A 72,089-nucleotide genomic window follows, 5' to 3' on the forward strand; every position below is an offset into this window, starting at 1 on the left:
AAGTCCCGCAAATGTCTCAGGTGTTCAGAGCTTTCTGTACTATTCTCATCCATGGATCAGCCCACGTAGGAGTTTACCGCTGAATGTGGTGCCAGGAGGTAGGGCCTACCGGAGAAGGCAGACTCGGGGAGCCAGCCTTCGGAGGGTCTATTTTTGCTCAGCTCTTTTCTCTCCCTGGTTTCTGGCTGACTTGGGCTAAACAGCTCTCCTCCACCTGGCCCCTCCTCCATGACATTTCTGCCTTAGTTCCAGCTGACATGGACTGAAATCTGTGAAACCATGAGCCAAATAAAGCTCTAGGATTCCATTCTCAGGTATTTTTTTGTGAACAATGGGAATGTGACTAATACGTCCAGTTCTAATTTTGGATTCTGAGATCCCATTTATTCATTACCCATACTCAACAATGAATGATGATTCACTTTTCATTTTCATCTCTCTTCTTCAAGTCATTTCACAGATGCCTTTAGCAACAAGAAGAGAGTCTTAATGCCCAGGGTTTAAAAAATATCTTAGTTCCTTGAAAAGAAAGATTTGTTTCTTTTTAGTAGGAGACTTTTTGGTTTATATCTTGTACTCTAATCAACTACTTTGAAGATAACAATATACAGCACAGTAACTATTGTTATTCTCTTATTTGCTTATGAATTTTGTTTTTTTTTTTTCATAAAATAAAAAATTACAAAAAAATATAGGGGTCACATGCCAGTCATGTGATTGCCTCTGAAAAGCTGCTCTATTAGAACACAAGATTAAAATATCAATTCACCTGATAGATATTTTGAAAAAGAAAGAATTATAATTTCAAAAAGACTTGTTTTCCACTGACATGTGTAAACCTAGAAAATTTAAAAGGAAGATTAAATGTACATGCCAGAACACATTAAAGATATTGCTTATTTTATATTATTGTCCCCAACACTTAAATATCTGTTAAAAATATAAAAAACTATTTTCTTTGTTTCTAGTCTTTGTATCTATGCGAATTAAGCATTTTGTACTTCACTGTAGATCCTCATTGTTCATTAAGAAGACGAATTAGTGAATTTGATGGGCAGTGGCAGAGAGGTAATTTCCAAAATCTAGACATTCAGTGAGTAAAACATATAAGAATAGGATGATCTGACCTATTATGACTCATACTATTCCAGGCTTCTCCACAATGCTGTCACCATGTAGCTCTGAAATGCTGTTATTTGGCACAGCCGCAAGACAGACAAATTTTGAGATTGTGCTAGATAACACAACAAGAGGAAGAAAAAGGATGAGAAGGTAGGTGGAGGAAATAATTTGGGGTGTATGTGTTTTACGGGATTCCCCAGGAGAGTCACAGTATAAAGTTGATCACTGATGATGTCCCTTAATCTTGATTCTTGTTGAAACGGTCATGTACTCACATACGGGATGAGTGTGGTGCCTAACAACAAATAGAAAAGGTACCAAACTCAGTTAGCCTACTCTAAACACTGAAATAGGAGCATTCTGATTTCATTTGGTTGATCTGGCATATTTATATCCCCAATTTAATGAAGCCTGAGGAGTCAAACTAGTAGTGTTATGATGAGTTAACACCACTGGTTTGATTGCTCACCATCCAGATAGCAAAATCTCCTAATATCATTTTATGGGACTTAAAAGACATTAAACTAAATATGATTGCTGCTCCATAAAATGGTAGAATAGTTTCCCACATACTGTATATATGCAAATACAACATCCCATCCCAACCTCCAGTGCTTATAGTAAGTTACCCTTATAGCTTAGACTGAATAACTATTATTGGTTTACATGCTTCTAAATCTTCCTTTTTGTGTAACTAAGACCAAATAAATAAATGAAAAGAACAGTGTACACTACACAAAACCATGTTGTTTAAAAAGCTTTGCTTCATTATTCAAGGTATCTTTTGCATTTGAAATAAATCCATAATATATACTGAAGACAGCACACATGACCTGAAAATTACAGGAGCTTCTTTTGAATGTCAAATGGTTCCTATACCTATCATTCCTTCAAAAAAAAAAATGTAGGGCTTGTTTTGGGGGATTTGAAGAGAAGGAAAGGAATTACAATCTAAAAAATGAAGATTTCACTGAGTTTATACTGTAGGGACATTCAATTTCTAGCTTTTTAAGAGCAGTATTAAATGCCTAAATGATTATTTTATCAGCCACTCAGAAATCCTAATATCAGAAATGTCTCTTATGAGTTATGACAGTCAGTATAGACATCCCAGAATAGTAAGGAGTTCTTGTGAGGATCATTTCATCCCCCCCCCAAAAAAAACTACATTCATAATTTCTTTTTTTATATTTTCCTTCAAATTAGTTGGTGTTAACAGAATTGTATAAGGCAAGTTCATGAAATGGTCACAAGATCAGATCTGAATATATCACTATAGAGAATGGTTTAAGTTGTAAGGAAAGTCTTCCCCCTCCCTTGTGACATGCACAGTAAACTTCTTTTTATGGCTGTCTTCACTTTTTTTCACTGGTATGATGACAACCATGACAATCATGCTTTATAGAGGTGTGCTGTTTAATGTACTGATGTGTAAAATAGGTTTACTGTACTTAAAGCTGGTCTTTGCTGGAGAGACTATGTCACAATTACTTGACTATAATGATCGACAAAACTCAAAATAGCCTCATTTTGGATAGGCATCACGAGTCCCGATACACATCTTGATTACCTACTTTGCCAAACTTGTTTTTCCTTTGTTTCTCAATTATAGATTCTCCAATAAAACTGCCATTATTTGTGGTGAAACCAGGATTTATATTTTTTCCTGACTTTCTTACTCTTCTTTGACTCTTAATTTTTAGAAAGAGAAATATATATTCAGGATGTAAGTGAAACTAAAAGCTATAATTCACTTTTCTGAACGTTAAGATGAACATTTAAATTTAATTACATTGGATTATAATTGCATGCTGTCAAAAGCTAAAAATACTGAATGATGTATCTTTAATATAGACAATGTTTAGAAATTTGAGTCAAAATTGAAATAATTATTCATCCAGTCATTAAAAATATAGAGAAAAGACCAATGAAAAGAGGCATCAGAACTGATAGATGCCAAGACATCTGAGATTTAAATTCCAAATTGAGTACAAAATAATTAGATATATATGACAATTTTCATAGGACATTTTACAACTCTTGAAAGCCCCAGCAGTATTAAGAAGTGTAGAGAAAAGAGAGTATTTTTTAAAGTAGAATACCTTTTTAAAAAGATGGTCTAAGAGAGACTCTCACCCAAGTGGATGAGATTAGGGGCTTCCGGGAAGTTCTTTCGAAATGTCCTACAAGTGTCAGACATGGGCTTGAGTCTGACTCTTGCTTAGGACATCATCAACAAATCCAATAACAAATATTGTGAGGCTTTGGGGAAAATGGAAAGCTTCTACATTGTTGGCAGAAAGGTAAGCTAGTACAACCACTATAGAAATCAGTATGGAGTATTCTTAAACTAAAACTAGCTTTAATCATTTTAATCAAAGCAATTGATAGTTTGAAATAGGAAGAAAAGGTCCAAAGGGGTAGGGGTGGTGGGAGGGGAAGGGGAAAGACAAGAAGGGAAAGGAAAAATTATGAGAAAAGAAAAAAATGGAAATGAAATCTATGTAAATAGGGAAGGGTGGAGGGGGTGAAGGGCAGACAGGTAATGGGGAAAAAAATAAGAACAGGTAAAAGCACCCAATGATAAATGTAAGTGGATTGTATACCTAAATATACCAATAAAAGAATTAAACAGAAAAGAACTAAAACTAGAAATTCCATTTGACCTAGCTCTTCCCCTTGTAGGTATCTTTCCAAAAGGGTTCATATTACACTGATACCTGCACACCCATGTTTATAGCAGCAAAATTTGTAATAGTTAAACCTTGGAAGTGCCCCCTAAGTCTATCAATTTATGTATGGATAAAGAAAGTGTGGTATTTACACACAATAGAGTACTACTCTGCCATAAAGAAAGAAGAACGTGAATCATTTTAGGAAAATGGATGCACCTTGAGAGCATAATATTAAGTGTAATAAATCAGACACCCTAACTTAACTATTACATAGTTCTCTTATATGCAAAACCCAAAGTATAAAGAGCAAAATAAGAGTTAGATATCAGGAAGTAGGGAGATAAATCTTTCTCAAAGTAGAAGAGAATCAAGAGATGAGGGAGGGGATAGAAAGGGGAGGGAAAAGGGATGAAAAAAGGAATGAAGATGTGTTATATACACATACCAACTCCACACAAGGAACGTGAAGAACATGTACTAAACACATGTCCCCCAAAAAACAAAAGGAAGAGGATCAAGACATGGATAGAGGGAGAAAGGAGGGAGGGGAAAAGGGATGAAAAAGGAGCTAAGGTATGTTATGTAAAGGTACCAACTGCACACAAGGAATGTAAATATTATGTTCTACTAACACGTGCTAAGAAAGAAAATGATCGAAAATAAAGAAATCTACAAATAAGAGAGTGGCTCTCTGAGGTAAGAATACTCTCACTACAGCAGTCTCACTGTGTCCCTAAATTAGTATGACAGAAGAGTGTGAGAGTTCCCACATACCTCCTGCAGTGCACATGACAGGAAGCACTGGCATGCAGGCTTTTGGGGCTCCTCCTGAAGGGGCCACCTGGAAGGTTGTAGATGGGGTCTTCAGGAGAGAGAATGCCCAAAAGAGCCCTTGGGACAGAACAGGACCACGGAACCTTGGCTAGTTCTAGAGGACACAGACACAGTTGACAAGGACACCCTCTGAGTAACATTTTTCCATTTATTTATTTATCTACCTACATAATTATTTATTGCAATACTTGTGAGTGACCTCAGGCGCTTCACACTGAGCTACATTCCCAGACATTTTTTTTCATTTCTTTTTTTAAATTTTGAGATAAATTCTCACTAAATTGCCTAGGCTGGGCTTGAACTTCTGCTCCTTCTGCTTTCCAGAATTCTTGGTTTATAAATGTGTGCAACAATGCCTGGCTGTTTCTCTTGGTTCAAGACAGCTAGGAAAGCCGCACATGGAGATGAACTAGGGATTGTAAAGAATGTAAAGCAAAAAGCTTACAGGAAAGAACAGGGGATGAAAAGAAAAAATGTCCTTCATTATCAGTCCTAATCCTATGACATCAGGATGTAGCTAGTTAGAGAAAGAAAATATTTCAGAAAAATATTTCATTTTGAATCAAACAAAGATTTACTGAAAGAAAAGTCAACCTCAGCATAAGCCCCTTAATACCTTTCTGTCATAATGGTGGGGGAATGTAATTTAGAGTGTTTGTCTTTTCCATTTTCCAATGAATTAGCACTTCTACATATATTGACCAGCACAAATATGTACCCTGGTTTTGTTCTGTAATTATTTACATCTATCAAATTTTAACCAGCCTAGGGAAAGAAGTCATCAACCAACATATTGTTTCTCTGGAAATACTTTCATTATTAAAACCATTTTTACTGATACAGAATTATACTTTGGTAATTTTCCAGCATTTTCATATAAAATTCCACCATTCTCTTGCTTTGTTTCTTTTAAGAGGTCAGCAATCATTACCTTTGCTAATGTGCTCTCTTTTTTCCAAGCTGATTTTAAAATAATCTCCATATTGTTGTTTTTGTGTTCTAACCACCTTACATATTTTTAGAAATTATTTTAATTAAAAAATAAAGTTGTATAAACTACTGGGGTACACCATGATATTTTAAAATATGAATACATTGGGGGTGGCTAAATCAAGATATTGAATATGTGTTTATCACTTGTGGTGAGAACTACTAAAACCTATCAGCAATTTTTAAGTGTGTAATGTATTATTTACAATAGAACATATAGGTAATAGATCTCTTAAATCTATTCTTCCCTTCTAGCTGAAGTTCTGTATTTTTTGACCAACATTACCCCAATCTCTCCTCCAAAGTCAGTTCCTGGCCCTTATGAATAATGCTGCAATGAATGAGAGCGTACAGGTGTGTCTGCAGTGTGCTCATTTCCTGCATTTACATGCGTATCCAATAGTGACATTCCTTGGTGGTTCTGTCTGTAACCTTTTGATAAAACTTGCATTGTTTTCAATAATGGCTGTACCAATTTTCACTCCCAGCAACAGTGTTCAACAAACCTCTTTTACAACACATCCTCCATAATATTTATCATTTTCCTCTTGGGTAAAAGCCACTCTAACAAGTGTGCAGTGATATTTTATTGTGGTTTTATTTGCATTTTATTGATGTTTAGCAATGCTCGGCATCTTTAGATATATCCAACTGTTAGGCATTTGCATGTGTTCTTTCAAAAAAAATTCCTATTCAGTGTCCATTTATCCATTTTTAAAATCAAGATTTTTTTCTATTCAGTTTGTATTCCTTTTTTATTTTATATATTAAGTACTATCAGATATACATGAATTAAGATATTAATAAGATATTAAGTATTACCAAGTATGTATGAATATATTCTTCCATTCCACAACTTTTCACTACTCTGCTTTTGTTTGCTGTGCAGAAACTTCCAATTTGATGGGATTCCATTTGCTTATGTTCCCTATGCTTTAGGGTTCATATTTAAAGAAATGGTTTCCCAGACTAATGTGTTTGTTTTTTTCCTTGCTGTATTCTTTGAGTCATGGGTTTTATATTTCAGCCTTTAACTATTCTGAGTTGATTTTATATATGACATGATAAGGGTAAAATTTCATTCTTCTATATAAGAATATCCAATTTTCCAACACAAACTACTGAAGAATTTTTTCTTTCCTTGTTGTTTGATCTTGACATCTTTATTGAAAATGAATTGAGAATGAATGCTTGAATTTATTTCTGACCTTGTAATTGTATTCCACTGGCATAAGAGAATATTTTTATGCCATTATTTACCATTCTTTCCTGGATATTATAGCTTTGTATCATATTTTCAAATAAGTAAGTATAATACCTCAATGTTATTTTTACAAGATAGTTTATTCTTTTCACAAGATAGTTTTTACTATTCAGGGTTTTATAGATCCTCATGAATTTTAGGATTATCTTTCCTTTTTCTTAAAAAATTTCACTAGAGTATTGACAGGGATTGCATTTAATCTGTATTTCACATGAGCTATTATATGCATTTCAACAATATTCTTTCCAAGTTGTAAGCATGGGATATATGGAAATTTCCATCAGTTTATATGTAATTTTTCATCAATGTTTCATAATTTTTTAAATTCATTGTTTATTGGTACATTTTAGGTATACAATATGATGACATTCATCATTGGGAATTTGTTGATGTATATGGTATATCTTGGTTCTTATTTTTTCCCCATTTCTCTGCCCTCCCTTGAACTCCTCTACTCCTCCCTATTTGCAAAGACTGTTTCCATTTTTCCCTTTTCTCATACTTTTTCCAGATCTTACACCTCCTTGGTTAAATTTATTTATTAATTTTATTCTGTTTTATCATTGCAATTAGGATTTTCTTTTCTTCAGATAATTCATTGTTCATGTATAAATGTGACTGATTTTTTCTTTAGGAAAATGCAAAAGATTTATACAAAAAGAAGAGAAACCAGGGAATTTTTATCTTGTTTTTGTATCTCACAAATTTGCTGCATCTGTTTATCATTTCTAGGAGTTTTTGGTGGTGTCTTAAGATTTTTATATATATACAATCATGCCATTTGCAAACACAGACAATTTACTTTCCTGTCTTTCCATTTGATGCCATTTTATTTCTCTCTCTTATTTAACTGATGTGACTAGGAACCCCAAAAGTATGCTGAATAACAGTGGCAAGAATGCTGTGTCACTTAATATTGATTGTGGAAATGATTGGCTCGAGGGCCACCTAAGTGACTAATAAAGCAGACTTCTGGGTATGTCTAGGTGGGCCACTGCGGTGCGGCCCAGGAGAGTGTATCTGGTTCCTGGCCCCTTCCTCTCTGGTGCGCTTCGCCTGGGCTCTGCTTCCCTGACCCCATAAGTTGGGCAACTTTTTGCCACCATGTCCTTCTGTCTTGAATTTTCTGCCATGGAACCTGCCAATTTTTGTCTGAATCTGCGAGTGAAGTCAACGCTCTCCTCCTTTAAATTATAGGTGTCAACTCCTTTGTCCCAGCAAGGAGGAAGCTACTCAATACAAACTATCATTGTTGTCCTATTCCTGATCTTTCAGGAAAAGCTTTCAACTTTTTACTAGTGTGTATGATGACAGCTGTGGACTTGCTATGTATGGCTTTTAGCGTGTTGAGATAAAATCCTTCTATACCTAGTTTTTGGGGAGTTTTTATCATAAAAGGATGTGGAAGTTTTGTTAAACACTTTTCCTGAATCTATTGAGATGATTATATAATTTTTGTCCTTCATATGTCAACGTGGAATATTACATTTATTAATCTGTGTAAGGTGAACCATCCTTGTAGTTTTTCTTGATGTGCCCTGGGATGGTTTCTTGAGCTTCTCAGAGTTTTTAAAATGTGTACTATATTTTGTATGCTGTGTTGGATTTGCAAAATTTTTTGTCATATGTTGGTTTCATTTTCTCTCTAGCTTTTTGGGGAGATATAAATTACCTGTAAATTTAGATCTCTTCAATATACACTATATCTCTTGAACTTCTGTTCACACTGCACATTTTCTTGTCCCTTTATACTTTGATCTAGACATTTTATTCCAATCACCAACTCTATTCATTTGTTTGTAATGGCTATTAAACCCATTCATTGTGTTCTCTATTTCAGTTATTTTAGTTTGTAAAGAATTTCTCTTTTTAACAAATTTCTCTGACAGATCTGCAGAAAAATTGCATTACTTAGAGCATAGTAATCATCTTTTACTTTAAATACGTGTTTAAATATGTGTTTAAATATGCATTTGAGCAACTGTTTTTTACAGTTACATAATCTCTAATTCAAGATTTTTATTATACATCGCTACCAAATTTTGATGAGGAAAATATCATCTTTCTGGTAATGACATTTCTGAAAAAAATATTGCAGACCATCATCTTGTTGATGTTACAGGACACTTCTGTGACTATCCTGTGTAACAACACATATGGTCACAGATTTCTCTGTATAATAGTTGCAGAAGTTATGAGGTTTTAAAATTGGTCAGTATGATGTTGTAGACACAAATCTGCATATTGTTTTGGTATATACAATTTTATAAATTTTATTTCCTGTTCAAAATTTGGGATAATATTCATGTCAGAGTATGTTCAGTTTACAAATAAAGGATAAAAAATTAATGAAAATTTAAAAACAATTACTCTGGAGGCTTGTTACTTTTAGTAGTTAAGTAGTCCCAGAAATCCTCATACATTGTATGCATATAAATGTAACAAGAATGCTCAAATGATTTTTTTTGTTTTCTCTGATAAGGCTGGGAACTTCAAATTAGTGACTAATCAAATTGTACAAAGCAATGTGATTAAGTACTCATAATTGAAAATATGTGGATAATTATATTTATCTGGGATATTTTGAAGTGTTTAGCTGGAATAGTAGTTTATAATTTAAAAATCATGGAACAAATTTTCTACATATGAGTTTAAACTAAAATTCCTGAAATGGTTAAAAGTTTGCAAAAAATAACACTTATGAGGGTTGTTTTTTTAAAATGTAAGGTGAAACTTAAACAGACTTTCATTGACCATGTTATCTCCTATTAAATAGTAAAAGAAGAAAAAATAATAAACATAGCATTTGCACATTTGCATTGACATGTACATATACTCTTCATGACTTTAAAAAATATTATATTAATTTGCTATATCCGTATATGTATTTGGCATTATCACAACTTTTTGCAGTTCTATAAAGAATAGTTTTACTTTCCCTATTTTCTAGAATGTAAAATAGCACACAGAGACATTAACTAGTTTCACCAGTTTAAACATTTGATAAGGGACAATCAATTCACAAGTTCAAATTGCTATAGGCTTGCAGCCTATGCTCTGGAGTCTGGATTCCAGGGCAGCAAACTTACTAAAAACAACAGAAGAATATATCTTAGTAATTGTGGTCATAATTTACTTTCATGAAACAGCAATGTTAATGTAATCTTAGTTTATAAGATTGCAAAAGGATTTCAGTGGTAAATTGTTAAATAAGGAGTACACATGGAACATGTGTAAATTTTTAAAAAGACTAATTATAAGGTTGTATTAAAGTTTATTGCCAATACTAGTTTCTATGTTATCATCTTAACTGTTTTAAAGCACAACTTTAAATTGTATGCACTAAATAGTTCCTCCTACAAGTAAATTTGCATATAGACACTGTAGTTTATATAAATTAATTGTCTTAAAAATGGTATAAGGGAATCAATACTCAAAAATATTTTCCACTTGAACCAGAAGCCTTTTAAGTTCAAGGAAATAAAATAAAATATTTGAATAGAAACTAAAATTTTATTCCAAAATTATACAAAGAAAGCACAAACATATATAGGACATATATGTATTCATTTTTACATGAATGAACATATAAGGATATATTTAAAACTACAAATGGCTTGACAAACTAATGAAGATATCATGCCATGAACTAAGATGTGTGATTATCTCAATTATCTGATCCTGAAGTTGACAGTGGGAGGAGACAGGGATTTTTATGTTCAGATATAGAAAAATACTAAAGTTATATTTTTAACTAAAGATCATTTGCATATGTGTGTTAGCTTTCATCTTTATAAAATGCACTTCAACCAACATTACTTTTATTTAAGACACAATTTTTTTATTTAGTATTTCTTTCAGTGTCAATTTATAGTACTCATTCTTTTTAAGACCAACATGAACTTTTATATTTTCTTGCCTTTGTACATTGCTTCCAAAATTAACTCACTTGACATATTATCTTCAAAATGTTTTCTATATCCATCACCACCTTAATTATGACTACATTTATTTTTTGTCCTTAATATATTCATATTTATGGCAAGAAATTCATGTAAAAGAAAAAACGTACATCATTATCATGTACAGAAATCCATTATTATTTGCCATAAAACTATGACCATATGAATAAATTCAATAAAAGTAGAAGAATACTGTTACTCTTCAAATTTATTAAACGTAAATTTAAAATTTAAAAAAATTACTTTGGTAGGTTGTTAGTTCCAATTGTTAAGTAGTCCCAGAAATCCTTGTACACTGTATGCATATAAATGTAAAAAGAATGCTCAAATAATTTTTTTGTTTTTTTCTGATGAGGCTAGGAACTTAAAAGGAGTGACTAATCAAATTATACAAACATGTGACTTTGATTTCAAGAAATTACCTACACTGTCAAGATTTATTTTCTCTTCTGAATATGCCTATAGTTTGAGACTTTCATGGTTGAAAAATACTGAGACAAAACAAGTGACCTTATGTGTCATCTATGTCACACATCTGTTTAGCTGCATTTAACACTAATACCAATACTCATTTCTGTCTAGGTCTACAGCTGGGAGTTGATTACTGGAATATTCAGTTTTAGTAATTGTTGAAATTAAAGCATTTTTCAGCTTTCCCCAGTTTCCCTAGAATAGTGAGTCACTGGCTGAAAAATTCTGGACCAGTAAAGATGAGGCAGCCTTTATAATGTATCCAGTGTAGGAAAATTTCTAATAGAAGTTCTGTGAACTTTCCACCTTGCCCTGGTAAACCCTTGCTTGCTTAGCCCTGCCCTAGAATTCCCAAAGTGTAGATATGTTGTCTACATGCTGGACTTAACCATGCAAGCACAATGCAAAGTGAATACATTGGCTCCCTCCACTCTGCCACAGCCTCTGTTACATTATACTTTTAGTCATTTTTGGAACCAGCACAGGATTCTCATGTAAAGTAATAAGTACTCTTGTTTATACTTTTACTCCTTTCTCATTTTGGTTATGCAGTAGTCTACTGTTAAAATTTTCAATATTTCAATCCAAACGTTTTAATACTTTCAGAAGTTTTACAATCTAATCTCCTTTAGTTTGTTGAATTTATACTTAGAGTGATATTTGTGCGTGTGCACAAGATTGTGTCTGCACAATATTTAGAAAGAAATTCCTAAGCAATCTTTTAAAGGGATTGAGTTTTATTTATTTCTTTTTCTACTTCTGATAAATTTGCATTTACTTTGGTTTTCTAATAATAAGCGGAATTATCTTCACATACACACCCACACACACACATATCCATGCACTCTCATACATTTATACCTATCAGATTGTCTGTTTTAATAAATTAAACTATTACTATCCCATAACTATTAAAAGATGATCCCTATTACTTTATAATGTTTGCTGTACAATTTGGGACTTTCCTACTCTATGAAACTATTATTTTAGACTATCACTAAATGGGCCTAAGTACATGTTCTGTTATCATGAGGGTTTTAAAAAAATTCTAATTATTAATTTGGATTTGTCATTTTCAAAGACATTTCATATCTTTTCAGATAATTTTTGAAGTTATCCATTATATCTGTCTTCTGTGCAGAAAAAATTCTACTTTCTTAATAACTTTTCTCTATTATGTTAGATGCAAACAGGCATTTGGCAAAATTCAACATGTATTCAGGGAAAAAAACTGTCACTAGAAGGGAACTTCTTCAACCTGATAAAGAAAGAAAATGGTGATCTTTCTGAGACCAGGAGTGAGGCAATACCCACAGTTCTTGGCACAGCTGTTTACCAAGGTACTGTAGGCTCTAGTCAGGGCAATCTGAAAAAATAAATAAATGAATAAAAGATGTCTAGATTGTACTGAAAGAATTAATTCAGCCTTTTAAAAAATATGATTCTGTATGTGGAAAACTAAAATTATAAATAACTAGTAGAACTAATACATTAATTTATCAATCTATGAGACACAAGATCAATACATAAAAATTAAAATCAATTTTACCTTTATTTAGAGCAATAAATGCTAAAACAGATCCAAAAAAGTTCATTCGGAGTAACACTGAAAAAATAAAATGCTTAGAAATAAATTTAGCATATTAAATTTAAGACTGATACACAGAAAGCTGCAGAATATCTGCAAAGTGATATTAAAGATGACATAAAAAAGAAGAGTTAATACATTTTCTGGATTAGGAGACTCAGTATTTATAAGATAACATTTCTCCCCAAATCAATCTACAGGTTCAACTCAATCCCTATCAAAATACCAGCAGATGGGGCTGGGGATTTAGCTCAGTGATTCTGTTGCTTGCCTCGCAGGTGCAAGGTCCCGAGTTCGAGCCCTGGTATCAAAAAAAAAAAAAAAAATACCAGCAGACGTTTGGGAGAAATTTACAAGCCATTCCTAAAATTGGTCTAGAACTGTGACCTACAGTACTGAAAATAATTTTGAATAAGGAAAAATATAGAAGACTACCCTTTATGATTTAAACGTTCTGTACTGACTAGAGATATACTAATCTAGACAATATTATAGTTAAACATCAATAAATATGCAGGCCAGTGGAATAGAATAGCGAGCCCCCAAACAAACCCATCCTTATTGTTGACAAAGGTGGCAAGAAGATTTCATGGGAAAAGACATTCTGTTATGGTTTGGGTCTAGATGTCCCCCAAAGCCTTATGTGGGCATAGGTGGCTTTTTCAGAGGTGGTTGAATCTAGAGTGTGTGATGCTGGGATTCAGGGGGTGTGATTACTAAACCAGTCCACTGATTGGTTGACACCGCCCTAATCTCCCATGTCCAGATAAAAGGGATAGAAAGACATTGTTAAGGTTCCTTTGTTGCGTTTGCTACCCTGTGATTGTCGTGAACTGTTTCTCCTCTGCGATGCCCCTCTGCGTGTGCCACTGCCTTGGAGCCAGCCAATTACGGACTGAAACCTCTACAAATTGAGCTAAATAAACCTTCCCCTTTTAGCTTTGGGTGTCAGGTATTTTGTCTCAGTGATGAGAGAAAACTAACTAAGACACATTCTATTTAACAAATAGTGTTGGTACAGGTTAAATGTTAGATGCAAAATGTTAGATTCTTAAGTGATAGTACTTAGAAAAAGTAGCTCATAATGGATCAAATTCTATAAGTAAGACCTAAGATTCTTCAACTTTTAGAACAAAATTTAGAACTGCATCTTCATTTTCTTGGGTCAGGCAAAGTTCTCAGATGCAACACTGAAACTGTAAGTGTGAGTGTAAAGAGGAAAAATAATAGCTTGTGCTTTGTCCAAACTAACAACCAGTATGGTTCAAAAGACAATCATTCTGCCTAGCTATAATCTTGGGGAATATATTTGCAAATCAGATGTGAAAATGGGAAAGGGTTCTGGGGATGGGTGGTGAAAGGCAGAAGGAGAGAGAGGGGAAGTAAAAAAGATCAAGTTGCAATACGTATTTGGGGCAATTCCCTGCAAGATGAATGTTGTTATTATGTAGCATTAAAAAAGATCTTCTCTCAAAAAAACATAAGGAACTCTTAAAATAAAAACAAAATAATTGATTTTTATAACTTGAAAATTATTGTTCACTGTATTCGTTTCATGACCATAAAGTGGAAACAACTTAAATGCCCATCAACAGATGAATGGGAAAAATATAATTGGAATGTCATACAGTTGTGGTATGTGTGTTATAGTATGCTAATGATAGATATACAGACTGACAGAGCAAACTAAAATCCAAAAATAAATAAACCTTACTTTTATCATCAATTGATATTGTGAAGATAGCAAAGTGATTCCCCATGGAAAACAAAAATAGTATTTTCAATAAATAGTGTTAGAATCACTATATTACATTATTTTTGTTCCTGTTTATTATATTTTCCCTGAAATGCATTTTTTCTGACATTAATATACCGTTTCTTCTTGCTTTTGATTATTTAAGCTATATAAATTTTGCTGCATTCTTACTTTCAAATAGCATTTATCATTATATCTTTAAATTTATTTATTTACTTATATACTTACTTGGGGTATGGAGGATTGAACCCAGAGCCTTTACATTGAGCTATATTAAATTCCCAGATGTTTGCTTTTATTTTTTATTTCAAGAAAGGATATCCCTAAGTCACTAAGTTGCCAAAGTTGGGCTCAAATCGTGATCTTCCTGCCATAGCCATCCAGAGTGCTAGAAGTACATTTGTGTAATACATGACATACTTTTAACTTTTATTTTTAATATACAAATAAAAATTATATACTTAAGAGTTACAATGTAATTCTGTGATATATATTTACATTGCTGAATGATCAAATTAGGCTAATTAACATACATCACCTCACCTGCTTCTGTTTCTGTGTGATGAAATCATTTAAAAGTATCCTTTCCACAATTTTTGGAATTGAGCTACTTTAGACAATGCATAGTTGAGCCATTCCACTTTTCCAATATCTGTCTATTAATTAGTATAAGTAGACTATTTCAACTTAATATAATTATTGACATATTGGAGCTCATGTTTTCTACTTGATTTTTATTGTGGTAAATATATATGACATAAGATCTGACATTTCAACCACTTAAAATTGTATAATTCAGTGTGATTTACAATGTTATACATCAGTCATGTCTATCCAGTTCAAAAATATTTTCACAACCGAAATGGAACTTCATAACCATTAAACAGTTCTTATTATTCTCTCCTCCAAACATCTAGTGCCAACCTCTAATATGGTCTCTGTTTCTTCAGATTTCCCTGTTCTGGATATTTAATAAATGGAATGAACCACTATGTTTCCAAGGCTGACCTACATTACTACAGGTTATCTTTACTTGATTTTTTTTGTGTTTTAGGAATGGAAACCATCCCAGACAAGTGGTGGCATTTCTTGTGTTGTAAGGACCTTAGCGAATCTCCTTTCTGCATTCAAATTTCAGAGTGCTCTCTTTTTATATTTTAGAATATCCAAGGATTTTAGTTATGCTTAGAAGTAGAAAATTTTACAAAGTGTCTACTCCATCTTCTTACAAGTAATGCTCCTTGGTTTCTTGCTGAGACCAATTTGTTGCTTGAAGGAAAGGCAATCCAATCAGGTCTCAGTGGTTGTCCTTCAACTTGCAAATATGGATCCATTCCAAATACAAGACAAAGTACTTATGTATTTGAAAGATCACATCTGAATGCACTGAAATGCAACAATACTCAACAAGTCAGGTAATAAATCAGTAACACAGGTTTATATCACTCAACCATCACACCAGCCTGTTTTCAAAATAGAAATTTAAGAATAAAACTATCCCAGTCCCGTAACTTCGTTTTCAATGTAAGTACCTGAACTCAGGGAGTGCTCATACAGCAGTATTGCAAATATAGGAAATGTAAATGGGGCCTGAGTCCACCCGATTTGACTTAGAACTTTTTGAATTTCTGATTCTAAAAACTGGATTTTCCCCAGGGTAAGGCTGAGCCTCCTGGTAGATTTCAAGTTGCTCGGCTATGGGGAGAATAAAAAGAGAGATCTTGTTTGAACTTTATAAATCTTTGCCAGTTTCTCACCTATAACCAGCATTACGGAAATGTGCTGAATAAGTCCACATCAACTTTTGATTTAGTCGTTGGGTGTCTTTCATTCTTCTGTAGTTGCTAAAAATAGAACTTTTAATGAGGCCGTTCTTTCTCATTGCCAAGAAAGTTCTAGTAATAAAAAGGGGAAAATCCTTCTGGATGAACTGATAAAGTTGGACAATGTTAATATGAAAACTTATTTCTTTTTCATTAATCAAAATTGTAACTGTGCCTGTCCTAGGATATGAAATAACTGAAAATAGATTGATATAAATTAAGCTGATATAAACTTGTAGTTATTTGCAATTCCCACATAAGCATCATCGTATGCTTGCACAATTAATAATTTTAGCAGATATTAAGTCTGTATTAAGTGCGATGTAAGTTAATATTAATTATATTCATCAATTAATTGTTACATTTGAATAATACATGAGCATGATTTTATGCTTTTTAATTTTGACTGATCTGATTCTTAAGTACCCATCAACCCTTGACATGACTTGAAAATTTTAAAACTTAATCACTCATGCATACAGTTTAAAAAAATTAAATATTTTTGTTCCTTAGTCTTATTTTTTAACCAAATAAAAGTTGCTGGATCAAATTTAGCATCACTTTAAAATACATCCTTGTAGAAGTTGCCATAAATGTTGACATTTTCAGCAGCATAAATTTATAGTGAAACTGAATTTTTATGGCATTATAAAAGTCCCTACTCATCATGATATCTATAGCTACATTTTCACAGAAATACAGACTTTGTGTCTTAGACATGTGGTTTATCTTGTCTTGTTTTTCAAAAAAATGAAAATGGGCTAACAGATATTTTTGATGTTCTCAATTTGTCAAATATATGCCATAAGAAATTAAAATTTTTACTTTATTCCTTTCATGTCTGTAGTCAAGAATCTGTACCTGTTACTTTTCAATCAACTACTTGGAGAAAAAAAATGAAAGAGATTTAGCTGAGAATTGGATGAGTTCAGCAATGGAAGCATGAACAGATTTTTACTGGAGAAATTGGTAACAGAAACAAAAATGTTACTATGGAAGTATCTGAATGAATTTCTAGAATATTGGTTGCCTTAATTTGTCTAATAGCACTGTAGAACTAAAAAATAATATTCTGTGTGAAACAAGGTTTTATAATATATTGCCAGTTGAAAATAAATCAATATTTATGTTAGGACAGATATAGTAAAAATGTTTAGAAATTTCTACTAAGAGAAAATTTATATTTAACCATTTTTAAATTTTTCTCACAATAAAATCTAATTGATAGCTGACTGATAATTCTTGAAGAAATGAGTGGAAATGTCTCAAATACAAATGTATAAAAGTTGTGTATTTTTATGACCCAATGATCACAGAGCTAAGCCCACTAGAGGAAGAAAGATTGATTTCAAAAGAGTATACACCTTTGAGGCTATTCATTTGAAAGGAAAAGTAACTTTATATATGAAATGTTAAGTGGTGATTCAAATTAGGTGAATGCAAATTATGAATTACAGTTTAATTTTATAAGAAGGTGTCTAAAATTATTAGAAAAGAGTGCAGGTTTACACAATAATTTCAATGAACATAGATTACATCATATTAACCTTTACAAAATATGCAACAATTTGAATTTAAGATTTTTGGATTATGGTGTTGTAATTTTTTTTAAGGATGACTTGTTCCATCTCACATTTTGACTATCAACTTTAACACAAGTATTTAACTGGCCATAAGTGAACATTTCATACTCATATTTTCTATCCCATATCTATTGATGTTTCCTTTGGCACTTGTTTGTTAACTTTTTATCTTTCATTTTATACAGTAGTTCAAAAGCTACATAAAGACAGGTAATTAATTTCTTTTTAACTTCTATACAGTATCCAAGATAGTACTTACTACATAATAAGAACACAGTGAGAATTACAGATGAGAAAAGAAATTAGTCTTACACTTATGTAATTGAATTTAGATATAAAACATTATTTCTTCATAAAAATTAATTATATGATTAATTTTATTTTAAAAAATTTATGTATGTAACTGAATTATAAACTATGAATTATTTTATAAATGACTAATATATACACATAAATGTATTATTAATGAGTTATATAAACAAAATTTATGTAATTATTACTAAAGTATATGCACAGTGCATATCATTGTTTTATTTAGTCCTCAAAGTAATATTTTGAATTTTTCACATTTTATATGAGACAGAATGATGTCCTCTTTGGCACAAATGAAAAGAATTGAGAGAATTAAACAGCATGAAAATAGTTATGGCATGGAGAATGTGAGAGGGAATAGGGCAAGGAGGGAGGGAGAAGCAGAAAAAGAAAGAAAGAAAAAAAGAAAGAAAGAAAGAAAGGAAAAGAGAGAGAAAGAAAGAAAGAAAGAAAGAGAGGGAAAGAGAGAGAAAGGAGAGAGGGAGACAGAGAGAGGAGAGAGAGAGAATATCAGACTTTGAGAAGTTATCCTAAAGTTTTAAGTGAGTAACACAATTTGAGCAAAGAATATTATTTGTTTGCTTTTTCCACTCTTATATGGGACTGCGTGCATAGGTTATGTATTGAGTTCTGTTTCTTTTGAACACCTTATAGTGCTGAGATGAAGGGCCATGCATGGGTTACACTGGGGAAGCAACTTACATAAATCATTGCCTGGTCGAAAATACAGGAGTAGTTAAGAACACAACTTAACCCTAAATAATTCTTGGAATTGAAGCTTTACAAAGTAGAAACTGTCAAAGCATAGGCTCCTACACTTTAAAAACTTTACTGTTTTGCTATAGAATGAATATGTTAGAGACTATTGGATGTAATAGGTATGAAGCATTTTAATGAACAAAACTGAGGAAGTATATTAAAATTCTTTATTAAACTGCAAGCCTTTCTTTACTAGCTTCTATTTCCTAATAATTTATGGTAGTCAGAGGAAACAGAAAAGAGTTTGTTGGAAGACAGGAGTGCACTTATTCAGGAACTTTGCCTTGTTTTCTAGGTAAGATCATCCTTGATAGGTACTGGAGCGACCCGATGAGATGATAAACAAGGCGCTTTGTAGCTGGTGGAAGCTACGTGCTCCATTAGAGGGTGCTGTAAGAGCAATGGATGAAACCCATTTAAGGTGCAGGTAAAACATTCTATTGAAATGCATGGGGTAATTTAGCAGGCATAAAAATGCTAAAGATTAGCAGTTTTTGAAGCATCACATATATACTGTTTTGCACACAATGATGCTAAATATCTGTGATCCATGAAAAAATGTCTGACAATGGATTGGAGATGCAATTTGATAGTTAGCTAGCTATTGGATTAAATCTATTTTGAGGGCTTTAACAGTATGTCATCAAGAAAATATTCCACTTGTGCTTAGGGGACTCCTGAAGGTGGGCATTTGCCAAGAAATGGTGGCAATTCACATAGAGATACAGATATTCCTGAATAAGGTCAACATGATAGCAATTGCAGGCAAAAGCTGAAGGAAAAAATGCAATGTCACCTCAAACTCAAACTCACTAAAATTTATGAATTTTAATACTATTAAGAAAAGCACACAATAATAAGACAGTGTTAAAAGAAACTAAGATCAAAAAAACATAGCTATAATATCATATGGATTTAAGGAGCAAGAGATAATACAAATTAAGTCTTTATCTCTTGAAATTAGATTTCTAACAAGCAGTGTCCTTGTGTAAGGGAGTAAGGAGATTTTTCACACCCAATAAGAGAGATCTCTAATTATGAGATTGCTAATTATGAGCTGATTGAAGACTGCCCCATTATTCAGCTGTCATTTGTGAGCATGTACTTCACTTTTCTATTTTATCATAGACTTCAGAACATAGAAGATGGATTTATAGACTGGATGTGTACCAGGATTTTGAAGTTTTGGACTGAGAACTGAAATGGAGTCACTATACACATACAGGAGTCAGGATTCTGAACTAAATCTGTTTACTTTAATTTGAATTAATTATTCGATAGTTTGCATTAGCACTTCACTATTTTACATACATTTTTTCCTATGGATGTTTTTCTGTATATCTGTCATAGCAAAATAAAATTTTGGCAGCTTACCGTGACACAGATTCATTTCACATTTCTGTTGGTCAAAGTCCGTGTATGCTGCATCTCATCTTGTTTCTCTGTTTAGTGTGTGACAGGGCTGGAATCAAATGTCCATACCTATGAAAAGGTGGAAAGGGGTGTGCTAGTGAAAACAAGGTCTATCCTACGATCTGGCATAGACCTGTAAAATCAAAATAGAAATATTAAATTAATGTAGGTCATATGAGCTATGTCAACTACTCAACTCTGCTGCTACAGCACAAAATAATCACAGAAAACACATAAATAATTAGGTGTAATAAAAATTTGGTGAAACTTATGAGAGCAGGTGGTAGTTCCAGTTTGATCCATAGATCAGTTTGTCACATTCTGGTCTAGAGTATTTTGAAAGAAAAACAAAGGAAATACAAGAACTGAAATTATGGTGGTTTGAGTAGCATCAATGATTCATTGAAGAGAGAAAATCATATATTCTGTTCTGCTGACAATTTAAATAAAAATGTCAGTGTCAAATGACTTCCATAGTATGTTTCAAAGAAATCCTAAGTTCTAGGATTGTAGCTCAGTGGTAGAAGGCCTGCCTAGCATGTGTGAAATCCTAGGTTTGACCGGCAACAATGCAAATATAAACAAACAAACAAATAGAGATTCTTCCTGTCCAGAGAAGAACAGACATGATTGGTGAGCATGATTTAATTCTAAGTATAGCAGATTTTTTGAACCTTAGATTTCCATCCTCACATGCCAGAGTCCTGATTGATAGGAAAGAAGTAGAACTCTGAGACTCAGGAAAGCATATTTGGATAGATGCATTTGAGAAGTCTGAATCTGAATATACTGATTCCACTGGAACTCTTTGGATGCTGAAGTATCTTAAAAATTTATGTTTAAGAGGAATGAGCCCAAGCCCTTGGGTAGGAGGTAATTTACAAATTTAAAATTAAATGGGTATCTTAGTGCTAAATATTCACTTTACTGGGGATATGGCACCATTTCTCTTTTTGGAAACTAGACTTTTTCTCTTTTCTTAATAACTAAACATTTATTGGTATATTTTAGACATACATAATGGTAACACTCATCATGGGGAATTTGCAGCTGCACACAATACCTCCCACCTTTTTTCCCATTCCCCCTTTTCCTATGTACAAAAGCTTTGATTCCATTTTTTCCTTCTATTTTCACTTTTCTTCTCGTCCTTTCCTTCCTTTCTCCTTCACTCATCCCTTGTTCCTCTTCATATTTGAACATTTTCTTCCCATTTCCCAATGTCTATTATACATTTTAGTCCTTATTTCCACTTTTGGTTTCTCACACCAGAGAAACAATGAGTATTTAAACATGTGTGTCTGATTTATTTCACTTAAGAGTATGGTCTCAAGGTGCATTTATTTAGCTATAAACGTCTCAAACTCATTCTTTTTATGGCAGAGTAGTACTCTGTTGTGTAAAAACACATTTTCTTTATCCAGTCATCAGTTGATGGGCATTTGGGTTATTTCCAAGATTTAGCTATCATAAACTGTGCCACTGTAAACATGGATGTGCATATATCTCCGTGGTATGATGCTTTTAATTTTGGGGGGAAGATACCAAGAAGAGGAATAATTGTGTCAAATGGAACCTCTACCTTTCTTTTTTTTTTTTTTTGAGGTATCTTCATACTGATTTCCACAGTGTTTACACCAGTCTACATTCCCACCAAAAGTGAAGTTCCTTTTTCTCCACACCCCTCCAGCATTTGTTATTGGTTGATTTCTTGATAACAGCCACTTTTCTGGAGTGAGATGGAATCTCAGAGGTTTTTTTTTCCTTAAATTCTTTTATTGGTACATTTTAGATAAACAATACATTTACATTTATCATTGGGTGATTGTTCCTGTACATGATGTATCTTGGTTCTTACTTTTTTCCCTATTACCTGTGTGCCCTTCACCCCCTCCACCCTTGCCTATTTACATAGACTTTGTTTCCATTTTTTTTTTTCTCATAATTTTTTTTTTCCCCTTCTTTCCTTTCCCCTATCCCTCCCACCACCCTTATGGCTTTGGACCTTTTCATCCTGTTTCACAATAGCTTTGTAGTATAGTTTCAAGTTGGGGATTGTAATGCCCCCAGCCATGTCTCTGTTGCCTAGAATTTCTTTTGCTATTCTAGGTCTCTTCTGGTTCCAAATGAATATTTGAATTGTTTTCTCTAGTTCTGTGAAATATATTGTTGGAACTTCAATTGGCATTGCATTAAATCTATACAGTGGTTTTGGAAGTATGGCCATTTTCACTATATTGGTTCTTCCTACCCAGGAGCAAGGGATGTCTTTCCATTTTCTTATATCCACCTCGATCTCCTTTCTTACAGAGTGCTGTAGTTTTCAATGTAGATGTCTTTTGCTTCTTTTGCTAGATTGATTCCTAGATATTTCATTTTTTTGGATGCTATTGTAAAAGGAATTGTTTCCTTAATTTCTCTCTCAGCAAGTCTGTTATTTATGTATAAGAAGGCTATTGTTTTCTGGATGTTGACCTTATATCCAGCTACTCTACTGAATCTGTCATTTAAGTCTAGAAGTCTTCTGGCAGAGTATTTTGGGTTTTTTATGTAAAGTATAATATCAGCAAATAATGACAGTTTAACATCTTCCTTTCCTATCTTTATTCCTTTTATTTCTTTCTCTTTTCTAATTGCTGTGGCTAATGTTTCCAGAACAATATTAAACAGGAGTAGTGACAGTGGGCATTCTTTTCTTGTTCCTGATTTTAGCATGAAAGTTTTCAGTTTCTGACCATTTAGTATGATGTTGGCTGTTGATTTTTCATAGATAGCCTTAATCAAGTTGAGATAAAGACCGCCTATTCCAATTTTCTGTAGGATTTTAAATCATGAATGGGTGTTGGATTTTGTCGAATGCCTTTTCTGCATCTATTGAGATGATCATATGGTTTTTGTCCTTGACTCTGTTAATATTGTGTATTACATTTATTGATTTATGAATGTTGAACCATCCTTGCATCCCTGGGATAAATCTGACTTAGTCAGGGTGTATGATCTTCTTGATGATCCTTTGTATTCTGTTTACCTACATCTTGTTGAGGATTTTTGCATCAATATTCATCAGGGAGATTGGCCTGTAGTTCTCTTTTCGGGTTGTGTCTTTCGCTGGTTTTGGAATCAAAGTAATACTTGCTTCCAGGAATGAATTTGGAAGCCTTACTTCCCTTTAAATTTCCTTAATGAGTTTAAAGAGTAATGGCAATAGTTCTTCTTTAAATGTCTTGTGAAATTCAGCAGTGAAGCCATCAGGACCTGCGCTTTTCTTTGTTGGTAAAGTTTTTGTTACATTTTCAATTTCACTCATTGTAATTGGAGTGTTTAGAGTTTCTATATCTTCTTCATATAACTTTAGCAATTCATATGTATCTAGGAATCTGTCCATTTTTTTCTGTGTTTTCCATTTTATTAGAGTACAGGTTCTCAAAGTAGCTACTGATGATCCTCTGGATTTCTGTTGGGTCTGTTGTGACTTCAACTCTTTCATTCTTAATTGCATGGATTTGAGCCTTTTCTTTCCTTTTTTGATAAGGTTGGCTAAGGGTTTATTGATTTTATTTATTCTTTAAAAAAACTACTCTTTGATTCATTAATTTTCTGTATCATTCTCTTTATCTCCATTGCATTGGTTTCTGCTCTGATCTTTTTCTCTCTTGTAGTGGCTTTGGGTTTGTTATGCTCTTCGTTTTCTAGGCACTTGAGGTTCTGCATTAGGTTATTTATTTGAATTCTCTCTGTTTTCCTAATATGGGCATTGACTGCTATGAATTTCCCATGTAGAACTGCTTTCATTGTGTCCCTGTATGTTGTACTGGAATTATCATTTACTTGTAGAAACTGTCTAATTTCTTCTTTAATTTCCACTGTAACCCATTGGTTGCTCAGGAGGGTATTATTTATTTTCCATGTGTTTGTGGGAGTTTTGCAGTTTCTTATGTTATTGATCTCCAAATTTATTGCACTATGGTCTGTTAATATATGGGGGATAACTTCAATTCTTCTGCATTTACTTAGACATGTCCTATGAGCTAGCATGTGGTCTATTTTGGAGAATGACCCATATGCAGCCAAAAATAATGTGTATTCTGATTTTTGTGGGGTTGAACACTCTGTAAACATCTATTAAGTCCATTTGTTCAATAGCTTGGTTCATTCTAGAATTTTGTAGCTAATTTTTTATCTAGATGATCTGTCTATTTGTGATAATGGGTTATTGAGATCTCCCACTATAATTGTATTAGTGCTTATTTGGCTTTTCATGTCCATTAATATTTGTTTTGTATAGTTGGGGGGATTCATATTTGGTGCATATATATTTAGAATCGTCATCTCTTCTTCTTGGACTGTTCCCTTCACAAGGATGTAGTGACCATCTTTGCCTCTCTTAGTTAGTTTTGGTTTGAAATCTACTTTGTCTGCAAATAAGATTGCTATGCCTGCTTTTTTCTGGGTTCCTGTCTCATGGAGAACAGTTTTCCATCCGTTTACTTTCAGTGTATAAGTTTCCTTTTGAGTTGGGTGTGTTTCTTGTATATAGCATATTGCTGGATTTTACTTCTTAATCCATTCTGTCAGTCTATTTTTTTTTGATTGGTGAATTGAGGTCATTAACATTGGTAGTTATAATTGATAGATATTGACTCACCCTTGTCATGCTTTACTGTTGTTGGCTCTTTTACTTTTTGTTTTCTCCCCCTTTCCCTTTAGTGTCTTACCTTGCCTGGTAGCTTCCTTCTGTTGGACCTTCATTGTCTTTTTCTGCGATATTGCTTAGTATTGTTTTGAGTGCTGGTTTGGTGTTCATGAAATTTCTCAGGTGTTCTTCAACGTGGAAGTATCTAATTTCCTCATCAATTTTGAAAGATAATTTTGCAGGGTACAACAGTCTAGGTTGGAAGTTATTTTCTTTTAGGGCTTGAAATACTTCACTCCAGGCTCTCATTGATTTGAGGGTTTGTGTTGAGAAGTCTGCTGTGATTCTGATGGGCTTTCCTTTGTAGGTGATTTGTTTCTTTTCTCTAACTGCCTGTAGGATTTTGTTCTTCTGTTAGGTTTCTGGGATGTTGACTATTATATGTCTAGGTGTAGATTTTTTTTGATCGTGGCTAGTTGGAGTTCTATATGCCTCACTTATCTGTATGTCCAATTCTCCACCTCTGTCTGGGAAGTTTTCTACTATTACTTCTGTGATCAGTTTTTTATGTCAATTGTACTTTCTCCTGCTTTTTTGTGGACTCCTATCAGTCTTATGTTATTCTTCTTTGCATTATCTAGCAGCTGCTTGATTGATTTCTCATGGTCTCTTACTATTTTTAAGAAATCTCTATTTTCATGGTTCTTCACCACAATCCTGTCTTCTATATCTGATATTCTATCTTCAGATTCCCTTAATGTGCTCTGTATGCTTTCAATGGAGTTTTTAATCTCCTGAATATCTCTTTGAATCTGTTTCATGGATTCCATTTCTTTCTTATGTTGGGCAGTCATGGTTTCCATTTCTTTCTTATTCTGATCATTCATGGCTTCCAGCATATTTCTGAGCTCATCCATTTTTTTAGCTCTTTCTGTTCTAGAGGTTCTAATCATGTCTTTCACTCTGCTTAACATCTCTGTAGTTATTTGGGAAATTATTTCTGCTTTGAATTTTTCTAGAGCCTCATTCATCTGTTTTGTTACTTCCTGTGCTATCAGTTCGGTTTGTCCAGATGGTTAATTATCAGAATTTTCCACCTCATTTTCCCCAGAATTTGCCTTTTATGGGGTGGCAGTCTGAGTTTGTGACTTGCTTAAATGTCTTCTCATTTTTTTTTTTTTTTGGTACTGTTCTTGGTTTAGTTCCTGGGTTGATACTTTGACGTTGCTTATTGTAAGTATCTTTGTTGATGTATTTAGAACCCTTATGGAATGATTGCTTCTCAGAGGTGTCTTCCAGTTATAGCTGGTCTTTAGGTTTTGAGTATCTAATGGCTCTGAGGCTATCTTATTTTCATTATATCAGGAAGGACAACTGATTAGATCAATCACAACACCTTAACCCAAGTGATACAATCAGCAACACAACAGCATCAAGTACCTTTTAGAAAATGATAATTTGTGGTGGTTATTAACCTATGGTCTTTAACTGTGTGAATTAAATCAAGATCAAGGATCAATCCAACATGTTTATAGTGAATAAACTCTTCAATATAGCAACTTTACCCTTTGGGATGGGGAGTTAGAAGGAATTGGTGAGGGAGGAATAGGTAGGTAGAGGGATAGGGGAAGGTTAGCAGTGAGTCCAGAGGGCACAGGGAAGAGAAGGAGAGAGAAGAAAAGAAAAATAAAGAAGAAATACGAATTAGGGCCAGAACAGGAACACAAAGGGAAATGAAGAACAATGTGGGACTGCAAGGGAATGAGGGAGAGAGAAAGAAAAGAGAAAAAGAAAAAAAGAGTAAAAGAAAAATTTTTAAAGAGTAGAAAAAGAAGAAAAAACAAAATAAAAAATAAAAGCAAAAAAAAATAGTGGTAATTTTGAAAATAACAAATAAAAATGAAGGGCCTCCAGAGTATGTCTCTGCTGTCACAACAAACAACCTGGGCAGCAGTGTGCAGTTAGAAGTCAATGAGTCTCAATAAGCCAGTTACAGACCTGTGAGATTCACGAGATTTATGGCTACAAGTCCCAAGTTGAGCTCCCTGTCCTCCTGCATGGTTGAACTCTGCAAGGTTCTATTGCAGGTTCCAGGTGCCTTTCCCCTGAAGATAGTCCAGGTTCAAATGGAAGGAGATGATCCCTCCAACTTACCAAGTACAATGGTCTGGTGTGCCTTTATTGCAGAGATTCTCTTCATTTTTCCAGTGGGCTTCAGTTTTCTTCAGGGAGCCTGAGAGAGGCCTCTCTCTGTTGTTCACTTCTGCAACTCAGGACAATGGCCTTTATGTCCCCTTGTGCCTCTGAAGTGTGGAACCAGATAGCTGCACAGCCAAGAGGCCAGAGGAGTCTAGGGGGGCAGCTGTTGTTGCAGGCGGCACCTGGTGGCTGGTGGGTGTGCGGGGCGGGGAGGGGAGGTCCTCACAGTCTCCTGGATGCAAGTGGGCGGGACAAGGCTCAGCCACCCGTGTCTGACCCTGAGGCCAAGGTGGCAGCTGGTCTCAATAGATATTTTATAAAGCATCTTTTTTTCATCCCGAATTATTTTGAGGTACTCTAGATGTTCAGTAGAGGCTAGTTTACTTACTGGCCTTACTGAGCTATAACTTATATAAGTTAGATGCAATAAAATTTGCAAAAAACAAGAATAATACCCCAACACTTAGGTTGAAAACAGTAAAAAAGAACACAAAAACAGAGGCCTTGCTCCCACAGAAAAGATTAATACAGTGCATTTTTTACATCAAATTTGTAAAAGTACAGAATCATGACATTGATACATACACTATTTAGAAGTATAAGGACATAATGTTCATTAAATTATAATGGAAATAGAACATGAAACTTTTTTCTGTAATTTCAGCACTTGCTCATAATTACTATGTAAGATATTTTCCGAATCTGAGAAAAATCTGAAAAAATATTTAATTTTTAATTACATCTATCCCTATATACTTTAGTAGAGCTAGAAAATATTAGAAGTCATTTTAAGTTTGCTTAATTAGGAATACTAAGGCTTTCTAATTATAATGACAAAAGAAAATATGTTCTTAACATTTTAGCACCAAAGCTCTGATGGAAAGAAGAGACCTGGTGTCAGAGAGCTTGGCCTGCTCGCCTATCACAGTGAACCTTCTTTCCTGAAAGGCCAGCATGGTCAGCACTTACTTCATCTACCTCAGTTGCTGGATCACCTGCTCAGTCTCAAACATATCTACCTTGCATTCAGTAAATTTTGCTCATCCATAAGCATTCCTTGGGTCCATGTGACAAGCTAATGGAGAACATGATAAACTAGTGATACTTGCGTTACTACGATGCACTTGCACTTTTACAAAATTTCCAGTGTGATGTTCTAATAGTTATTTTTTGCAAGAAGTCACAGACATGTTGGTATATTTCAGAAAGCACATAAAAATGCAAATATAAATGTGTGACTGGAGGGTAGTAACACTGAAAGTTCCACTTGCATGATTTATTAAAGACAAAGCTTTATGTTGGAATTTGTTCATATATATCACCAAGTTTGTTCTAGTTTAAGCATTTTTTATGTCCAAGATACCCCTACTGATGCTGAATCATTGATTTATTAAAATAATGAACAACTTTACCACACACACATACACAAACATACAATCACACAGAAATTTATATATATATATTAGCCCTTCAATAAGCTAATTATTTGGAAAATTATAGGTTTATATAATGTCCATTAATATTGGATTATCTCCTAAATATTAATATTTAGTCGAAATCTTAAAGGTTGTAAAAACTAGTACTATTTTAGAACAAATAGTTGTCATAGTGAGAAAATTCTTATCGGAACTGACTTGACAGTATATTAGGGTTTAGTGATTATTATTAGCAAAGTCCTGATTGAAAAATTAACTCTTATCAGAATGGTGGGGAAAATATTTTGATTTACTTGTTCACATTACTTGTAAGTTTCAAAGAAATGAGTATAGATTAAGCCTTCTAATAATTTATTAAAAGAGATTATAAATATTTCATCCATAAAATCATGGAAATTAACTGTCTTTGATAATAGGATTACTATATGCCAGGCAATATTTTAAATCTCTAAATCAGTTTCCTTCTCTCTCTCCCCCTGCCTACACATCCATAAAAGTAACACCGTAATATATAATGCATGCACACGCGTGCATGTGTGCGCGCGCGCACACACACACACATATACTTACACACACTTATTAAGTCTTCCAAAGTTTTACATAAGTTAGATAACATGTTAAACAGAAATAGAAATTGACCCTATAGAGAATGGGTAAACTTCCCAAAGAATTAGCTAATGGTGCTGCCGTGTCCAACTCTGTCCAGTTTCACTCAGAGCTTGTACTCTTACTAAACATTTAACAGTGGAAATAGTTGGAGAAAAAACTCTAGTATTCTGCTTTTAAAAGTAAATTTTAACAAATCCAAATAAATCTAATCATATTAGATAACTTTGCTCCCAAGGAGGCTAGAGCAGAGCCAAATCCTTTTCTCTTTGATAATGGAAAAGAGGTTTACAGATCACAAAAGCAGTAGGAGATGATTTTTCACTTCTTGAAGGCTTATTATGTTTTGTCTCTAAATGAAATTTATACTTATTGAGCAAGAAAAGAATGCCCTTATTTTTCTCAATGGGACACACTTACTGGTGAGAGTCACTGAACAGGAATTGGAACACCCACATTCATTCTTAGGCTACAGTCTCTAAGGAGAATATTAAATGATGTTTACTAAACTCTGAATGATTGGGAGATTTTTCAAAATCCAGGAAGCAATCATTACAGAAAAAGCTCCTGTGAGGAATGAAGATATTTTTAAGGGAAGCTGGGGTGATCAGTGGACTGGTACTCTAAGTGAGACTGCAGTAAGTCGGGAGGGACCAGAGAAGAAAAAGACATGTTGGTTTCTAGTTGAACAAACAGAGGATGCCCCTTCTTGGAGAAGTCCAAAGTGTTCCCTCTATGCAACCCAAGGAAAACTTTAAATTTGTGTGTAAATGTTGAGTTATCCCATACTGTGATATTCAAATGCTCTGTTGAGATATGGTGAGTTTTGAAAGAATCTTATAATCTGCAGTACAGCTAGCACTCATTTGTTTGTGGGCAGCCAGTAGGCAAGGAAGCTACACATAGCCTTATCAGTGGCAGCAAGAATGTTAGGAGGGTGCCAGCCCATTTTAGTAGATTGAGATATGGTATCAGTCACTGTCAGGTAAAAGATTCATCTTTTGGGGATTTGTTAAAGAATCTTAGGCTCAAAAACACTAATAGAATTAATAAAAATAGTAGTAGTTGTCCTTATCATGACATGAAAAGAATGGTGTACTTACACACAGTTGGATTTTTAAAAAAAGAATATTCATACATGCCAGATGTTTTCGTATGTTTAGAGTAGTGTAGGTAAATTACACTAGTACCATCTAGTGACTGTTCATAGTCTCATCTGGTTCTGTGTTTCTAATACTATTCATTACTTCATCCTTGATTGTCAGGCAAGTAAATCAGAAGTTGTACTATGCTCTTGATAACCCTTTATCATGCTATTACATACTAATTTAGTTGACTGAAGTGACTGTCCTTTTGTAAAGAATAATTCTGGAGCCTTTGTCATTTTCACATGAATTTAACTAATTTGCTTTATTTGTATGTTGATAGTTGGGAGAAGCGGTCAAGTGGAAGCTGCAGAAAACCACAATGAATGGAAGGGGGAACTATCCCTCCTCTATTTCCCAATAGAGGAGTCTATTTTTTTAAACAAATTATTCTTCCTGGCTACATAATTCTATCTTGTAAGGAAAGGTATCTTTATAACTAGAGTTGAAAATATAGACATTTGCACACATAACTGTTATCACTTGTATGTATACATGCATTTGGTGGGGAAATTAGAAATGGGAGATTCAAGAAAGTATAAAGAATGAAATATTTTATGATATCAAACTGTCACTACATGACTAAACAAATCACATTTATTTTTTTGTACTGAAAGTTTTTTACCATACAAGTTATTTTAAAAGATTATCAGCTATACAACTGTCCCTCTTAGATCTAGTTTGTTTTTCTATTAAAAGATGACAGAAATTTTCTTACTAAACAAATTACGATCCATGTTACAGAGTTCATGTGTAGAGTAATCACTATATTCATTGACTTGAAAATCAACCCACTACCTCTAGCATAATTAAAAATTAAATGTCTCTTAATCACAGCATTAGCCACCAAGATATGGACAGCCATAATTACATACTGAAATAGTCTAGGCTCCACTAATTCCAATATTAAGATATTTCAAAGGAATGTGGCAAAAAACAATGTCACATTACTCTACAATTCATTAGCAAGCATGTTTCTTACCCACTATTCTTCATGCTGTATTAACATGTGACAGAGGTCAAGATTACATTAAATTATAGAATAAATTACTCCAGTTAACAATGCCATTTGACAGCTTTATGGGTAACTGCTGTTCTTAAACTTGTTCTGCACAAATTCTATTTTCCTCTCCATTTAAGTGCTTTTTATTCTTAATTTTTTTCACCTGGAAAAACTGATGTCATCAAGTAAATATAATATGCTGGCATTTAATTTGTTTAGATTGTACCACCTTGTGAAATTAAGGTGATATTAGTAGAAGGAAAAGATCTCGAATAATGGATCCACAAAATTGCTTGATTATAAACAAAGGAAATTATTTGAAAAATTCAATCTCTTTTTCTTTAAAAGATGAATTTTTAATTATGGACAAGAAATGATAATTTTAAAAAAAGATATACTTATTTATGTTGTACGGATGTGTATTACAATTGAATTTTGGATTCACTATAATGTTAAAGTAGGTATATGACTAATGTTTAAAAGAATTATTGAATGTATGGTGTTAATAATATATATGATGATTTTATGGATATTTGTTAATATAAGGATCAAGTTAATATTTAAAACAATAACAAAACTATAGATACTGATGTTTATGTGTACATAAATCTATATCTATAGCCATAAGTTCGTACATATATTAAAATAGCTATAACTACTTAAAAATGCTAGAGAATTATCTCAAAGCTTTGAGATTCCAATGTTGTTTGTATTAAACACCTGGCCATTTTTCATTAGCCATCATTAACTGAGTACAGCTTTTGACCTTAAAAGGGTAACATTTACATAGGAAAGCTCATCTTACCAGGATACATCCCAATATTCCCCTAAAGGAATAATACATATTGCAAATTATTAGAAAAAGGTCATTATTGTATTAAGCTAAATACTGTTTTGGTTTTTTTAAAATTCAGACAGGTATTAGCTTTGGAGTGAGAAAACTTTAAAATTATATTTTCTAAACTCTAATCTACATAGATTGCTTTAGATATCATTAAAAATTAAAAGTTTTATTTGTTAGAGTTTAACAGTTTTGCATATCTTAGATCTAGTGTGTAGTGCAAAACACTCATCATGAATCTCGTGAATTATGAGCAAAAATTCAAAAATTTTTGGAAAAATTTAATAGATTATTAATTTTAACATGGTTTTGAAATCTTTTTTGCTTAAGGTATTATTATAATCAAATTCTACTGCCACATGTTTTACAATAAGGAGAGACAAGTATCACTAATCAGAGAGTTATGCAGCTGTGAAATAATGAAATATGAGCAATTGTGATTTTATCTTACACTTTCTTATTTCTAATGAATATTCTGCAGTCATTAATAAATCCATGCATCTAAATTTAGATTTTTAAGCTTTCTTTTTTGATAGTTTGGTGATTTTGCAAGTTAATGTATGAATTAAGAAGATTCAACTTTCTTATTTATATATGCAGTAAATATTTGATAGGTTTTTCAATAATAATGTACTCTGAAGCTTTCATAGTTGAATAACAAATTTCCAAATTACACAAAAATGTTAAAAATAAGAGCCTTTAAGAAGACATTGATATTAATTGAATAGAAAAGGGAATTCTAAGATTTATTGTTGACTCTGATCTCGAAATAAATGAAAAGCATAGACAAATGGACAGTTTTCATTTTAATGAATCCATATTAAATTTAAATGTGGACTTCATTAATCTCTTTTGTCCATTCAGCTTTTTTAGTGTGTGTGCATCAGTGCAGAGCTTGTGGATGAGAATGAGTCATGTTCAGATACAAATGTATATTATTGAAAAGCATATGGTGCAAGTATGGTAATAGATACATCTACCCAGGGAGATGGCAGTTACTACAGACAGCACTGCAATAATTTCCAGTCCCTTATGTTACTGAGAACCATCTATCAAAACTGCCAAAGGCTTTTTTACTTTAAATAATAACAAAAAAGTTGATAACAGGGCAAAGTCGACAGTATACTTTAAACTTTTAGTTACCAACTGGAAGAAATCGTTCAAGATTTAGAAAGCAGTTTTTACTTTGATTCAAAACATTCAATGACTTTTCAACTGGAATGGTGAGAAAGATGTCAGTGGAATATGAAGTAATTACTACATTTTCAAATGGAGTGATTTAGAAAAAGGAAGTTATTACAGAGACATCTTCAAGAAAAGCAAGGATTTATTTGGGAAGTGCTATCTCTAAGTTATGTCTTACCTACGCAGAGTTAAGAAGCTGAGAATCTCTGAAATATTTTCACAAATACCATCTATCATACTTCTCTAAACCACATGCCTCTTTGTTTTATTCTGTCCTATAGAAATCATTTTTATTTTGTATTGTTTTAATGTTTTTGTACGATTCTAAAATAGCCAATAGGAATAACTGAACTGGAATTTAAAGAATGTATTAAAATTATATTTGTTTTATGAAAAATAAAATAATGTTTCCACAGTAAAAGAAACTAATTTGATTTAGAAAAAGAAATTCTGCTTCTGTAAGCAGATGAGATCCTATTTATTCATTCCTTTTGGTCATTACTGCTTATGCTCATCACATTTGACTTGCAGATAGGAGATCAGAAATACGTTTAATCAATATACATTTTACCAGACACAAGCACACCTAAATACTACATGTTGACTTTTTGCATAAATAGCTAAAGTGTAAAATTCTGAAATTCACTTTTGTTGCCTCACCACTTTGCAACTCCATGTTTTACAACTTTTTAACAAATATAGTCTGCTATAGAAGTAATTTTCATCATCTCTTTGACTTACATACTTCACTGAGCTTAATTTTATGATTTTCCTGTGTATTTTATGCCATTATTTTCCTCACTTAAAAGTATGTTCATGTTTCGGTTTACCTATATATCTAGGTGACAGTTATAGACTGCATGAGAAAAAGTGAAATATTTTTGGTGTGGCTACATATGGTAAAATGCACAGTGTAGGCAAATAAACATAGTACATACAAACACCAAAAATTCAATAAAAATATAGTGTCTTGACTTGCAGACTCAGCTTCTCATTCAGACACCTGCAGATACATGGCGATTCTTTAACAACAGATGAGATAGGTTGGTTCAAGTGTGTGAAAAGTCACCTTTCTGGGCCCGCTTGGCCAGAGGAGATGGGTAGTTACAAATTTCAGGAGTTGTCTTTAGACTGTTATTCACCTCATTAACATTTACTGACACATGCAGTGCCCTCAACACTGTACTTAGCATTCTCCGCAAACATCTTTAAGTCCATACAAGAAAAGATTCTACCAGATACTACTGTAAGAAATTCCTCATTTTGTCTTTGTTTTAAATACAATGGAGCATAAAATGAAAAATATGTATACATTCATTGTTAAATATTTCTTTACGTAGATAAATAGCTATAGACAGAGTAAGACAGTAAAAATATAATGAAACTTGGATCATTCTCAGAAGTTCCAAGAACAACAAACAAATCAAAACAATTTCACCTGTTCTCTCAACATCGTTTCTGCTCTGATCTTCCACTCTTTCCCCAGGAAGGTGAAATAAAACTGTGATATAAGTGAATAGAAGACTGTCAAAATAAGAAATCATGGTAAAATCAATTCCTTACCATTGTTATGGAGATCCAGGGAAATTGTAGAGTCAGGAAAAGGTGGTGCAAATAGAATATGGCCTCAAAGTGAAAAAGGACACATTATTTATTTTATTTTTTTGTAAATTCTTTTATTGGTACATTTTAGGTATACAACACAATTACATTTCTCATTGGGAATTGTGCCTTTATATAATACATCTTGGTTCTTATTTTTTCCCCATTCCTAGCCCTCCCTTCATGCCTTCCACCCTTCCCTATTTACAAAGACTTGGTTTCCATTGCTTCCATTTCTCATCATTTTTCCTTTCCCTTCTTTCCTTTCCCCTGCCCCTCCCACTACCCCTACCCCTACCACTTTGGACCTTTTCTTCCTATTTTACATTATCGATTATTCATTCTAATCATTGGTACATTTTAGGTATACAATATAATGACATTCATCATTGGAAATTTGCACCTTTACATAATCTCTCTTGGTTCTTACTTTTCACTCTTGCCCAGCCCTCCCTTCAACCCCTCCATTCCTCCCTATTTACAAAGATTTTGTTCTTATTTTCCATTTTCTCATATTAATCCCATTCCCTTCTATCCTTTCCCCTAGCCCTCCCATTTCCTTCCCCTTTGCCCCTTTTCTTCCTATTTCACATTACTTATTATACATTTTAGTCCTTATTTACACTTTCAGTTTCTCACACCAGAGAAGCTATTCGGTATTTATACATGTGAGGACACATTATTTCTCCTTGGCTGGGATTCTTAAATGTTCACACTCCTCTCTCTGTAAATGCAAAGCACTGCCCATGTATATAAGGCTCTTAGTTCTGGTATCAGTGCAGTATAACAGGTACACACTGGAAGACATCAAATTCTTTAAGCGAGTCTATTGGCCAGGCATTTATGATCTGATACTATTACCCTGTAATAACAAATATACAGCACTATATATGTTGTTCTTTTTTATTTCAGGTGTTATCTAAGTATGCCCTAAATCAAGTACATTCTAATAATGATTATTGATGTTCTGTGAACATTTTTTATATTTTTACAGTTTCAATCCAAAATTGCATTTCTTAATATCACTGTTTTATCTGTTAAATATTTTTGTTCTCTTTTCTCCAATTTTGATGCAGGAATCTCTATTCACAAGGGACTTTTTAGAAAACAGTTGAATTTGCAAAATTTTAACTCTGTGAAGAAATTGTGTGATTGTCTCTGGTCTTACAAATGATTACTGTAAATAAATTGTAGTATAAATAAATACTATTATACTAAATTGTAGTGTAAATAAATTGTAGTCATAAATTGTAGTATAAAAAGATGGCATTAAGTGAATTAGTATTTTAGTTACACAATAAATATGTTGCTTACATAATGGTATACCTATATACAGATGTATATTACACATAAACTTCATATATGCATATAAAAGTATGAAGTAGCAGTTTTTATTTTGTAGCTTCATGGCTTCAGCTTTAAAAGAAAAGGTTTTTGTGTTATCTGCTCCCAAACCCTGACAATGGCTCATGGATACATCTTTACTGCAGCCAAGCTCTGTACACCTCTAACAAGACCCCATTGTTAGCAGTAGCAAGTGTGTGTGGTTGCTAGGACAAATTACCTGACACCTGCAATTTAAAAGAGAGATTTAATTTGACTCATGGTTTCAGGAGATCAGTCCATGATAAGCAGAAACATCCCAGTGGAAGGGTGTTGTGGAGCAAATCTCTTCGTTTCATGGCAGGTGAGAAGGAAGCATAGTAGGTTGGAAAGAGCAACCTGAGAGGAAAGAGGTAGAAACCAGATATAATCCCCAAGATCACACGTTTGTATCCCACCCAGACTCATTAAGAAATGTGCTTTAAAAATCTGCTAGGTCTCTCCTCATCCAATGAAGTTGAACATCAAAATTAATGTTCACAGTGAGGAGTGTCAACCTTTTAACATCTACTCATTGGAAACCAACTAAAGACAATAAAATATATTAAAGAGCTATATACAATGTACTTATGAAATTATTGTGTACTCTATGAGGATGTAGTAATACAACAATTTCATTAACTTATTTTGCTTTGAAAGAAAAAATTTTATTTGATTCTGTGATATGATAGAAGTCAAAAGTGATACTACTACAGGAAGTATCATTGTCCGCAATTGCATTTTTCTGAATTCATCTACTTCTTATAATTTGTTCCTCCAAAATACAGAGTAATCACTCATGAAAATGTGAGACTGCTGAGAAATATGAGTTATCTAATGTACATGTTCCTAGCTCAGGCCAAGGAAGGTAATAGTCATCTTGTTGCAGTTATCACAGTGCAAGCAAGTGTCATTTCTGCGGTCTATTTAGTGTCACACTTTGTTGATGACTTAGTTGCTTAAAAATTCATAATAGCTAAATCTTGGAAGTGGCCTATATGTCTATCAATAGAGGAATGCAAAAACAAATTTGGTATTTATACACAATTGAGTACTACTCTGTTACAAAAAAGGATAGATTTGAGTCATTTGTAGGAAAATGGATACACCTTGAATCAATATTGTTAAATGAAATACATCAGATACACAAGCTTACATAGCGTATGGTTTCTCTTATACGACAAACCCAAAAGAAAGGTAAATTAAAAATCAAGATAAAAGACAGACAACAGGACAGAGGCAGAGAGATGTTTTGCAAATGGGAAGGGGTCTAAGAGCTGTTGGAGGAGGGCCAAAGGGAGGGAGGAGAGGGTGATGTAAAGACAATGAACATGTGTCCTGTACATGTACCCACTACCTTCAATGAATGCATTTATTATGCACTGCACATACATACTAGTTAAAAATAAATAAATAAATAAATAAAGGTAAAAAACCATCAACCTAGCATAATACTTAACTGCTATGTAGTGTTGCCAAGTATAAGAAATCTGAGGCTGAGATAGACCTGACAGAACAATATTTGTGTTACACAGACTTCACTGAGGCAGAAGCTGTAGTGCTCTGCACATGAACTCAATGGTAATGAATCAACAATATACAATAAATAGTTTCTTGAAAAAGAAACACACATGAAATGAGGCTCTGTATTGATTAGTTGATGGAAATGTGGCCAGAGGCTCTTAGGAACCTAACCCTGTATTTTTCCTAGGAGAAATGGTTCAATATACACTAATTTGGTGTTTGGGATGGCTTTGTAGAATATAACTACAAAGAAAAATAAGAATTGACTCTCGTTTTTTTTTAATTCTATCTACCGAACTTCCCAGGACATAGTAACCTCCTTCCAATAGTAGTAGTATTTTTATCCTAAATTTCAGTTATTCTTAACTTTAAAAAGTCAGGGTTATGTAGATCAAAGATACCACAGAAATAATAAAGTAGAAATAATAATATACACATTTGTTTAATATTCCAGGCATGGCAAAACATTCAGCAAAAGTTTTTTTAAGAACTGAGTTATGCCAGGCCCTTTAGTACACATTGCATTAAGCCAAAATATATAAATAATCTTATTCTTAAAAAGCTTAGGTGTGTAACATCATCTGAAATAAGTTACAGACATTAATCAAATAATTGCAAACACATGTGCAATTTCTATCAAATTGCATGTTAAAGAATAAATTCACACTATAGTATAAACATTTGTTCTTAAGCTACAAGGTCATCCCAGAGGAAGTGTCTCGGCCTGAAGGAGACATGAAAATTGAAGTTATTTAAAGAAAGTCTTGAGCTCTTTAGGCAGAGGCAGTAGTGTTGAGAGGCTGTGGGGCTGGACAGAGTATTCATAATAAATATCAAAAGCCAAAAGGAGATGCTGTGGCTGGATTTAAGACATCAGGAAGGAAGTGTGAAACATGGGGGCAGGGGCTTGGAGGAGTACAGGGAAGTGCGAGTTTGTAGAATCTTCAGGACCTTTAAGGAGTTTTCTGTTTACTTCACATGCCACAGAAGGCCCTGCAAGTTTTAAATCAGAATAATTTATATTTGGGAAAGATGGCATAAATCTCTGGATGAGAAGTGGAGTGGACAAGGGCCAATGTGCAAGTAGGTAAGTCGAGGTAGAGACTTTGCAGTGATCCATGAAGGACCCGATCAATGATTTAATGGGGTGACTGAAGGAGGAGTTGAAAAATGGACAGATGTTCAAAGACATGATGGCAGATATTACAATTTTGCAGTTAAAGTATCACAGTTAAAAGAGATCAAATAATTATTTGAAGATTATAGAGCAAATGCAAGACAGTAAGAATTATGACTCAGAGAATTCTGACTTCAGATTCATTGCTGTTTCTTCTATCATTTTTAAAGGGATCCAGATTCCTTCAGGAAGCTCTGAGATAGAAAGCCACAGGAGAACATAATTCTAATCTTACTGTCATCCTGTTCTTGCTCCCAACATAAAAAGGCCTAACTAATTTGTCCTTAGGGACAAATTAATTCAAGACTCAGGGTTTGAATAGCCTCGGTGAACTTGCCACACTAGGGAAAGTCACTTGGTAGGTATGCTGTTTCTATGTTTGTTGCTACTTTTTACAGATAGGTTCAGACAAAAGGAAACCAGACAACAGAGGTTGCAAATAGTGTCTTGGGATAAGGAAAAGTGCATGAAGGAAACAAGAGGGAACTTTTATAGTTTTAAATGTGACATTGTAGATAGGGACAGGGACTTCGGTGCTTTTAATTGCTTTTTGGGAGGACAGAAATTTCACATATACACTTATCAAAATATCACTTTATGAATTTGGGGGGGATATTCTTGGAATCTTAGAAAAGTTCCCAGTGTAGTACAGACAGTTCCCATAGACTCACCACCCTGGGTCACCTAGTGATCAGTAGCTTGCATTACCTTAGCAATTATAGTACCTTAAAATGTAGAATCTAAGACATTAACACTGCTCCAATATTATAATTGAAATGCTGATATTGTTCACATCGACTAAGTTTTTCAGTACTGTCAGGATTTGATCTAAGATACCATATTATATTCAACTGCCATGTCTCGTTGGTCTTCTCCAATTTGACAGACCCCCACGGAGGAAGTTGTTTTTCATATCCTTTAAATTTTCATAAAGTACTAGTGAGACATTTTGTAGAAGGTCTCTTAATATGAGGGGATTTGTTTTGATGTTTTCTCATGATTCAAACAAGATAATGAGTTTGGAAGAAGAGTACCAGAAAGATGTTATTTTCTTTTTTAATCATCCGAATGGGGGTGCTGATAGTGACATGTATCATTACTGCTAAAATGATCATGATTGGTTGGTAAAGAGGTGTCTTCCAGGCTTCGCCACTGTAAAGAAACTCCTTTCCTCTTTGTATATTTTAGTCATTATGTAATTGCTATGTCCAGCCCACATTCAAAGGAAGAGGAATTAAGCTTCACCTCTTGGAAAAAAAAAAAGAAAAGAAAAGAAAAGACAGAAACATGTGGACCTAGGTCAAAATCACCAGAGTAGTAAACTTTTTGAAAGAGATACTTTGAGGCCTTACAAATACCCCGTCTCTCTTTCAACTTGTGCTTGTCAATGTTAGTATTCACCAGTGGACATTGCCTGTGGCAAGTATTGTCCTAGTGGTGATTTCCTATTTTTCTCAGTTCTTCAACATTTATTAATTGTAATTCTCTAAGAAAAGCCTTCTGTAAGATTTTTTGCTATGTGATACCTATTTTACTCTTCTAAACAGTTAAAGAATGTGCTGCCTATTATTTTCAGGACTCACTAATTAGAATTGATACAACCAAGATTTCCTATATTGAAATCAGTGTTGAACAGCCAGTATTCTAGTATATAGACAATCATGATCTTTGAATAAGAACATGGCTTTAGGTGGAAATTCCACCTTCTAATTTCCTTCCCATTCACAAGAGTGAACAAAAACATCCAACTCAAACTTCTGGGTGCTCAGTACTCTTGCTTCAGCCTGGGGTGGCAAATGTAGAGTGCTGAGTGGCTCCAGATGTAATATTGTCACATTTGTTGTCATTTCTTTGTGAAGGGCACCATGAGGCCAACTGAACCCCCACCAAAGAACTGAAATAGCATGAACGCCCTGAAAAATCACGGGGTTGTTTGGAGCAAATTTTAGTAGGCTCTTCCCACTCAATACAGGTAACATAATTCTTAAAGGCAACAGAAAAGGCAAATACCTAGTCCAGAAGGCCAAAAAAGAAGCAAGATTAAAAGAAATGAGTTTTCATTAAAAGTAAACATTCAAAAAAAAAAAACCCATGAAATTCACAATACATCTAGGAATGCACTTGTGAAAACGTTTTAATTTCCTAAAATGATTTCATCCATTCTGAGTTAAAAATTGAACAATAATTTTGCTCTTCTAAGAAGGTAATGTAGTAGATGGATCTTTTTATTCACTAAAAATGTAACAGGGCTCTTTATTCTTGGGGAGGAGGGGGTTGGGGAATGGAGAAAGTCTAAAGATTAAGAAGGTCCCCATGGAGGGTTGAGGTGTTTTTAGCAGAGCAAGGGTAGTAAGTACCATATTCTGGAGTGAATGATCTGACTACACTCTGGGATGGGTGATAACAGCAGGGTGTATGAAGAAAAGGACATAGAAAAAGGTGGAGATCTCTAAAGAGAAGCTACATGATTTTCTATTTGACACACTGTAAAGTTTCTATCTTTTCCCTCAAGAACTCTAAAGTTAAGTTTATATTACTCTTGGAGACTTTTGAAGTTGAATTAATGTTTCTTTGGTGTGCCAAGACATTAAAAAAAAAAAAACAGAGCAAGCAATTCTAGTTTAGGTGGGTTATACAGAGTTTTCCCAAGGATCTGGTGTGCTCTACAGAAATTCAGAATAAAAATTTCTCATTTTATTTATCCACAACATCTCCTATTATTTCCCACTACCAGTTTTCCTCTTCTAATGCATTGTTTTACTGAGGATCATTGATAGACAACATTCTGTTGTCTGAGACTCTCTCTTGCAGTTTTCTCACAATTAAACCTTTAAACATTGTTCACAAGGCTATGTATCATAAGAGCAGGCAGTTTTCCATGGATTTGTCGTCTCTTACAGTGACTAAGAAAAGGGCTGATATAAGGTAGTACAGGAGTCACAGATCTACCTAAATTTAACCCAAACTTTTATTTCCTTTCAAAGACTGTTTTTTTCTACAGCAACCCATAATGTTTAATTTCACTCTCCAAATTCACAGAAAGTTTGAGTTTGCTTGACTTTTTCTGCCCATATGAATATATTGATGATTAGAGACATATTTTTTCCATTTTACTGAAAAGAAAAAGTGATTCAACAGATGAAGAGTTTAGTAGAGCACTTGTCAGCTATTGTTTACTTTTCAAATGGCTGAAAAAACACAGTAGACTCCAAAATAACACTTCCTTACTTGCCTTGAGAAGAACCCAGATATAAGCTGATACCAAGTAGATCATAAAAGAGAAACAGCAGGACATTTTAGTATTGAAATACCTCAAACCTAAATTTTAAGACTTCTCTTCCAATAACATCTTTTACTCTTTGTCTCATTTTGTAGCTCCCGTATATGTCAATGCTTCTTTTCAATATATACAGATTTCAAAATTATTGCAACAAATTCTATGTATCATAAAAATTATGAGCTATATCTTTATAAATATTGCTAAAGGAAAGCAAGTGTACATTTTAGATACTTTTGCATAATGCTGTGTAAAAAAAAGGATTCATTTCTCTTTGCAGTTCATAATATCCTACCACTTATTAAGTTCTGCTAATTCTTCTTCCACAAAGTGTATCAGATACATTTTTCACCATTCTTTCTACCATTGTTTTATTTGAAACTGGATTATCAAAACTGCTTTTTTTAAAACTAGATTGGCCACCTTCAATCTTGCCTCCGTTTATTCATTTTATTTTTTGGAATCAGAATTTTCCTCGTAAAAAGCAAATCTTTTCATGCTAATTCTCTGATTAATCAATACCAAGTATTTACATGTAACAATCTATAAAATTATTAATCTGCAATATAGTGGAAAACACCTGTTTATAAATATGGCATTTATATGTTATATATGCCCTAAGATGACGAAATATGTATGAAAGCTTCTTATCATCTATAAAATTATGAAAACAAAGCAGCTTCATTACTATGACTTCACACATATTTTATTTTATAAAGGAATTAAAGATTTTATTTGACCCTATTAGCTATGATCTATTGCTGTACTGACAGCCAAGACTATCAAAAATACGTGGACTCACAATCTCAGGAGATCCCAAGCATAACCAAGGAAGTACCAGCAGAATTAGGGCCCAAATCTGACTCTATTTTTCATGTGGTAACTACTGACTCACTCCTTATAGATTTGTGGTAGAAAAAGCAAGTTGAGTTCTCATTTGATGATAATTTCTCGTATCTCTTATCAAATACAGTAAAACCTTGATTTACAAGCATAAGTCATTCTGGAAACTTGTTTGTACAAAGCATGGTATATCAAAGTGAATTTCCTCATAATAAATAATGGAAATCCAGATGATTTGTTCCACAAGCCCAAAATATTCATATAAAAATGATTACAATACTATAATATAATACAAAATAATAAAGAAAATACAAAATGTAAAGAAAAACAAATTAACCTGCACTTACCTTTGGAAAGCTTCGTGGCTGGTATGAGGATTATTGTGTAGGACAACTCTCACTATCACTAATCATTCACTGCTATTTATTGGCTTAGTGGAATCTTCTTTTCATGAAACTTTAATAAGGAACTTGTCCAATGATACTTGCTTTTGCCCCCTTCTGAGGACTTCATGGAAATGTGACTGCATTGTTGTTTAACAGGTTCATCACTTGCACTGCTACGGCTTCATTTGAGTGGTGCTTTTCTACAAAATTTTGCACTGTTTCACACATTTTACACTTGTCTATAATCTGGTTTGCATTGAGAGATTCTTCTGCCTTTTTTTTCTCCTTCTCTGCAGACAAGATCTCCTCTATCACCTCTTGCTGTTGGGAGAAGATCATCCACAATCCTACAGCGAGAGAGAAATAGAGAGAGAGAGAGAGAGAGAGAGAGAGAGAGAGGCCATGGGCTCAGTTGTGACCATATGACATATTTATTACAAATGTTTGCTTGTCTTGTAGAACACTCAGAGAACAAATTACTCACAATCCAAGATTTTACTGTATAACCCTCACCCAGTCCTTTTACCTATCACTGCTTTATTTCACATACTTTTTTTCTCCCTGGGATTTTTGAAGAGGCCTCAGAACTGAAATATTTGTTTCATGGTCTTTTCTCTCCAAATTAAATTCCAGTCGATGGCAGAAGAACTTTTTACAATTCACTTTCGGTTATGTCACACTCCTTCAAAACCTTCAGTGGCTTCCTACTCTCTTTGGGATGAAGTATGAAATCCTTCTATTAAAGCACAATTCACTGATAATTTTGTTCTGACAACTCAGCCCCTTCATCTCTCACCACTGCCATTTTGTATCAATGTTCCAATCTCTCCAAATGATTTACAGATTTCCAAACTTCCTCGGATAGTCCAAGCCTTTTTCCTCGCGCCTATGCTGTGCTCCTTTTCTGCATGACATGCAAAACTATTCATGTTCAAGGTAAAGTTTTGTAGTGATCTCTTTTTCTGATGCCAATAAAAGTGAGCAGATGTTTCTAAAGTATGAAAGAAAAATGTTTTCAAACATGTTGTGTGAGTTATTCCCTGTAATTCAGTTGTCTCTTTACTATGCATGTGCACACATGTTGTGCATATTAAAGACACAAACATGTTCCCTGCATATCTTGGAATGTATCACCTCATCATCAATACTGGATTAAGGTGTATAAATTTTAATCATTGAAAGAAAATAATAAAAATTGAGGATAGCACATTTTTAGCACTCAACATAGTACTTGGGACATAGTACTTGGATAAGCTTTTTGTAAATAGCATGTTTCTCTCCATTCAACCCCTCAACCAAATGGAAAGATCTCCTGACTCATTCCAACATGAAATAAACACAATTAAAAGATAATGCCACAACCAAGACCATTGCTACTAATAAAATAATAAAATAGATTTAGTAGGCACCATTTGAACATGCTTATACTCACATTAAAGGGGATGCTATTTCTTTATTTTTATTAATTATACAATTTAATCTCATGTGACTCAGTTTAGGGACCAAAATATATCTCCATTTTGTTTCTGTGTTTATCTTTTTCTTTAAGATGGAATAGTCTCTTTTAGGTAAATGCCTCCAAGAGAGTGTCTAGATGTTCCCAGCTTTCTGTAGTCTCAGTAAATTGAAGTGACTCTTAGTTCCCTGTATTGTCTCTGCTGCTGCCTAGACATTTCCTTCCTCCGGGTAAAGGGCCAGCCTGACCTCATTCCTGAACCAGTGCACTGCTATCCTCCGAGTTGCAGGTGATAGATGAAAAGTTACTGCTTTTTCTGATGAATCATGATGCCATGAGATTTCCTTTCTTTATTAATCTCTCACTGGCCTTTACTGGAGCTGCAGACTTTTTTGAGTTTCTGCAATCTTCTTCACCCAGGTTGTCTCAAAGACTGGCCACACTGGTCTTTGCACCTTGCTAGATAGGCCCCGTGTTCGGTACTCTACCTTTCAAATCAGTTACTTTTTATTTCCACCTATTGTTCTTAAATGTTACAAAGGTTGCTAGTCTGCTGAGAGTAAATGGACTCTCCTAGGTACAGGCCCGCTTGTTCCTGCAGTTGAGGGTCTCTGAAATCACTCCACCCTGGGGTTTACATCCCAGTTACAACTTGACTCTTGGAATTTAAGAGTTGAGAGATACTTTGGTCTGTTGGGGATAAGGTCAAAGCTTGGCTAGTCCATATATTCCTTCTTATCTCAGAACATTCTACAGTTGTTCTGAGAACTATGACCAGAAAGCAGGGAGAGCTTGGTTAGTCAAGGCCATCCGGGGCCTTTTTCTCTTGTGCACATAGCATGAGATTCTTTTGCAGCCCCTTTAGGAGCCAGAGAAAGGTGTGAGCAGCGGTTCTCTGTGTGAGAGCTGCTGTGCTGTTACTTTTCATTCGGGAGCAGTTATCTTGAAACTACCAGAAAGCCACCCACTCATAAATTTCCCCTTAGCATTCCAAACACAGATTCAAGTCTGTTTTCCTTTTGGCTGTTATCATCACTTGCAAGAAATTTCGCCTAGTCAAAAGAAGTGAGAATATTCATCCTAGCTAGGTTATTTTAAATACCTCCATCTTCCATATTCTTCCTATAGTCCATGAAATGATACATGATCTACTTTCTAAAAGAATTAGATACAGTTTATTGGGTGAGATTTAGTAGGAATGCATCCTTTTCTTTTTGAAGTGAGAGATGGAGAAAGAAACTTGTAAACTTAGCTTCAGTGAAGGAGATGCAGGGAAGGGAAATTGTCTTATTGATAAAGGAATACACATTGGATGGTCTTTCACAAAAACCGTCTGTAATACATGTACACAGTGCATGTTCTATATGTAAGGCAATGGAACAGAGCTCAATTTATGTAAATGGTCCCATGTGATTATACAGAAAGGCTCTGAATGCTAATAGCATATGGGAATGATCATACTGCTACCAATTTAGTCATTAACCTTCTCTCCTAGTTCAAGCTGTAAATACTGAACATGAAAAAACCAAGCAGAGCATAAGCAAACACATACAGTAGCACATTCAACTTGGAGAACTAGTATCTTTCCCAGAAGTTTATAGAATTATTTTCTTAGTTGATCTACTAGTGGATAAATGAATAGAACCATATGAAGAATGAATCTTTCATTATTTTATAAACTACTTTTCCTTATGTATGTTGCACAGCACCTAAAGGTCACAGGACTAATTAGTGGCAGGTTTATGACAAAAATCCAATGCTCCTGATTCAGTAACCATGATTTTTTTCTAGGTAAATTTATGATTCCCTCTCATTTTTGTTCAAATGCATTTATGAAAGGTAAGAATTTTTCTTCCTCTAGTCAAAGCACTTGAATGCCTGTAGTCTAACATCATCTATTTGAAAACTCAGTTCCTGTTAGATAAATCTTGCATAGTAATACCTTGTAAAGTTTTGTTTTGTCTCTTTGCAATATAGTTATAGTACATAATACAATTATTCTATTGTTTTATTTGTATTGCAATATACATGTTTGCTCTATAAAGGAACAATTTACATAAAGCACTTAACAACAATCTACTTTCTAAAAACTTAATGACCTTGACATGTTTTTCATATATATATGTCAGATTAAAACCATAGTATCAGAACCCCATTTAAAAATTTTATTTATTAACAAATATTATTTTCTGCACATATATAGTATATTTATTTTGGAATAAATAATGGATTATTTGTGAATATTTATATGGGCTAAATATTTGTGTCAGAAGGTTAAATCCCACATTCGTGCTACCAAGCACATGATGTCATACATACAAAAAGAAGAAAAATGAGAAGAAAGGAAACTGTTTGATGTTGTTGAATTAAATTAGAATATAATTATTACTTCATGTCTTCACAAAAGACATTTTGTAACATTTAAGATTTCTGCTAATTGCACAAGTTACATTATCATGCAAAAGAATGTTAGTGAAGGTTGAAAAGGACAAACCAACTATTCTCATACATCACCATAATTATGCAGCCCCATGTTCGAACAATTACATTTATGTAGACCCACTGTTAAAATCAATGTTACTTGTACAGCTAGTCCTTAATCAATGAAATCAGTCAATTTACCATGGTCACATCCTTCTTCTTAATTAAGACAGTGATATCTCTGGAGCGCAGGGTCTCAAAGAGATAAATAAGTACAGAGGTTGGGAAATGTCAAAGAGGTGACTCCCTGATTTTACTCCTGACGAAGTTGGGAGGAAATAAGACAGTTCCTTCAGTTCAGGGAAGCAGCACAATCTTCTAAAGAGATGGCTTAGCATTCATTAAGAAAAGAGCAGGTAGTAGTGTCTGACAGAAATAGCACTAATGAGCAAAGAAGGTTTTCAACATGCATATCCTTCATAGTCATACTCTGAATTATGAAGGTTGTGCCACCTAAGCCAATTTTAATTAGAGTGAGCATGGACCTCTTTGGACAGTTAGCCTTTCTTTCCAAAATCCATTTCAATATGGTGTCATTTTGTTGTCATAATCAAAATGGCAAAGTGATGGAATAACCTACTTAAAATGTCTGTGTGTTAAAGCAGATATGGCAAACATCCTCTAATGACACATGTAATAAGGGTATTACCTGGAGGATGGTGACAGCATGCTCCCTCTTGTCATCGGAGCAGGAATAATGATAGGGGTGATGGTAGGGTTCTTCAATGATCTGGTTGTGCTTCTCTGTCCCACCGATGGAATGTAAAATTGCACTTACCAGAATAGAAAGAATAGTAATAAAATAAACAGCTTTATTAAAAATAGCAAATGTAGATATATCACATTGAATTTGAAAAATTTACAATGCATAAAAGCTTTGCACTCTCAGGCTAATAATTATCTATCTCTCCTCATCCTAATAAAAACCCTTATAAGGCCACATGAAAATTAAATTTAGAAACAATAAATACATCCTTATGTTACCTTAAAAGTAGATTTTTTTTAAATTTTTGTTTTGTTTTATTCTGTTTTTGAGACATAGTCTCGCTATGTAGTTCAGGCTGGCTCTGTAGTCATTGTGTAGTCCAGGTTGGTTTTGAACTGGTGGCAATCCTCATACTTTAGCTTCCCAAGGGCTGGAATTACAGGTATGTGCCACCATGGCCAGCTAAAAGTGGATTATTATCTCTGTAAGTGATATAATTATGCAGGTCAATGTATACAAAGACAATTTAAATATAAACAACTTTTTAATGCAGGACTATTTAGAAGAGCACAAAGAAGTGACAACCAGGATAACTGGTCTTATCTGTCTTTGGTAGCAAATAATATTTTGCAGAACATGAAAGACAATGTTAACGAGACTACAAATTTAAAATAGTCATTCATGACGACTTTTTCACCAATATTAACTAAATACATGCTGAAAAAATGTGGGACATATTTATCAGTATTCACCAGTATTCTCTCTTTGTCTTTTATACTTCCTCCCTTAATAAATGTGTACATTTCTAAAATGTGTGAAATTGGTTGTTTTTGAAAATCCGAAACTGTTCTATCAATTACCTTTTAAAACATTTCTACTTTTAATTTTATAACAATAAGAAAGTTGGTATAAATATTAGAAAAAACAGATTTTATACATATGCCATTGAGTTTTAATCAAACTAGCTTTGATCAAAGAGAATATTTAAAATTATCTAAATTTTAATATGATTCAAAGACTATTTAATTTAAGTTAAATATAATTCAAATATAATTGAGTGACTTAAACGTTTGACAGTAGATTCACTTGAGTTATCATTTTGCTTGCTTTAAAAACCAGCTAGAAGGAGTGAGCACTGTGATTTAAGAGGCCACTTACCCCTTCATAAAAGTCTCAGTATACTTTCAAACTCAAGCGGGTTTACACATAAACAACTACTTAGTGAAAGGTGGCCAGTGGCTAAGCTAGGCACCTAAGGATGGCCTCTAAATGGTAAGACAACTATAGAAGCTACCAGGAGTCAAAACAGGAAGAGAGGCCTTATTAGAGCACACTCAAAAGACTGGACTTGGTGGGAAGGAAGGAAAAGAGTATAAAAAGCTTGAGATTCAGTGACTACAGAAAAGGTAAGTCATTAACATATGGTTTATGTTTTCCTAGACTAGTTATAATTTTCTTTCACTTTTGATTTTCATTGTAAAGGTAAAGCATCAGCAATAAAATAAGCTTACTTATATTTAAATCTTTTAAATAATTTTAGGTCAAGCCAAAACTTTAACTGACAGCTGTTAATTATGCATATCAACTTGAGATCTACTAATTGGTTAGTGTGGGTTCCGAACACTTGGCAGAGGAGTTGCTTACCATGGGTAATAAAACTGCATGATTTTAACGTCAGAACACGCCAAAAGCTACAAAACAAATTTTAAAAAGATACACAAGCGAAAACAAAACATAACAGAAACCTTTAAAGTTTTTGTTTATCAGAACCCTAAAGCAAGACACTGAAAATTACTCCATCCTCCCTATCTGAAGTAAAATCATGTTATTTGAAGATTGGAAGAGTCTGACAGGTAACATAACAATGAATTACCTCACCATGTAATTGTCAATCAGGTGCATTATGTAAATAATAAATTCACATTTAAATAATTACCTGAAATGCATAGTCAAATAAAAATCAAATTACAAGCTTTTATAAGATTTAGACACATAGCTTCATATTTAATTGCCAGATTGATTATTTTCAAGAAAAGAGATTAGATAAGCCAGTTTGTGTACTTCAGGCCAACCTGTGCTAGAGTAATGCAGTTTCTGAACCCAATTAAAAGATGCAGCCTATGAGCCACCTCTGTAGATGGGCAGGCCTTTTGACTTTCTATCATGAATTTCATTCCTAATTCAACTGGAACCATCCTAACACACACACACACACACACACACACACACACACACACGACATGCATGCACACAGTGATACAGTTGAATAACATCTGATTTGATGATTTACTAAGCAATTCTGCTCCCATTGAGGAAGAAATTGTTTGTTTTCAGGGAACTCAAGATAGAAATGCTGAGAAAAGCATCATTCAGGCAAGAGAAACTCTAACCCTCCTCTCCTGTCCACACTCTGACTCACATTTGGCACAGGGATGCAGCCATCGTCGGCAAAGCTTGTGGCCACGCAGGAAGGGACTCCCATGGTGCCACTGCTACATAAAAGTGATGCTTATATTATACAGTGTTCCTGGCTGTGGGATTAAGTCCCCTAAATCTTTCCAACCACAAAAGTGGCATTGCCTAAGAAAGCCACAGATTTCTGGTCTGCAGCAGCTTTAGTCCTGGTCAGGCAGGAAAGTGACATTCTATCTCCCCAAGGAGTAAGCTTAGCAGGACTCCTGCCTGCCAGGAGAATAGGGCTGATTATTTCCATCCTTTACCTTTCTCTTTTTGATCCTGTTTTCTCTTTTGTAAATGCACTTGAGGAGTCATTGATTTTTTTTTTTGTGAGTACGGAATACAACACAATAGCGTTATATCACCTGGTGCTATAATGCCAAATTCTCTTACATTGTATTTCTCTCTGAATAGACTCTTCCTTTCCCTGTTATTCCTATGCTGAGTGCCCATACTTTTAGTAAGGATGTGTGTCTAAAGACAATAGATCAGATTAAAATACTCTGAGGATTATACTGAAGCTGACAATATGCAGTGATTTTTAATAATAATAACATGAATAACTATTAAGTAATTCCAAAGTCACTTGTTGATTATAACTCATGGTCACAATGAACAAATTAGAGCTACAAGTAGAAAGAAGACAGTGATTTTATCTTTTTAGTATAAAAACTACTGTATAGTAAGAAATTATATTATCAGTAGAAAAGAAATAAAAATATTCAGAAGCTTAAAAGATAAGAAAGAAATTTTAGGAATGTACTTAAAGATGTTACAAATATATTTGTATGAATATATTATATCTTGTGTGAGACAATATATAATGAGGGTAGAACTATAGAAACATTTAAGAACTACATTGAAGTAACTAAAATCTCATTTTATCTGTCTTAGACAAGAAAATGAAAATGACTTCATTCCAAACATCATCTGCATTTAGAATACTAAACAGATGATTTCCTAATGATGAAACTGAGGATTTAAAAGAATTAATACATCTTTCAAATGCATCATAATCTTTAGAAGTTAGAAAAACCCATCACAATAATGTAAATTTCCCTAAAATATCATGTTTGCCCTATATGATGTATGGTGACTTTTCTAATAGACAATATTTGCCCAGCACTAGTATTGGGGACGTAGTTAATAACTTCATTCTAAATATTAATGTGTTAATTCATATAGAATTTACAATATGTTTATTATTCTTTAGTTGAAATAGAGGAAATGAATTAGAATTACTAACATGAAATACAAACATAGACTCTCGGGTACCTGGGTTACAGACTCGAAAACTGAGATACGAGTGAAGAGACACCTCTACCTTTCCCAGCGCTGTGAAATAAGACCCGCTGTCTCACCACTGCAAGCCTCATATTTTGGTGTTTGTCATGGGAATGAAGAGTGGCAGGGCAGCCATCATGGGCAATGACACAGGTGTCAGGAAAGCTCCTAAAATAAAAGATGCTCTGTAAGAGGTACAGTAACTATTGAAAAATGTATTTCAATTATTATGAAAAGTAAAATTTGATACCTATATACTGCATGAATATATGTTAATGGTTACGTGATTTTTAAATGATTAGAGAATATTTATACACTATAATTATTCCTTCAGAGTAGGACCTACTTTATTCATTGAATAAATAAGAAAATACTTTAATATATTATCCAATTTCTGATTTATCAGAAATTCTAAATTATCAAGAACCCAAAATTGCAGTTTAAAACTTATTTGTCTTATTCAGCCTTTTAGGACTGAAGAAAATTTAAATCATTGTGGAAAGGAAGGATTAAAGTGAGTTTTCAATGCACCACTGCATTCTTAAGGGTGCCTGGGTACATTTTGCTATCCTTAATGAAGATGGGAAACAATGCAACTAAAATATATAATACACATGTTTGTATAACATTCCTATATTGTATTGACAAGCTTTAAAAAAAATTGAAAAAACTTTCTATCATAAAAGATTCAGAATAAAACAGCCTGAATCCACTTAAAGAAGAGAAAGATTCTCTTTGAGACTCAGATTCAGTATTATGTTTAACTATTCTAAATCTATTTGCTTCGGTATTCAGAAGCTTTTGTGATAGGATCAGAAACTGTGAAATGGAAATTGTAGTGATTTAATATTTAGAAAAATTATAATAAATATAAAAAATAGTCAGGATATGTTTTCACAGTGCTTTCTGCAAAGAAAGAGAATTAGGAAGAAAAGCCAAGAAAGCTTCAGGGATTAGAGAAGATATGTTCTAAGTTTGAAAGCAGATGTTGTACCATATGTGCTTACCTGTTCTCTTTTTATTCACTTTGGCTGGATCATTACCAACCTGTCTTGTTTTTAATCCAGTAGAATCATTGACTGAATAACCAATTATTTTACCTCTTTATAATTCAGCCAACTATGACACAATGCTCTTGGAATAGATTATAAGCAGGAGAAGCAAAGAAATGCATTTTCAAAATAATAAAAATAATAAAAACACACTGAGTTCTCAATTCCTAAAATTATAAAATAATTTTTAAAACTAAGCAAAAAATATGTTCTAGCTTTTCATTCTATTATTCCATTTACCTTAAGTGAATCAATACTTTAGTATAAAAACTCATTAAATTTTGTCTTCACACTACACTTTTAGAAATTGTGGAGATGAAAATATTAAAACTCCATCACAGGTTCTGTTAAAAATATAAGAAGGCAATAGGCATTTTCATATTTTAGGAAATACTAGTCCAAAGAAGAATTTTAAGAAGTGGTTATGTCACAGTACCTATTTCATATCACTTTGCCAATGGAGATATTTCTTCAAGAAAATACAACAAAACCCAATTAGAAGCAAAATATTTTGTAGACAACACATGAGGAACAATTCTCTCATCTTTTTATAAACATCTTTAATGTTACAAAATGCTCGTAGAAAAATATGCAAGTCATAAATATATAACTTGATGATTTGTATGCACACAAGTAAGTCAATGGAATATTATCATTACCCCATAATTATTTCAGGGCTTCCTTGAAGCCCTGAAAAATTCCCCACACCCTAAAAGAAAACTATGATTTCGGTCTTTTTTCACAAATAATTCATTGTGTCAGCATTTGTATGTGGTATAAATTAAAGCATTTGTATATACAGCGTATAGTTTTTCTTTCTAACTTTTTTCAATTAGTATTATTTTTTCAGTTAAGGGTTTTCCATGATTCTTCCAAATGTCTTCATTAACCTATAGCAAAGAAATTACGTTGAAAACTTTTGAAATTTGACCATTTTTCAAAGTAACCTTTTAAGAAATGTAATTTCAAAAAATGTTGCAACTTAAAAACAATATAAATCTTTTACATATAAGGTGAAAGAAAACTAATTTATCTGAAAATGAATCCATTGTACAATGCTTGCGCAATAAGTAGAATATAAAAGTTACATGCTTGAAAACATGAAAAAGACCAGTTATTAAAATAATTTGTTAATGAAAACAAGGATAATCAAAAATAGCAAATATTTCTCTACCCAAATGGTTCTCAAAGTGTGGTCCATGGACTGTCATTACTGGCTTCCTCTGGTACCTGTTAGAGAAACAATCTCAGGCCCATTGCAGACTCATCCCACCAAACTTTTGGGAGTGGATTTAGATGTCAGGCCCACTATAGGCCACACTGCTTATATTTTGCACCTCACTGTATCAACTATCTCTGTTCCCTTCTGCATTTTTTTACTTATTTTTAACCATCATCTTCAAAACATTGGGTAGATAATTTATGACCATGGACTCTTTAAGCTGTCATTTTTTTTTCTTCAGTTATGCCATGAGCATTGCCTCGAGCATTTTCTTTATTCATCTAGCAATTATTTGCTTCCTAATATGTGACAGTCACTATGTATGTTATTTTTCTATGAGTTCTGTAAGAAATGATCACACTTCTTTGGTTAAAAAAAATAGTTTTCATTAACTACCTGAAAGTGATCTCTACACTCATCTTGCAAAACAAGCACAGAGCCCAAAGAAAACATGAGACTTTAGAAAAAAAACATAAGTGGGTAAATAGTATTTTCTATGCAGTTTTACAGAGTAGGCAACATTTTGTGTAGACCAAATAATGAATTTAATTGAATGTATACTTTTAAGTCCTTAAAGAGCATCTAAAATTTGATTTAAATTTTTCTCTCCTTACAGAATAGCCTATGTTGCCATAGGTTGGGTATGTACTGAACACATTGCATATATTAACTCATTTAAATTCTACATTATATTAAAAATAAATTATCACATATTTTGTGTCTTAAAAAACAGCACAAATTCATTGGCTTAAGGTCTGGACTACAATCAAGATGTTAGCAGGGCTGGTTTTTTCAGAGGCTTTGAGGAGAGAATCTACTTTCTTACCTCTTCTTAGCTGAGTCTAGAGATCATCTGAATTCCCTGACTCATACATCTTCCTGTGAATCAGATTCTTGGTTTCACTGTTAGATCTTCTACTATTGCCTCTTACTTTGTTGCCTTCCTTTCATAAGAATATGCCACATTGGGCCAGGGATTTAGCTCAGCGGTTCTGCCACCTGCCTCACAAGCTCAAGGTTCCAAGTTTGATCCCCGGTACCCCTCTCCCAAAAAAGAATATGCCACATAATGTATAAAATTCACAGGAGCTAGGTATGTGGACACGGGCGTCTTTGTGGGGTCATTATGACATAGTGCAAGTGAGTTTATGTTCTAGAGAAGATGTTGGATACATGAGTAATGATAAATTCTCTTCTGTAAAATTGTGATGATTACTACTGACAAACTAATTTTCATGTTACTCAGTTTTAACTAAATAAAAGAGCAGAATTAGGAAAACCAATACATCTATTATTAATCCCATTAGAGTAGTAAGTAATTAAAGCTCCTATCTGTGAGATACTGTACTTGTAATATGTAAAGTCCAGTGAGGCATACAGGAACTATTTACAAAAGGTGTGAAAAAGACAATTGTAGAAGAACAACGAAGGTACATAAAGTTACAATGTGTAACTTCTTATAGTGCTTATTCAATGTGATAGATGGGTAGACTGAATGCTCAACTGAGATCTGACATACAAACACATATTGGAGGAGTACTTGAAAAATAGAAATACTATTGTATATTACAAGAATTTCAGTTCTAGGAGGCAGAATGTGTTCCAAGAATTTTAAGTATTTATATGAGTGAAATTTACCAAGTAAAATGAAAAGTGTTGAAATGATGCTAGAGAAATAAGCAGTTGCTATCAAAATGTCTTAGTAAAATTAAGTAAGAAATTTAAACTTTAAGCTGAGGAATAAGATGAGAATTTAAGCACACAAATGACAGTGTGGTTTGCATAATTGAAGATAACAGACTACAGTGTGAACAGAAGACTGAATTATGACAAGTTCAAGAGTGATGGCCTTGCGGAGGAATCTAGGTGAAACAAAAAGGAATCCAGGACTCTCATGAGAATGGTGGAATTAGGATGGAGCTAATGAGAAAAACACAAACATTTTGCAGCTACAGAGGCCTAGATTCTGGGTGGGATGGTCTATGAAAGGGAAAATATGAGATTCTTTATAGAATGTATGAAGAGATAATGATGTTCTTAACACACAAATCAGAAAGAGAACAACTTTGGAAGAAGAGAGGGCAAGATGCATGTTTGTAGTGCACATTGTAGCTGGACAGTTTTTTTAACTAATGTGCCTTCTAATTGTTATTATTTCCTGACCTCCTTACTAGAAGTTTTTCATCTTTTCATTCTTATTACTTTTTCCTTTATTCTTTCATCGTTTTGGTAAGTCCAGAACTTTGAAATTTACTCATAAGTAATGTACAAGTAAGTTTTTTGAGAACAATATTTATGTTTAGTTTATATTTGTAATTACACAGTCCATAGCTTAGAATTTTATATTTAATAAAAAATGAACAGTTAAGCTTATACTTTTATTTGCATGAGTAAATAGAACAGAACTCATATAAAAACTCTAGTTGAGCAATGATTAACAGTCAGAAATGTTTCATTTTAGCACAGTCTCAGACACTGGAAGTATCTGATATTATTTTTTGAATGTTTTAAATAGCTCCATGTTTTACTGCAGCATATTCGTCATTTGTGCTTATGTTTTATACCGGGGGTATTATGTTAGCCTAGACTGATTTGCATTGGTCTCCAACTAATTTCGAATTACATTTTTGAGTAAATCCTAGTCAACACATTCCTCGTCCAGATACTTCATAAACTACTGGATGTATGGAAAGGATCATACCCTTTGGAGCAAAGCAAAGCTGGATTTAAAGCCTACTTTCCCACTTATTTTCTTCAGAGTGAAATTGCTTACATTATCAATTTAAGCAAGAATAAGCTGTTGAATTGCTTAAAAAATAGTTGAAAAAAATTTAAACAATAAAAGCCAGGGGGAGACAGGCAGGTATTATAAAATTTGGGATTAGAAGGACTACTTGACATTAGTAATTCCTGGTACAAAGGAAGGATGAATTGTAACCTGTTAAATTGTAATTTGACTTTCTCAGGTTTTTTCAATTTTTATTTTTCTTAGTAAGCATTTGCAGTGCATAATGGTTACATCTGTCATGGGGAGTTGGTGCGTGTGCATAACACCTCTTAGTTCTTTTTCACTCCCCACTCCTCCCTTTTCTCCCTGCCCCTTCATTTCTTGTTCCCTTTCCCACTTGCCCAAGCTCAAGTCCAGAATGTGATTTTGAGAGAGTTTCCTAATCTCTCTGCATTTACTGCTCAAGGAGGAAGCTAATAATATCTGTCTCCCAGGATTATTACGATGGCTCAAAGAAAACTAAATGAGATCCCTAGAACTGTGAATCATAGATATCAATAAATTATTATAAGATTGTTCTTTTCAGTACTTGATATTGTTCTCCTCAAACAACAGATGTTTCCCAGCTTTATCTGTGGAACACAGGAAAATTTTTGTTACAAAAATAGATTGAAATCTGTAAAATGTGAGGTAGATTCTAATTTCCAGTTATCATGCTTTTCTTACTTTAACTTGCAATCTAATGAAAATTGTTGCATTAATGCCTTGCCACATTATTAATACAATCTTGATGAAAAAGAATAGGATGTTAAGCATCAATCTTAGGAAAAATAATACAGGAAGTCGTTTTAAAAATCTCTCAGGGTATAATCTTAAAATTTTAGCTAACTTTGCTTCTCTCACTCAAACAGGTTATAGTGTTCAAGGCTGAAGTGTGATCTATTGCTGAGTTAGTAATGACAGTCAAGTTTGCCAACACAATCACTGCACTACATTATCTAAGTCATTGCTCTGTAAAGTGCTTTGAGATACCTTGAGTATGAAAGGCTATATATCAAGTATATTATATTTTATTCTATATGGTACCTGAGTTTTGGCAATGCATATTCAACAAGCTGAATAAAAAGACCTCTGGATGTATTCTATTAGTTTTTGTATGCATTTACCATAGAGGAGTGTAAGCTCAACTTGAACTAAAGAAAAGAAATTATGAGAGAGAGAGAGAGTGAGAGAGAGAGAGAGAGAGAGAGAGATTTCTCTATTCTGAAGGTGAAAACACCAACTAAGTATGAATCTCACTAGCATGCCTGACCTCAGTATTGGCGTTTCACCTGTCACTTTGCAACCTGAATAGGTTTATTTTTAAGGCAAGAGTAAAGTATGAATGCAGGAAGCATGCAGGAATCATTTTAATTATTTTAAACACCATTCTCAACATGTATTTGAATCAATGAATGAATGAATGATTTGAGGTGGATTATAAGTTTACCAAATTTTCACTGCTTATAATTTGTGACAGAAATATAATTGTACACATTTATAGAATAAAGTATATTTCAATATACTTATGTGTGTGTGTTTGTGTATTTGTGTGTGTGTGTGATGCTGGCGATTGAACCTTGGGCTTGTGCATGCTAGGCAAGCACTATTACCACAGGGCTATATCCCCAATATGGCTGATATATTTTTAAAATAGGATTTGAAGTTTAAGTAAACAGCTTTGTTACATGTTAGGAACTTCCTCAGAAGTTATCATGGTAACAGTTTTGGAAGGAGGTAACATTCCACAAGGTGGCTATATAGCATTTAAAGTTATCCTTCATAAAATGTGACATTTTATTGTTATACATAGATGTATTAAAATATGTCTCTAACCTACAGAGATGCTTATTTTTAGTTTAGTTATCCCTATACATCTGTTAATGCATGAGAATTGTCTTTCAGGTTATATATCAACATATGTATTTGTGTATACAAACATATAAGTTTGATATAAAATAATTTAGCATACTTATCTTAAAGAGCTGAGAAAATTTTCTGTTGTATTTTGATTTTAACATATTTTCTTTCTGTCATTTTAAGGAATGCAAATAAACAGTACATTCCTCTTCAATTAGTTTCAACAATTGATCGCACGGATGACATGATCAGAGAAACAGAGGTATGAAAACATTACCACTTCCTTCTCAAGCTTGCCATCTAATTGTTGGAATATAATGTCTTGATTTTGTCTAAATCGACACTGCACTACAGATTTAAAAGTAAGATATTTTCAATAACCGCTGCATGTCTACCCATAAAAAAATTGAATCTTGACTCTTACCTTAAATCATGCATGAAAAGTATTTTAGATAAATTTAACAGCTAAATATAAATTGCAAAACATTTAAGTTTTTCAGAGTAAAACATAAGAGAAAAAATTTTAAGACTTCACACAGTTAAAAATTTTTGGAAGATTCACAGAGTACTTGTACAAAATGGAAAAAAAAAGAGATAAATTAGAATCCACTAAAATTGGGAACTTTTGTTCATCAAAAGACAACATTAAGAGAGAAAAAGGCAAATCATAATCTGAGAGAAGTTATATGACATTAATATCTGAAAAAATGCAGAAAAAATATTGCCTATGAAGCAATGGAATAAAATCATATAAACCAGTAGAAAAGTGAAAAAGAGACAAACATGAAAGTCCTCAAAGATCATACGAACAACTTCATTATTCATTAGGGAAATGCAAATTTAAATTTAAATTTGATTTAATGTGTATTGGGATGAAAAGTGGATGACAAAATGAGAAGTAAATGATACCAAGTTTTGGAGATCATGTGAAATAATTGCAAGCTTCATACACTGTTGGTAAAGTATGAGTTTTTACAACCACTTTAACCAAGTATCATATTTATTACAGCTTACTATACCATACCTTTTAATATTGAAATTCAAAGTATGTACTCATAAAACTTTTTAAACATGTATTCCCCATAGTACACATAAACAACTATTCATAGCAGTACTATATATCATAGCCAATTCTGGAAAAAATATCAAGTGTCCGACAAAAATTTTCAAGTATATTTATATGAGTGTAGTTTGTCAAATAATTCACTGAGAAGGAAAGATGTGGATGAATTTCACAAACATACTACTGAGCACCAGAATCAAGTCTCAAAATAGTACATACTGTATGACTGATTCATTTCAGGTAAAATTTGAAAATGGGTAAGATTAATCTATAGCATTAGAAGTTAGAGGAGTAGTTGCTTTCAGTGAATCCTGAACAGTAACAGGCCAGATACATGCTTATTCCATTCTGATGTTTAATCTAATTGAACATCAGGCACCAAACAATTATTTTGTGATACTGGGGATTGAGCCTAAGATATTTGCACCAAACTAGATCGGTGGCCCATTTAAAAAATTTATTTATTTTTTTAAAATTTTACTTAGAGACAGGGTCTCACTTAGTCACCCTGCCTCAGTTTTCCAAAGTGCTGGGTTTACGTGTGTGCCCAATTATGCCCAACTAATTGCATGCTTTCATACATGAGTATTAAATTTAATTCAAAGTAAAGTAAGAGAGAGAAAATGTATTGGAAATTTATGAGGAGGCCAATGAGGACTGGGTGGTTTAATCCAATTTTATAGAAATCATTTCCTCTTTTGTTCCCCAATTGCCACGATCACCATCTGAAAGTAAAGATAAGAACAGGGAACTTGCATTCTCTTCCCTGTAGTTGGTATGTGTGATCTTAGGATACACAAGCCTTCCAATGCAAGTAAAGCTGGTGAAACTATCAGGTTTCACACGAGACTGTTTGCTAGTTAATGTAGTGAAGAATGAAGACAAAGTGCAAAATATTTAAAGTAGAATGAGTTAGATCTTCCAAAGCCAGAATAATTATTTTATTCTCATTGATCCCTCAAATCTATGATTAAAAGAAAAAAAGGAGGATGTAAGCCTTTAATTAATTATTTTATTCAGTAGTTTGTTAACTGTAAATATATAAGGAATTATGTCAGATTTGGGCAAAAATTAAAGAAAAATAAAAAAATTACATCCTGTGTTGTGGCTTTAGCTATTTCTAAAGCTTTACATTTATTTGATCTGTGCAACAAGATTACAGTTGAGCAGAATTATTGTTCTCCAATTACAGATGAGGATACTGACACACAGATAGTTTGCATTATCATATAGTCCAATAACCAGAATACAGCAGAGATAGGATTTATACGTTCATAGCTTTACTCCAAGTCTGAGCTTTTAACCAATACACTCATACATAGTATCATGTTGGGCATGGAATTTTATTTTAATAGAAAATATCTAGCAATACCTCATTTTGTAGAAACCATTGTTCTAGTTTCTGAAATTGAAGGAAGAGCAGGGAATAATCACAGTTCTTTTGGGTAAAAAAAGAGAGAGTCATGAAGAAGACTAAAACAAATGTATGAGTTGTCAATTTATTGTCTTTAGGTTCAATCCTTGCTTCACTGATTGTTTTGCAATAATGGAGCCACACTTTTAGAATATATTTCCTTTGTAGCTAAAACTGTTTTGTCTTGTTAATACAATATAGGAAATGAATATGGTGGTGAAAAACATTTTCTCTTCTAGCTCTCATGTGCTTTGGTTTTCCTTTTGCTCTTACCGTCTGGCTGACTTTAATGCATATTCTGAGGGATATCCAATGGAGCTCAGCCCCTAGGATTCTTTGCCTTGAAACTGAAGCAGGACTCTGTAAGCATATTCCTAGAGAGGCAAGCTAGCTTTCCAGTTGTTGGTACCTAAACTTCAGCCTGTCAAGAGAGTTACCTGCCTGTCCTGCTGATCCCAATGATATATATTTTTTTACTGTTTACAACCATGGAAGTATTTCCTGCTTGTTTGTTCCTCTAACTTACAACCATGTCTTAATTACACTCCAGAGGGGTGTTGGTAGCTTGCTCAGTGATTTTGGGCCAGCATTTCTCCAGGCAACATTGTGAACTTCTATGTAATAAAGTGGGCTGCAACCACATTTTGTCCATCAAGGATTTCAGGGTTTGAGGCTTCCCTTCTGAGTCAATTCTTCGGTTTTTCTTTCTTAGCCCAAGAGTAGTCTACAGTGTTCTTTTTATTCTTTTATATATAATTCCCTGTTCTAGTTAATAGTTCTTTAAATGAAAAGCTCTCTGTTCAAATCATTATGTCTTTCCTGTATTTTGACTGGGTCTTGCCTGATAAAACATAGTGTTGATTATTGACTCCATAGAAAAGGAAGAACAGATTAGCACAAATCCAAAAGGCTTTAAATTCAAGAGTAAGAGAACAGATTTGGAACTCTAAATTTTGCCGAAAGAAATGCTAAGAAGTAGAATTTTACCCAAGATAGATAGGGAATATACTGAAGTAGTCATGGGCCATGCTGCCTCTTCAGGGTTTCTCAGTCGTTTCTCATTAAAATGCATGTCATCAGTAAAAATAGTTCACATTGGCAAAGGTTCTCTACCAAAGTGATGAGTGATAGTGGAGATAGATCTCAGAGGTAACTAATATGAGTTCTCCAAGAGCATGACCTACATTCCTGAAGAATCACTGAAAAGGTAGCTGTATGGTAAGCAAAGCTCAGAAACATGAAAACTCATTTGTAAAACAAAACTTATATTGCGTGAGTATCATTGGCATATAATTGAAATAGAATTGGAGTATCTTTACAGAGCATCACTCATATCTTCCAAAAAGTGAAAATAGAAAAGCATATTCATACTTTAATGGTAGATTTAACTTAAATTTTCCTTCTTTCCTGTGTATTTATATAAAAATAGAAGATTCCTATAAGTTCTTATTAAGTAGAGTATTTTTAGTGTTTAGAGCTAAAGTATAACCCATGAAAGTTTGTACTTTTTATTTAAAATTTTCAGTAATATTTCTCCTAAATGTATGTTACATACATGTTAAGTTTTTCTCAGTTTAAATAAGTTTTATATTATGTGTAGATCCAAGAAAGAGGTAACTGCATATATCTAAGTTGGGTAAACAAACTCACATTCATAGGAAATAGAAATGCCACTCCAGGATTTTTCTTTTCTTTAATTCTTAATATTGACAACTTGAGAATAAACAGACCAAAAGTTTTTAACCCCAACCATTGTCATAACTTTATTATTCATTTTAATATTCCTGAGAGAAAATATTCATATCTAATTTAAATCTCTTAGATTTTATTTAGGCTTGTACTACAAACTTAGAAGTTAGGATTTCAACAATTACCAACAGAGAATAAAACCAGATTTACTACATCCTTATTAGTAATAAGCACATATCCATTGAATTGTGATCTCTTATCCATTGTTCTAAAAATTTTATGACTCTGAGGATTTTCTTGGAAGGTGATTGTATTGGTCAGCTTTCCATTGTTGGGTCAAAATATGCAAAACTTGCAATTTAAAAGGGAAAGATTTAACTTGGCTCACAGATTTAGAAGTTTTGGTCCATGCTTGGCTGGTTCCAAGGCAGAAACTGTGTGAGGAGGGGTATGTTAGAGGTAAACTGCCCAACCCACGAGGGATAGAAGCAGAGAGAGCCTTAGAGAAACAGGCCAGTGACCAGATGGATACCTGAAGGTTACACTTCCAAGACTCACACAGACACAGGCATCTCTCACTCAAAATGAACCATCACAGAGACCACGTCTTTCCACAATCTCCCTGTTGGCAACCGTGTCAGATACAGCCCAAATGGTAAGTCTGGCGATGATCTTCAAACTGAAAAGTCATCATTATGCCCTGCTGATACATGAACTAGTACTCTTTTCGAAATTATATTCCTACAGTATTAATATATTTGTTTAAAAATATAAGGTGAAAAACTTTAAGGCAAGTTATGAATATAAATTCTAAAAGATTGTTGAGGTACGTCTATTCCCTTTTTGAAGATCATTATCTATAAGATTACACAGAATATATAGTAGTTTAAGTTTTCAGATATTATTAGGACATTGTCTTAATATCCTTCATTCTGTTTTTGCCTACCACTTTTCTCCCCTTATCCATACACACACAGAAACAACCAATTGGGAAGGTTTGGTTCCAGTTGCTGCTGTAGGAGTAGTCAACTTGAGAGAACTATCCCAGATGAGGAGTGAATACAGCCAAGAAAAAGCACTGTGGGACCACTGTCTTATATTAGCTCAGAACAAAATCAAAGATTCATTTTAGCAGTAGTTTATTAACTAATTTCATGTATCTATATATCTTCACTGAATTTACAATTGAGTCCACAGGAAAACACACACACATGTACTGTATACTAATATATGTTATATATGTATTAATTTAAATTAATAATATAATCTACTTCAGTGTGGATTTGCTCATGTGCATTTTGGTACCTTCCACTGAGTCCTGTGTTAGGCTGAGGCATTCATCTCATCAGGAAGACTCCAATACCGATCTGTTGCTGCATTAATTGTAAGTTGAGCAGATGACTGTACATCTTCACTACCCTTTTTTTAATGTTGTCATGGGTGCCATATCTGTTTCCAGCTTTTTGGTTTTATTGCAGTTTTATTTTCTGTAATTTTCTTGAAATGCAAAAGATGTAGTTCTCCTGTGATAAATGAGATGGGGAACTCATAGCTCAGTCACTGGTTTGTTCACAGATTGACCATTGAATATAAAGTATGTGATGTTAAGAACAATTTTGATGAGATCCATTGTTGAATGTGCAATGATTCATCCCTCTTTGAGAAGTTGCTACCTTTATGTCTGAGCCTTGCATCATTTTTCATGTCTCTCTTTTAATAAGTGTCTAGAAGGACAAAAATCTCCCCAAAATATAGCCAAAGATAAATTGAATGCAAGTAACAGATATTCATTGGTTATATCAACAATACTCATATAGTTTAAGCTCTCAGTTAAAGACAGTTTATAATGTGCTTTTTCACAGAAAGCAATCTGTGTTTAAATTGTCATCTTTTCCTAAATCTTATGCTAATTCTTAAGGATTTTTTATCTTTATCTATTATAAAATGTATGAAATACAAAATTCACATTTTATATTATCTGATTACTGTGATTCAGTAAAAAAGCACTATTTTTTCAAGATTGAAATATATACTTATTACTTTATTGGAAAGATTAACATCCTTCCATGGACCATGGTCCCTGCTTCTTTTCTCTAATTAACCTTCTCTAAGAATCCTGACCTATTGACAAGAAGTCATCAATGCCAGGTTCTATTATCAGTAAGAAAACAAATGACTTCTCCAAATCAGTTCAAAAAAAAAAGGAAAAAGAGCTATAGAAATGCTTCATACACACAAACAATGCACACACACACAGAGAAGATAGATGATAGATAGATAGGTAGATAGATAGCTAGATGCCTTGAAGTAACAAGTAATTCCAATGTTGTTCAGCTGAAGCTGGGGAAAAGAAATGCAAGAAACATAAAATATGGGAAATGTAAATATATGTACTCCCAAAATTGCACCAATGAGAAAATGTAATTCAGGTACTCATACAGAAGATAGGCAAAAGACACACTGGTGTGTCTATGTGGTGAAATGAGAAAGAGTTATATATTAGGAAAGGAAAGAGTTGGTTTACTGAATGTGAATGAAAAATGTTTGATTTTCCCAAAATACAGATAAACTAAATTATCACAATCAAACTTAGAGATTGTTTTATTTGAAAATATAGAAGCTCAAGTTATTAAAATCTCAATGGAATTTTATGAGACAATAAATCATTTGAAAGTTATTACAAACTAATTTTGTGGAAACTGATTATTCTCCACTAAGTAATCTCCATTATGAATAAAAGAAGCAAGAATACTTCCTTTCATATTCCTATTCAGTATTGTTACCAACTCATCTTTTCATTGATACCTAAAATACTTAGGAGATGAGAGAATTCTATAGATTTTGCTTCCTACTCTTTTCTTGCTTTGATCCTGTGGTCTTAAATTTCTTTCCTTTGTTTCATCATTATTTCATTCATTTTAAACTGATGTTCCTCCTAAAGACATTCTAATAGTTGTAAATGCAATTGTTTATTTAAATTATGTTTGCAAATGTTGCCTTCTGGGAAATGCATCAGTGAAGAAGGTATAAGGACATTTTTTCAGTGTTTTGTAAATTCTCATGATTATGAATCATGAGGAGGTTCAAATTACAACCTATTGCTGTTACTCAGTTTCTCAGGTAGAGTTTATCCTGTTTAGACTCAAATAGTAGTTACTGTTTTGTGTCTGAGAACACATAATAGAGTAATGATTATTATTAATACCTGGTATTTGGAAAACTGAATTTTCACATGCAGAAGAATTAAATCAGGCCTTTTTCTCACACTATATACAAAAATCAACTATAAATAAATTGAAGACCTAATTGTAGTATCCAGATGAAACTAGAGAAAGCCTAAAATACTCTAAGTGGGGCCTGATATACAACTTGAAAGATCAGAATGCTGACAGGAATCCAGAGTAAGTACCAGGTCCATGAGGTTTCAGACAGGAAGAGGGATTCTATTAAGAATTCTGGAAGAGGCTATGTATGTTACATTTTGGCAAATAACCCATGTCCTAAAACTTACAGTGAGGGTAAGTTTAAAGGTGATAGACTAATTGATCTGGTGGAGAAAATTTCAAGGCAGCCTAATGTTTAGGGTTTGCCATGAGTACTGCTGCCAGATAAAATGAGAATCAGGAGGGAAAATAAACAGCAGAAAGATTTGAAAAACTGTCAGTTTGGCAAGAAAAGAAGCTCAAGTAATGTTGGGGCCAAAGGAGCTGTGGTTGCCAGAGATTAGTGCCATTAAAAGGAAACCAAATATATTGATCTTGAACAAAAAGAAAGAACCTTGCGATATCTCAGAAGTCAGCAAGACCATTACAGGCTGAACAGTGCAAAAATGTAGACCATTCCATTGAGAAGAAATCCCCTGGATCTACTGGTCAAGAAGGGCCCCACAGGGAATTGGTACCCTGGTATCAATTTTACCACACTCAGCCTTGCAGCCACTCAAAACCATCAGAGTCATGGTGGAAGGTGGCTCAGCTACTTCTTAAACTGGTGGCAAATTTTATCATCATCCACATGAGGCTGGTTTTGCAAGCATGCAGAGTGTAACAGTTTGGCAGTCATGAAGGTTTCACATTCACATTTCAAAGGAAGGCCTAGGAGTCCAAGGAATGTGTGAGAGGGTCATGGTCCCTCATAGGAACTCCTGAAACAGGATCAGTGAAGCCGTGAGAGAAGTCAAAGCTGCAATAGAGATCCCAGGAACCTGGTGATTCCAGGGATGTGGATTGTCTATTGAGGGAATCCACAGGCAGTGAGAAGAGACAGCTCAAGAGAGAAACTGTGTGGGCTGCAGTAAGCAGCCCTTAGGGAATTCGCATTTCACTACCATGGGCCCTGAATGCCAGACTCTGAGCTGCAAGACTTAATACTCACACTGCTGGGTTTCAATCTTGCTTTGGGCCAATTCCTTTGTATACACTCATTCCTCCCCTTTGCAGTGAGAATGTTCACCCTGTTCCATTCTGTCTGAGGAGCATAGAAGTTCCTTTTAAAATTTTACAGAGGTTCATAATTAAGAGTCTGCTTGAAGTCTCGGAGACTTTGAACATAGACTTCTGACCAATGTAGGAAATGCTGAGATTTTGGAGGAAAGGCTTAGTACATGTTGAGTGATAAACAGAATATTTATATCAGGTTAGGCTGAATTATACCTTGCTGTTGTGCTTAATCGGAGATTAAGTATGATTGAAGGAGGTATGATTAGGTGTTAGGATGACAAAGAGTGGACATGCACTGGTTAATCTTGATCACTAACTTTACTAGATTGAAAGATTCTTGGAGAAGTGATTGGATTGTAAGGGCACTAACTTTATCAATGGGTTAATGCATTGATTAGTTCACAACTGAATAAGCTATTAGGACTTTGGACCTATTTGGAGTATGTGCATCAGGAGAGAGTGACCTTGCCTGGAGACTATATCTGGTCCCTGGGCCTTTCCTCTCTGGCTCTCCATAACCTGCTCTGCTCTGTAACTGCCATGAGTTGAGCACTTTCCTCCATCATGCCTTCCCACCATGTTGTCTTTTTGTTAAAGCTAGCCTTGCTTTCACTGAAAGCTCTGAAACTGTGAGCCAAGTTAAGCCTCTCCTCCTTTAAGTTGTGTCAAGTGTTTTGCTTTTTGGGGTTTTTTTTTTTTTTTTTTTTTTTTGGTACTGGGGATAGTACTCAGGTCCTTGTGCTTGCAAGGCAGGAGGCAGAACCACTGAGCTAAATCCCCAGCCCTTGTGTCAAGTGTTTTGTCCCAGCAATGGAAAGTTGGCCAGTACATGGAATCACCTTAATGTGTATTGGTTAAAGAGTGTATAAATAAAATGTAGAATATGTACATGGGGGAATCTTGTTCAGCAACCATCAAGATGAAATCCTGTCATTTGTTACAACATGGATCAACCTAGATGTCAATTATATTAAGTGAAATATGTGAAGCACAGAAAGACACACTGCCCGAAATCACTCATACACAGAACCTAAAGAGGTTAATCCCATAAAAGTAGAAAAAAATAGTAGTTATCTGATGCTGAGGTGGTTGGAGGAAGAAGAGTTGTTAAGGAGATGTTGATAAAAAGATACAAAATTTCAACTAGTTAGTAAGAATAATTTCAAAAGATCTATTGAATTACATGGTGATTATAATGAGTAGCATATTATATTCTTGAAAAATTGCTGAGAAAGTGGATGCAAAAGTGTTCACAGAACTAGGAGAATAATGATGTGTTAATTAGATAGATTTAGTTTTTCTGTCTATATGCTTTAAAATATGTTGTACATGGTATATTCATGTATTTTATCTCTAAATGAAAAAATAAGTAACTATGGGACCTTTGGTGAGGAAAGTATGTGTAATAAACAAATGGAAGAAACAGAATTTATGTTATTTTTCTTATAGAATGGTTTGAGAAGAAGGTAATTTGAAATTATTATATACACTCAAGAAAAATATTCTTACCAGAGATTTATTGGAAATGAAATGTAGTCCTCAAACCTGTAGTTACCATAGGTATTTAAAATTTAATTTTATAACTTTGCCTTCAAGTATGTTATAATTCCATTAAAAGTCAATACATTTTAGGAAATCATTTTAACTATAGTGTAAAAGGTCATAAATTTTATTAATTTATTGATCCTATTTCCTAATCAGGAAGTCTGAAAATATGTTCTCTGGCATTCTGTGATTTTTTTACTATTTTGTGGAATATTGCTGTTATGATAATTATAAGAACAAGAATACTAATTAACATTCTCAAAAACAATGCTTACAATTTTCCAATCATGATATGGTAAGCGTCTTGGTCACTTTCCTTGTTGCTGGGTCAAAATACCCAACACTCACAACTGAAAGGAGGAGAGGTTTATTTGGGCTCATGGTTTTTAGAGGACTCAGTCCATAGCTGGCTGGCTTCAAGGCAGGGAGCGGATGGTGAAAGGGTCTGGTAGAGAAAAGCTGCTTATGCTATGAGCCAGGAAGCAGAGGAAGGAGGAGGAGGAACTACACCTTTCCAAGTCATGCCCCAGTGACCTGCCTCTAACCAGGCCCACCTCTTGACAGCACACTCAGCTGCTGAGCACACTCGTGGACGAATCCACTGATAAGTGTAGCACCCCCATGATCCATTCACAAGTTCTATCTCTGGACATATAAAGCCTTTTCACATACATTCTAGATTTAAATCATAACGATAAGCATAACTAAGATGATGGTGTTGTTGTAAGGTATTTCTCTACTTTGGTTCTTGACACACTAGAACATTAATGTTGAGAGCTTATAAAGGACTAATATTTTCAGCAGTTCTAGTCTATTTTTGGTTTTGGATGAATGCTTAGGGAGCCTTGTTTAACTGACATGGAATAAATATTGATGTACTATTTATATATATATATATATATATATATATATATATACATACACATACATACACACAGAGAGAGATGGAGACATAGGTAGATGATAGATATGGAGAGAGAGAGAGAGAGAGAGAGAGAGAGAGAGAGAGAGAGAGAGAGAGAGAGAGACTAACTATGTACAACTTCTAATGCTCCAAGCAGTCCACTTTGGAATCTTGCCTATTGGAATTTTTAATCCATTTACATTTAATGTAATCACAAATGAGGTAGGATTTACATCTGCCATTATCTATTTGCTTTTTAGATGTCACTTGTATTCCTTTAAACCTTCCTCCTCCTTTCTTTTGTTACATAAACATTATCTACTTTTTAATAACTATTTTTTAATTTTGCTATTTTTGAGTTTTTAAATGATTAACTTACTATAACAACATTCTAATGTAAAACAACTTCTATTACATTAATACTAACTCAGTTTCAATAGTTTACAAAAACTTTCCATTTCCTCTCATCTCTTTTGTTCTTATATTGTTATACATTCTTCTTGTTTTTTTTTTTTTTGGTACCAGGGATTGAACTCAGCAGGACCTTGCACTTGCAAAGCAAGTGGTGGAACCACTGAGTTAAATCCCTGGCCCAATATTGTTATATAAGAGACATCTTTATATATTAAATCTCAGAAACACTGTTTCATAATTGTTGCTTGATTTAGTTATCTTTAAATATGATAGAGGAGAAGTTTCAAAACTAAAAATATATTCATACTATCTCATATTAACTACATATTATACTGTGCTCTTTACTTTTTCATGTGAATTCAAGTTACTTTCTAATGGGCTATTCTTTCAGACTGAAGAATTCAGGCTGGTATTTATTTCATTTAGAGTTCTACTAATCACAGCTCCTTTCATTTTTTTGTTTATCTAGGGTTGTCTTTATTTCTCCTTGCCTTTTGAAGAACAGTATCACTGAATTAAGGATTCTTCATCAGAGAACACACTAGAAACTTGTATGGTAATGTATTTGATAATTAATATATCTTGTAAGCAGGAACAATGAATACATTTATATGAGATTCTTTCAATGAGTATAACTGATAAAAAATGTTAATCAGAGGCACTGTGCTTGATTCCCACAATGACACAAACAAAAATAAGCAAAAGCCATTAGGTACTGTAAACTGAACCAAAGTGATCACAAGTTAGAGGCCAGCAAGACCCTATCTCAAAAATAAAAATATAGTGATGCATGTGAGTTTTATAAAACTCGTCCAACACGTGCATGGGCGGCCCTAGGTTCAATCTCCATCCTCCCCCCCCAACAAAGTCAGATTCATTCCACCAAATTCCCAGCAGCCTTTATAATTGAATGAATTGAATGATTCCTTACCCACAAGGAAATATACCTTAATAGTAAATGTGGCTCCAAATATTCAGAAAGCTCTTTCTTTGTTTGAAAAATTTTAGTAGTTACAAATTCATACCATAACATACTGAAATGTTTCATCATTTGGTAATTGCTCTCTGCTGTAGCCTCATCCACCACATGTATTACAGGGACTCAAATATTTAAGCTATAAAAACCAGTTTTTGTAGTTTTTTTCAAAAATCCCATCCTCTATCACAGATCCCTGGCATAATATGAATGAATCTTTTCTCTCCCCCTAAAATATAAATATAATCATGTACTTCCTCAGGATGATACAAAAGCTTAACAGTACCCTGCACGAACACTTCACTGTTACTCATTTCTCCATTTACATCTCTTATCTCTTCTTTATAGTCTACAGTTCTGAGTTTATTTTAGTCAGTGAAGATGCAAGATTTTGTCTTTTCAACTTTCTAGGTGTTTACAGCTGCTGTTGGTTTTATGTTAAAATAACTCTGCCTCTCATTCCCCAATCAACTCTTGTGCATTATTGTAGTCTGTGTAGATTACATTGTTGATATAGATAAGTTCCTTAGCTTTGTCAAGAAACTAGGTAGACAGGTTAAAAAAAAGACAGAGCAGTATATTTGGCCAG

The sequence above is a fragment of the Heterocephalus glaber genome, unplaced genomic scaffold (assembly GCF_053883595.1).
Source record: "Heterocephalus glaber isolate CG9 unplaced genomic scaffold, H.glaber_assembly_v1.0 deba00001444, whole genome shotgun sequence".
NCBI classification, from domain to species: domain Eukaryota; kingdom Metazoa; phylum Chordata; class Mammalia; order Rodentia; family Bathyergidae; genus Heterocephalus; species Heterocephalus glaber.